We start from the raw sequence: 72,089 nt of genomic DNA on the forward strand, positions 1-72,089 counted from the left end.
ACGCACAATTGTAATCTCAACTCTTTATCACAACTTCGCACAACTAACCAGCAAGTGCACTGGGTCGTCCAAGTAATAAACCTTACGTGAGTAAGGGTCGATCCCACGGAGATTGTCGGCCTGAAGCAAGCTATGGTCACCTTGTAAATCTCAGTTAGGCAGATTCAAATGGTTATGGTGAATTGATAATAAAAAGATAAATAAAACGTAAAATAAAGATAGAGGTACTTATGTAATTCCTTGGTGAGAATTTCAGATAAGCGTATAGAGATGCTTTCGTTCCTCTGAACCTCTGCTTTCCTGCTGTCTTCATCCAATCATTCATACTCCGTTCTATGGCAAGCTTTATGTAGGGCATCACCGTTGTCAATGGCTACATCCCATCTTCTCTGTGAAAATGGTCCAATGTGCTGTCACTGCATGGCTAATCATCTGTCGGTTCTCGATCATACTGGAATAGGATTTACTATCCTTTTGCGTCTGTCACTACGCCCAGCACTCACGAGTTTGAAACTCGTCACAGCCATCCCTTCCCAAATCCTACTCGGAATACCACACACAAGGTTTAGACTTTCCGGATCTCAGGAATGGTCGTCCATGGATTCTAACTTTTACCACGAAGATTCTAATATCTCGGACTCGGTCCTCTGTATTAGATATCTAAGAGATATTCATTCTAGCTTGTTTGCATGTAGAACGGAAGTGTTTGTCAGGCACGCGTTCATAAGTGAGAATGATGATGAGCGTCACATAATCATCACATTCATCATGTTCTTGGGTGCGAATGGATATCTTAGAATAGGAATAATCTTGAATTGAATAGAAAAACAATAGTACTTTGCATTAATTCATGAGGAACAGCAGAGCTCCACACCTTAATCTATGGTGTGTAGAAACTCTACCGTTGAAAATACATAAGTGATGAAGGTCCAGGCATGGCCGAATGGCCAGCCCCCATAAAGGTCTAAGATAGCATAAAACTGATCAAAGATCTGATCCGAAGATGTAAAAACAATAGTAAAAAGTCTAATTTATACTAAACTAGTTACTAGGGTATACAGAAATGAGTAAATGATGCAGAAATCCACTTCTGGGGCCCACTTGGTGTGTGCTTGGGCTGAGCATTGAGCTTTACACATGTAGAGGCTTCTCTTGGAGTTGAACGCCAGTTTGTAACCTGTTTCTGGCGTTTAACTTCACTTTGCAACCTGTTTCTGGCGTTTAACTCCAGAATGCAGCATGAAACTGGCATTGAACGCCAGTTTGTGTTGTCTAAACTCGGGCAAAGTATAAACTATTATATATTGCTGGAAAGCCCTAGATGTCTACTTTCCAACGCAATTGATAGAGCACCATTTGAAGTTCTGTAGATCCAGAAAATCCACTTTGAGTGCAAGGAGGTCAGAATCCAACAGCATCTGCAGTCCTTCTTCAACCTCTGAATCTGATTTTTGCTCAAGTCCCTCAATTTCAGCCAGAAATTACCTGAAATCACAGAAAAAAACACAAACTCATAGTAAAGTCCAGAAATGTGATTTTTATTTAAAACCTAATAAAATTATACTAAAAACTAACTAAATCATACTGAAAACTATGTAAAAACAATGCCAAAAAGCGTATAAATTATCCGCTCATCAAGCATCCTATGTATATTCTATGGTGGTCTGTCTGAATTGTCCAAGATGTCATTGGACCACTCTGCTGGTGGATCTCTTCATCTAAAGAAGACGCTTGCAGAAGCCCAGGAACTCATTGAAATGGTTGCAAATAACGAGTTCATGTACACTTCTGAAAGAAATCCTGTGAATAATGGGACAACTCAGAAGAAAGGAGTTCTTGAGATTGATACTCTGAATGCCATATTAGCTCAGAATAAAATATTGACTCAACAAGTCAATATGATTTCTCAGAGTCTGACTAGAATACAAGCTGCATCCGGCAGTACTAAAGAAGCTTCCTTTGAAGAAGAAGCTTATGATCCTGAGAATCCTATGGAAACACTTACAATCCTTCATGGAGGAATCATCCTAATTTCTCATGGAAGGATCAACAGAAGCTTCAACAAGGCTTCAGTAATAATAATGGTGAGAGAAAAAGGTTTGGCAATAGCAAGCCTTTTCCATCATCTTCTGAGCAACAGACAGAGAATTCTAAGCAGAGCCTCTCTGACTTAGCAACCATAGTCTCTGATCTAAATAAGACCACTCAAAGTTTCATGACTGAAACAAGGTCATCCATTAGAAATTTGGAGGCACAAGTGGGTCAGCTTAGTAAAAGAGTTACTGAAATCCCTCCTAGTACTCTCCCAAGCAATACAGAAGAGAATCCAAAGAGACAGTGCAAGGCCATCAATATACCCCACACGGCCGAACCTGTAGAGGAGGGAGAGGTAGTGAATTCCATTGAGGAATACCTCAATGGATGTCCACTGGCCACTGAGGAGTTCCCTAATGAGGAACCAAAGGAATCTGAGGCTCATACAGAAACCATAGAGATTCCATTGAACTTACTGTTACCATTCATGAGCTATGATGAGTATTCTTCCTCTGAAGAGGATGAAGATGTTGTTGAAGAGCAAGTTGCTCAATATTTAGGAGCAATCATGAAGCTGAATGCCAAGTTATTTGGTAATGAGACTTGGGAGGATGAACATCCATTGCTCATCAATGAACTGAATGCTTTGGGGCAACTAAAGTTACCTCAGAAGAAACTGGATCCCGAAAAATTCTTAATCCCTTGTACCATAGGCACCATGACCTTTAAGAAGGCTCTGTGTGACCTGGGATCAGGAATAAACCTCATGCCACTCTCTGTAATAGAGAAACTAGGGATTTTTGAGGTACAAGCTGCTAAATTCTCACTAGAATTGGCAGAAAAATCAAGGAAACAGGCTTATGGACTTGTAGAGGATGTCTTAGTGAAGGTTGAAGGCTTTTACATCCCTGCTGACTTCATAATCCTAGACACTGGGAAGGATGAAGATGAATCCATTATCCTTGGAAGACCCTTCCTAGCCACAGCAAGAGCTGTGATTGATGTGGACAGAGGAGAGTTAGTCCTTCAATTGAATGAGGACTACCTTGTATTTAAGGCTCAAGGATCTTCTTATGTAACCATGGAGAGGAAGCATGAAAAGCTTCTCTCAATAAAGAGTCAAACAGAGCCCCACACTCAACTTCTAAGTTTGGTGTTGGGAGGCCACCACTAAGCTATGAGTTTCTGTAAAGCTCTCTAAGAGCTCACTGTCAAGCTATTGACATTAAAGAAGTGCTTATTGGGAGGCAACCCAATGTTATTTAATTATATTTATGTATTTGTTTTCCATTATTATTTTATGTTTTCTTTAGGAAGATGATCATGTGAAGTCACAAAAACAACTGCAGAATTAAACAAAATCAAAAACAGCATTAAAAATAGCACACCCTGGAGGACAGGCTTACTGGCATTTAAACGCCAGTAAGAATAGCAGAATGGGCGTTTAACGCCCAGTCTGGCAGCATTCTGGGCGTTAAACGCCAGAAAAGGGTGTCTGGCTGGCGTTAAACGCCAGAAAGGGGCAGCAGACTGGCGTTTAACGCCAGGAAAGGTAGCAGAGCTGGTGTTAAACGTCAGGATTGGCACACAATGGGCGTTTAAACACCAGGATGGTTCAGGGAGCAAAATTCCTTGACACCTCAGGATCTGTGGACCCCACAGGATCCCCACCTACCCCACCTCTTCTTCTCTTCTCTTCACACCTTTCGATAACACTCTTCCCCAAACACCCTTGACCAATCCCATCAACACCTCTTTCCCAAACACCCTTCACCTATCAAATCTTACCCTCTTCCCCACAATCACTTCACCACTCACATCTATCCTTCATAAAACCCTACCTACCTCACCATTCAAATTCAAACCATTTCCCTCCCAAACCCACCCCTTCATTACCGAATTCTCTCTCTCCCTTACCCTATAAATACCCCTCCTTACCACCTTCATTTCCACACATCATACCCCTTCACCGAACCCAAACCACCACTCCATATCCTCGATTTCTTCTTCTTCTCCTCCTTTCTTTCTTCTTTTGCTCGAGGACGAGCAAACATTTTAAGTTTGGTGTAGAAAAAGCTCTGCTTTTTGTTTTTCTATAACCATTAATGGCACCTAAGGCCGGAGAAACCTCTAGAAAGAGGAAAGGAAAGGCAATTGCTTCCACCTTCGAGTCATGAGAGATGGAGAAATTCATCTCAAAGGTTCATCATCAAGACCACTTCTATGAAGTTATGGCCAAGAAAAAGGTGATCCCTAAGGTCCCCTTCATGCTCAAAAAGAGTGAATATCCGGAGATTCGATGTGAGATTCGAAGAAGAGGTTAGGAAACTCTCACCAACCCCATTCAACAAGTCGGAATCTTAATGGTTCAAGAGTTCTATGCTAATGCATGGATCACTAGGAACCATGACCAAAGTGTGAACCCAAACCCAAAGAATTGGCTCACAATGGTTCGGGAGAAATACTTGGATTTCAATCCGAAAAATGTGAGATTAGCATTTAACTTGCCAATAATGCAAGGTGATCCTCACCCTTTCACTAGAAGAGTCAACTTTGATCAAAGGTTGGACCAAGTCCTCTTGGACATCTCTGTAGAAAGAGCTCAATGGAAGAGAGACTCAAGAGGCAAGCTGGTTCAATTAAGAAGGCATGACCTCAAACCCATGGCTAAGGGATGGCTAGAGTTCATCCAACGCTCTATCATTCCTGCTAGCAACCGGTCTGAAGTTACTGTAGACCAGGCTATCATGATCCATAGTATCATGATTGGAGAAGAAGTAGAAGTTCATGAGATCATATCCCTAAACTCTACAAGGTGGCAGACAAGCCCTCCACTTTGGCAAGGTAGGCCTTCCCTCATCTCATTTGTCACCTATGCAATTCAGTTGGAGTTGTCATAGAGGAAGACATCCTCATTGAAGAGGATAAGCCCATCACTAAGAAGAGGATGGAGCAAACAAGAGAGCCCATTCATGGACCTCAACAAGAGCATGAGGAAATTCTTCATCATGAAATCCCTGAGATGCCTCAAGGGATGCACTTTCCTCTACATAACTATTGGGAGCAATTCAACACCTCTTTAGGAGATTTGAGTTCTAACATGGAGCAACTAAGAGTGGAGCACCAAGAGCACTCCATCATCCTCCATGAAATAAGAGAGGACCAAAAGGCAATGAGAGAGGAGTAACAAAGGCAAGGAAAAGACATAGAGGAGCTCAAGCACTCCATAAGATCTTCAAGAGGAAGAACTAGCCGCCATCACTAAGGTGGACCCGTTCTTTAATTTCCTTGTTCTTATTTTTCTGTTCCTATGCTTTATGTTTTATTTATGTTTGTGTCTTTATTACATGATTATTAGTGTCTAGTGTCTATGTCTTAAAGCTATGAATATCCTATGAATCCTTCACCTTTCTTAAATGAAAAATATTTTCTAAAAAAGGAAAAAAAGTACATGAATTTCGAATTCTATCTTGAAAATAATCTAATTATTTTGATGTGGTGGCAATACTTTTTGTTTTCTGAATGAATGCTTGAACATTGTATATTTTTGATATTGTTGTTTATGAATGTTAAAATTGTTGGCTCTTGAAAAAATAATGAAAAAGGAAAAATGTTATTGATAATCTGAAAAATCATAAAATTGATTCTTGAAGCAAGAAAAATCAGTGAAAAGCAAAGCTTGCAAAAAAAATAAAAAAATAAAAAAATAAAAAATAATAAAATAATAAAAAAGAAAGAAAAAGAAAAAGCAAGCAGAAAAAGCCAATAGCCCTTTAAACCAAAAGGCAAGGGTAAAAAGGATCCAAGGCTTTGAGCATTAATGGATAGGAGGGCCTAAAGGAATAAAATCCTGGCCTAAGCGGCTAAATCAAGCTGTCCCTAACCATGTGCTTGTGGCGTGAAGGTGTCAAGTGAAAAGCTTGAGACTGAGCGGTTAAAGTCGTGGTCCAAAGAAAAAAGAGTGTGCTTAAGAGCTCTGGACACCTCTAACTGGGGACTCTAGCAAAGCTAAGTCACAATCTGAAAAGGTTTACCCAGTTATGTGTCTGTGGCATTTATGTATCTGGTGGTAATACTGGAAAACAAAATGCTTAGGGTCACGGCCAAGACTCATAAAGTAGCTGTGTTCAAGAATCAACATACTGAACTAGGAGAATCAATAACACTATCTAAATTCTGAGTTCCTATAGATGCCAATTATTCTGAACTTCAAAGGATAAAGTGAGATGCCAAAACTGTTTAGAAGCAAAAAGCCACTAGCCCCGCTCATCTAATTGGAATTGAGCTTCATTGATATTTGAAATTTATTGTATTTTCTCTTCTTTTTATCATATTTTGTTTTTAGTTGCTTGGGGACAAGTAACAATTTAAGTTTGGTGTTGTGATGAGCGGATAATTTATACCCTTTTTGGCATTATTTTTACATGGTTTTTAATATGTTTTAGTTACTTTTTATTATATTTTTATTAGTTTTTATTCAAAAATCACATTTCTGGACTTTACTATGAGTTTGTGTGTTTTTCTGTGATTTTAGGTATTTTCTGGCTGAAATTGAGGGGCCTGAGAAAAAATCTGATTCAGAGGCTGAAAAAGGACTGCATATGCTGTTGGATTCTGACCCTTTTGCATTTGAAATGGATTTTCTGGAGCTACAAAAGCCCAATTGGCACGCTCTCAACTGCGTTGGAAAGTAAACATTCTGGGCTTTCCAGCAATATATAATAGTCCATACTTTGCTCGATATTTGATGGCCCAAACTGGCGTTCAAAATCTGCCTAAAAATTCTGGCGTAAAACGCCCAAACTGGCACCAAAGCTGGCGTTTAATTCCAGGAACAACCTATGCATGAAAAAGCTTCAATTCTCAGCCCAAGCACACACCAAGTGGGCCTCGAAAGTGGATTTCTGCACTATCTGCACTTAGTTACTCATTTTCTGTAACCCTAGGTTACTAGTTTAGTATAAAAACTACTTTTAGAGATTTATCTTATATCTGGGGATGCTATCATAGACCATTGTACACGTTTGGAGAGGCTGGCCATTTGGCCATGCCTAGACTCTTTTTTACTTATGTATTTTCTATGGTGGAGTTTCTACACCCCATAGATTAAGGTGTGGAGCTCTGCTGTTCTTCACGAATTAATGCAAGTACTACTCTTTTTCTTTCAATTCACGCCTACTTCTTCTGTAAGATATACTCTCGTACTTAATCCAGTTAAGTCAGAATGAAGGGGTGACCCGTGACAATCACCCACTATCTTCATTACTCGCTTAGCCAAGATCCGCGTGCCTGACAACCACAAGCGGTCTACATGATGTTCAACGTAGTCATTGGACGACAGCCGGAGTATATTCTATTGGATATCTAATACACAGACCGAGTCCGTGAGATTAATATCTTCGTGGTATAGGCTAGAACCATTGGCAGCATCCCTGGGATCCAGAAAGTCTAAACCTTGTTTGTGGTATTCCGAGTAGGATCTGGGAAGGGATGACTGTAAAGAGCTTCAAACCTGCGAATGTTGGGCGCAAGTGACAGTGTGCAAAAAGATCAATGGATCCTATTCTGACGCTAGCAGGAACCGACAGATGATTAGCCATGTGGTAGCTATACCTGGTTTTTTTCATCCGAGACGAAAAATTCGACAGTTGATTAGCCGTGCAGAAACCGTAGAGGACCATTTTCCTTGAGAGGATCCGACAGCTTGCCATGGAAGGGAGCACGCATGGTTGGAAGAAGGCAATAGGAAAGCAGAGGTTCAGAAGCAATAAAGCATCTCCATACGCTTATCTGAAATTCCCATCAATGAATTACATAAGTAACTTTCTTTTATTTTATGTTTTATTTATATTTTAATTATCAAAACCTCATAACCATTTGAATCTGCCTGACTGAGTTTTACAAGGATGACCATAGCTTGCTTCAAGCCAACAATCTCCGTGGGATCGACCTTACTCACGTAAGGTTTATTACTTGGACAACCCAGTGCACTAGCTGGTTAGTTGCACCGGAGTTGTGAAAAGTGTGTATCACAATTCTGTGCACCAGACATCAATTAAGATCAAGAAGGCAATTCATAATAGTAAGATGCAAGAGGGTAAAAACATGCAAGTAACAGGCATGAAAAGCATAACTCAAGCATTAAGTAATAAATGTGCCAAATAAAAGAGCATTTGTAATGCTGACAATTGTGGATGATAATCCCAAATACATGTGGGGCACAAGTGTTGTGAAAAAGAGGAAGTCAAGTAAAAGAGTAAAAGAAAATAGGATTCAAAGTGCCATAAAAGCTTTGTCACAAACACGTGGTGTGAAAGGTATAATAGGAATGAAAATAATGTAATCCAAATGTATATGAGAGCCATAAGTAAATGTCAATTGTCAAATCACTCCTCAGAATATCCACAAGCTTTAGTATAATAAGGTAAGAACCAAATAAAATTCCAACACCAATATGAGAATGCAAGAAAAAAAAGAAAGAAAAAGAAATCATAGATAATGAAATTAAAAGAAAAAGAAGAAGGAAATATAAATTAAAGTAATAATGAAAGAGTAAAAGCGGAAGAAGAAAAGAAACCTGATGAAGAAGATGAAGAAGGGAAGAAGAAAGTAATAGATATAAAGAAGGAATAAGGAAGAAGAAAGAAAGAAGAAAGAAGAAATAATTAGGATTGAAAAGAATTAGGATTGGGAGGGGTGGAGGATTTAAAATCAGGCACTGAGATGTTTTAGTTTTGCGTCGCATGCGACGCGTACGCGTGCATCACGCGTACACGTGGGGTGCGCAAATTTCAGGCGACGCGTACGCGTCAGCGACGCGTACGCGTTAGGGACGCGTATGCGTGATAGCGGTTGTGCGAATGGCGCGAAGGTAGCCTCGTGCACGCACAACTCTCTGTCCAACACGCACAAGTTCCAAAATTGGATATGACGCGTGCGTGTCAGGGACGCGCACGCATGGATGGCCTGGATGGGAAAGCGACGCGTATGCGTCAGGGATGCGTAGGCATGATAGGACTTGTGCTCCCAGCACAGTTCCAGCCCCACACCATCATAACTCTCTAGCCATACACCCATTTACGCCAATTTGCAGGGTCACGCGTACGCGTAAGGGACGCGTGCGCGTGGACTGGTGATTTTGCAAGCGACGCGTACGCATACGCGTGGGCTTATTTTGTGCCTAAAGCATGCTTCCAGCCCTACTCCCGCACAACTCTCTGTTCAATTCCTCTTTATCTCGCACGCACATATGAAGCGTACGCGTCAGCGACGCTTGCGCGTCGTGCGTGTTTTTTTATATGCATAATGTAAAATGCAGAAATTATGACTGAACACTGAGAAAAATAAACTGAAATAAAAGTAAGAAAAATGAAAGATCGTACCATGGTGGGTTGTCTCCCACCTAGCCCTTTTCTTTAATGTCCTTAAGTTGGACGATCCGTAAGCTCAGTCTTCCGCTGTTGGTGGATCCTCCAAGAGGAAGATCTCTAGCTCCTTGGTGTTCTTCATCTTCTCACCATGATATAGCTTTAAGCGATGTCCATTGACCTTGATGAATTTGGAGCTTGAAGGATGGCTCAGGTGAAAGACTCCGTATGGCTCTGCCTTCTCTACTCTGTAGGGACCTTCCCATCTGGATCTCAGCTTTCCTGGCATGAGCCTCAGTTTGGAGTTGTAAAGGAGAACCAACTCCCCAGGTCTGAACTCTCTCCTTTTGATGTGCTTGTCATGCACCGCCTTTATCTTCTCTTTGTAAAGCCTGGCGTTATCATATGCTTCTAGGCGAAGGTTCTCTAATTCTTGTAGTTGCATCTTCTTTTCAGCTCCGGCTTTCTTAAATCCCATGTTGATTTCTCTAACCGCCCAAAATGCTTTGTGCTCTACCTCTACTGGGAGGTGACCGGCCTTTCCATAAACTAGGCGGAAGGGGCTCATCCCGATTGGTATCTTGTACGCTGTCCGATATGCCCAAAGCGCATCTTGTAGCCTGGTACTCCAGTCCTTTCTATGAGGCTTGACAATCTTCTCCTAGATACGCTTTATCTCTCTGTTCGACACCTCGGCTTGTCCATTAGTCTGGGGGTGATAAGCTGTTGCTATCTTGTGAACAATCCCATGCTTCTTCAGTAGTCTTGCTAATCTCCTGTTACAAAAGTGAGTGCCTTGATCACTCACGATTGCTCGTGGTAATCCAAAGCAACAGATAATATAGTTTCTAACAAAGGAGACAACAGTGTTAGCATCATTAGTACGGGTAGGAATTGCTTCCACCCATTTAGAAACATAATCTACAGCTAACAATATATATAAGAAATCACTAGAGTTTGGAAATGGACCCATGAAGTCAATGCCCCAAACATAAAAAATTTCACAGAACAGCATAAGCTGTTGGGGCATCTCATCCCTCTTGGATATATTACCAAATCTTTGGCATGGGGAACAAGATTTACAGAAGGCAGTAGTATCTTTAAAAAGAGTAGGCCACCAGAATCCATAGTCTAAAATTGTTCTAGCTGTTCTTTGAGGACCAAAATGTCCACCACTCTCAGAGGAGTGGCAGGCCTCTAAAATGGACTGAAATTCTGATTGAGGAACGCACCTTCTAATTATCTGGTCAGCACCATACCTCCATAAATATGGGTCATCCCATATATAATATTTGGACTCTCTTTTCATCTTGTGCTTTTGATGCTTAGTAAAATTGGGAGCGAAGGTATGACTAACTAGATAATTAGCTATAGGGGCATACCAAGGAACTACTTCAGATATTGCATACAAGCTGTCAAATAGAAAAGCATCATTGATAGGAGTGGGGTCATCCTTAATGTGCTCAAGGTGACTCAAGTGGTCTGCCACTAAATTCTGGGAACCACTCCTATCCTTAATTTCTAAATCGAATTCTTGCAGCAGTAATATCCAACGTATTAGCCTTGGTTTGGACTCTTCTTTAGCTAATAGATATTTTAAAGCTGCATGGTCTGAATACACTACCACCTTAGTACCAAGTAAGTAGGCTCAAAATTTATCCAGAGCAAAAACAATAGCCAGAAGCTCTTTTTCAGTGGTAGTGTAATTAGATTGAGTAGTGTCTAAGGTCTTTGAAGCATATGCAATTATAAAAGGGTCCTTACCTGCGTGCTGGGCCAGCGCCGCTCCTACTACATGGTTGGAGGTATCACACATAATCTCAAAGGGCTGGCTCCAGTCAGGTGCTCTCACAATCGGGGCTTGAGTTAAGGTGATCTTCAGCTTATCAAACGCTTCTATACAGTCCTTACTCAGCTCGAATTCAACATCCTTCTGCAACAATCTAGATAATGGTAATGCTACCTTACTGAAGTCCTTGATGAATCTCCAGTAGAAACCTGCATGTCCAAGGAATGAACGGACTTCTCTCACAAAGGAGGGGTAAGGTAGACTAGAAATGACATCTACCTTTGCTGGATCAACTGAAATACCAGTATTAGAGATGACATGTCCTAGAACAATACCTTGTTTAACCATAAAATGACATTTTTCAAAATTTAAAACAAGGTTTGAACTAACACACCTGTCTAATACTCTAGCTAAACTATCCAAGCAAAGGTTAAAAGAATCACCATATACACTGAAAATCATCCATGAAAACTTCCATACAGCTCTCAATAAGATCAGAGAAAAGACTCATCATACACCTTTGAAAAGTAGCTGGTGCATTACATAAGTCAAAAGGCATACGCTTGTAAGCATATGTTCCAAAGAGACATGTAAAAGTAGTTTTTTCCTGATCTTCAGGAGCTATATGAATCTGGAAAAAGCCTATGTACCCATCTAAAAAGCAGTAATGTGATTTACATGACAAGCGATCCAGTATTTGATCAATGAATGGCAAGGGGTAGTGATCCTTACGAGTGGCCTGGTTGAGGCGCCTGTAGTTAATGCAGACCCTTCAAGCGTTTTGTACTCTAGTTGCTATGAGCTCTCCTTGCTCACTCTTTACTGTAGTGACTCCACACTTCTTGGGCACTACTTGTACTGGACTGACCCATTCACTGTCTGAGATTGGATAGATGATATCAGCTTCCAGCAGTCTGGTCACTTCCTTCTTGATAACCTCCAAGATGGTGGGATTCAGTCTTCTTTGGGGTTGACAGACAGGCCTTGCTCCCTCTTCTAAAAATATCCTGTGCTCACAGTCTTGAGGGCTGATGCCTACTATATCCGCCAAGCTCCACCCAATAGCCTTCTTGTGTCTTCTCAACACACTAAGCAGCTGCTCCTCTTGTTGGGAAGTGAGTTCCCTTGCAATGATAACTGAGAGCTTTTGATTATCCTCAAGGTAAGCATACTTGAGGTGGGGTGGAGGGGGCTTCAATTCCGATTGCTGCTCATGGCTAGGCACTTGAGCTTCTGGATCTAGTGATAATGGCAAAGTGTCTTCATTGTGTTCAGGAGGTCTCCCCACATACACTTGGATCTTGCTCCATGTGCATCTCTTCTACTTCTTCTTGTTGAACTGCAGCTACAGTCTCATTAGTGATGTCACACTGGAAGATGGAATGATCTTCCGGAAGGTGCTTCATAGCTTCATCCAGATTGAAGCTCACTGCTCGGCCGTCTATCTCAAAAGAATAAGTTCCTGAGAAGGCATCAAGCTTGAACTTTGAAGTCTTCAGGAATCGCCTTCCAAGCAGGATGGATGACGGTCTTCCTGAGTCATTAGGGGGCATCTCCAATATATAGAAGTCAATGGAAAATGTGAGCCCCTTAATGCTCACCAGCACGTCCTCGGCAATTCCAACCACTATGATGATGCTTTTATCTGCCAAAACAATACGAGCTGCCGACCTTTTCAAGGGAGGGAGCCTCAAAGCATCATATATAGATAATGGCATAATACTCATGCATGCTCCTAAATCACACATGCAGTCAGAAAATATTACACCCCCAATGGTACAGTTAACCATGCATGGGCCTGGATCACTACATTTTTCAGGTATATCCCCCATTAAAGCCGATATAGAACTACCTAAAGGAATAGTTTCTAATTAATTAATTTTATCGTTATGCATGCACATATCTTTTAGAAACTTTGCATATTTAGGTACTTGCTGAATAACATCAAAAAGGGTACAATTGCCTCAACCTTTTTGAAGATTTCTACCTTTTTGGGGTCGAGCTCCATCTGCTTTCTGGGCTTTCTTGCAAGGTGTGGAAAGGGGATAGGAATGGTGTCTCTTGTAGTTTCAGCTTCCTTTGGTTCTCCATTCCTTGGTTGAGCTGCTTCTTCTTCAACCATGTCTTGTACTTTATCCTCCTCTTCGACATCCTCCACTTCAACCATGTCCTCAATTGGGACGTTTTCTGGTGGGCTTGGCTCTTTGTGATTCCTCTCTTGTAGTGTGGTTCCGGACCTCAAAGTGATGGCATTAATTCCACCTTTGGGGTTGGGTAAAGGTTGAGAAGGAATTCCATTGGAGCTTGAAGGCTGAGTACTGGGATTAGATAATGAATCCATTCGAGAGACGAGAGCCTGTAAAGTGGCATTCACACCATTTATAGTAGAGTTCAGTGTAGTCTGAATGTCTTGTTATCCTTGTGCAAGAGAATGAAGTATCTCGTCATTAGAAGAGGAACGGGGATAGGTGATCTGAGGGGTCTGCTGTTAGTTGTTCTGAGGTCCTTGGGACTGCCTTAGGTGAAGTGCTCTATAAGGCTGGTTTTGGTTCTGCTGTTGATAGGGATGATTCTGCTGATACCTGTATTACTGATTGTTATTATTATTTCATCTCTGATTTCCCTAGTTGTCTCTGCCTCCTCTGTTATAGTTGTCCCTCCAGCCTTGGTTGGAATTATCTCTCCACCCCTGGTTGGAGTTGTCTTGCCAACCTTGGTTATAGTTCCCACCTTGGTTAAAATTGCCGCCTTGTTGATAGTATCCTTAATTCGGGTGGTCATAGAAGTTGTGAGTGGCTGCCAAGGTATTGTCCTCTTGTTGGAGCTGTGGACACTCATCAGTATAATGACTATAGCATGCACATATCCCACACACTCTCTGAGGAACCAGTTGTTGACTATGTTGTGGTGAGAGAGGCTGAGATTATTGTTGATTCAGTTGTAGCTGCTTCAGTAAGTTGGTCATCTCTCCCAGAGTCTGTGTGAGAGCAGCAGTCTCATTGCTAGAGGAAACCTCCACAACAGCCTTGGGATGGTTGGTCCTATGCCTAGCATTCTGGATAGATTTAGCTAGATCAGTGATCAGCTACCACGCTTCTGTCGCCGTCTTGTACTTCTTTAGAAAACCATTACTTGCAGCATCCAATGTAGTTTTATCCTGAGGCTTCATGCCTTGTGTGAAGTAGCTGATCAATACCATCTGGTCAATCTTGTGGTGAGGACATGAGTCCAGGAGATTCCTGAAGTGCTCTCAGTATTCGTAGAGAGTCTCTGACTCGCCTTGGATAATGCAGGAGATCTCCTTCCTTAATCTATCTGTCACTTCAGTTGGAAAGTATCTCTCCAGGAACTCCCTTCTGAGCAGATCCCAATTGATAACGACTGCTTTAGGTTCTATGTAGAACCACTCCCTTGCCTTTCCCTTAAGAGAAAACGGGAAGACATACAGCCAAATAGTAGTTTCTTCTGTACCATGACGCCTAGTAGTAGAGCAGGCTATCTGAAAATTCCTGAGGTGTTTGATAGGCTCTTGAGTAGTGATAAACCACTATTTCATGGTTTATCTTGTGCTCAATTGAGTGGTTTTTATCAAGTCTTTGCACACTTATTCATACTAATTGTATGGTTGGTGCACGAAATTGTGATCTCAGGCAACGGCGCCAAAAACTCTGTACGCACGTCTTAATAAATTGTTTTTCATTCACAACTTCGATAAAACTAATCAGCAAGTGCACTGGGTCGTCCAAGTAATAAACCTTACGTGAGTAAGGGTCGATCCCACGGGGATTGTTGGTATGAAGCAAGCTATGGTCACCTTGTAAATCTCAGTCAGGCGGATATCAAATAGTTATGGAGTTTTCGAAATTAATAATAAATAGAAAATAAGGATAGGAACACTTATGTATATCATTGGTGAGATTTCAGATAAGCGTATAGAGATGCTTTCGTTCCTCTGAACCTCTGCTTTTCTGCTGTCTTCATCCAATCAATCCTACTCCTTTCTATGGCTGGCTTTATGTAAGGACATCACCATTGTCAATGGCTACTTTTGATCCTCTCTGGAAAATGGTCCGATGCGCTGTCACTGCATGGCTAATCGTCTGGAGGCATCACCCTTGTCAATGGCTGCATCCTATCCTCTTGTGAAAATGGTCCAAATGCTCTGTCACAGCACGGCTAATCATCTGAGGTTCTCGATCATACTGGAATAGGATTCACCCTCCTTTTGCGTCTGTCACTACGCCCAGCACTCGCGAGTTTGAAGTACGTCACAGTCATTCAATCCCAGAGTCCTACTCGGAATACCACAGACAAGGTTTAGACTTTCCAGACTCTCATGAATGCCGCCATCAATCTAGCTTATACCACGAAGATTCTGATTAAGAGATCCAAGAGATACTCATTCAATCTAAGGTGGAACGGAAGTGGTTGTCAGGCACGCGTTCGTGGGGGAATGATGATGATTGTCACGTTCATCACATTCGTGTTGAAGTGCGAATGAATATCTTAGAAGCGGAATAATTTGAGTTGAATAGAAAAACAGTAGTACTTTGCATTAATCTTTGAGGAACAGCAGAGCTCCACACCTTAATCTATGGAGTGTAGAAACTCTACCGTTAAAAATACATAAGTGAAAGGTTCAGGCATGGCCGAGAGGCCAGCCCCCAAAACGTGATCACAGGATCAAAAATACAATCCAGGATGAAAATACAATAGTAAAAAGTCCTATTTATACTAAACTAGTTACTAGGGTTTACAGAAATAAGTAATTGATGCATAAATCCACTTCCGGGGCCCACTTGGTGTGTGCTTGGGCTGAGCTTGAATGTTACACGTGCAGAGGCTCTTTCTGGAGTTGAACGTCAGGTTGTAACGTATTTCTGGCGTTCAACTCTAGTTTGTGACGTATTTCTGGCGTTTAACTCCAGACAGTAGCGTAGAACTGGCGTTCAACGCCCTTTTACGTCATCTAAACTCGGCCAAAGTATGGACTATTATATATTTCTGGAAAGCCCTGGATGTCTACTTTTCAACGCAATTGGAAGCGCGCCATTTTGAGTTCTGTAGCTCCAGAAAATCCACTTTGAGTGCAGGGAGGTCAGAATCCAACAGCATCAGCAGTCCTTCTTCAACCTCTGAATCTGATTTTTGCTCAAGTCCCTCAATTTCAGCCAGAAAATACCTGAAATCACAGAAAAACACACAAATTCATAGTAAAGTCCAGAAATGTGAATTTAACATAAAAACTAATAAAAACATCCCTAAAAGTAGCTAGATTCTACTAAAAACATACTAAAAATAATGCCAAAAAGCGTATAAATTATCCGCTCATCACAACACCAAACTTAAATTGTTGCTTGTCCCCAAGCAACTAAAAATCAAATAGGATAAAAAGAAGAGAATATACTATAAATTCCAAACTATCAATGAAACATAGCTCCAATCAGATGAGCGGGACTTGTAGCTTTTTGCCTCTTGAATAGTTTTGGCATCTCACTTTATCCACTGAAGTTCAGAATGATTGGCATCTATAGGAACTCAGAGTTCAGATAGTGTTATTGATTCTCCTAGTTCAGTATGTTGAATCTTGAACACAGCTACTTTATGAGTCTTGGCCGTGGCCCTAAGCACTTTGTTTTCCTGTATTACCACCGGATACATAAATGCCACAGACACATAACTGGGTGAACCTTTTCAGATTGTGACTCAGCTTTGCTAAAGTCCCCAATTAGAGGTGTCTAGGGTTCTTAAGCACACTCTTCTTTTGCTTTGGACCTTGACTTTAACCGCTCAGTCTCAAGTTTTCACTTGACACCTTCACGCCACAAGCACATGGTTAAGGATAGCTTGGTTTAGCCGCTTAGGCCAGGATTTTATTCCTTTAGGCCCTCCTATCCACTGATGCTCAAAGCCTTGGGATCCTTTTTATTTACCCTTGCCTTTTGGTTTTAAGGGTTATTGGCTTTTTTCTCTTGCCTCTTGGTTTTAAGAGCTTTTGGCTTTTTCTGCTTGCTTTTGCTCTTTTTTTTTTCACTATATATTTTTTCTGCAAGCTTTGTTCTTTGCTGCTTTTTCTTGCTTCAAGAATCATTTTTATGATTTTTCAGATTATCAAATAATATGTCTCCTTGTCATCATTCTTTCAAGAGCCAACATATTTAACATTCTTAAACAACAACTTCAAAAGACATATGCACTGTTCAAGCATTCATTCAGAAAACAAAAAGTATTGTCACCACATCAATATAATTAAACTAAGTTCAAGGATAAATTCGAAACTCATGTACTTCTTGTTCTTTTGAATTAAAACATTTTTCATTTAAGAGAGGTGATGGATTCATAGGACATTTATAACTTTAAGACATAGTTACTAAATACTAATGATCATGTAATAAGACACAAACATGGATAAGCACTTAACATAGAAAACGAAAAACAGAGAATGAAAGAACAAGGAATGAGTCCACCTTAGTGATGGTGGCATTTCCTTCTTGAGGAACCAATGATGTCCTTGAGCTCTTCTATGTCTCTTCCTTGTTTTTGTTGCTCCTCCCTCATTGCTTTTTGATCTTCTCTTATTTTATGAAGGATGATGGAGTGCTCTTGATGTTCCACCCTTAGTTGTCCCATGTTAGAACTTAATTCTCCTAGGGAGGTGTTGATTTGCTCCCAATAGTTTTGTGGAGGAAAATGCATTTGAGGCATCTCCGGGATCTCATGGTGATGAGCTTCATGCGTCTCTTGAGATCCATGAATGGGCTCTCTTATTTGTGACATCCTTTTCTTGGTGATGGGCTTCTCTTCCTCAATGGGAATGTCTCCTTCTATGAAAGCTCCAGCTGAGTAACATAGATGGCAAATAAGATGAGGAAAAGCTAACCTTGCCCCAGGAGAGGGCTTTTCGGCTATTTTGTAGAGTTCAAGGGAGATGACTTCATGAACTTCTACTTCCTCTCCAATCATGATGCTATGGATCATGATGGCCCGATCCACAGTAACTTCAGATCGGTTGCTAGTGGGGATGATGGAGCGTTGGATGAACTCCAACCATCCTCTAGCCACAGGCTTGAGGTCCAGTCTTCTTAATTGAACCGGCTTGCTTTTGGAGTCCATCTTCCATTGAGCTCCTTTCACACATATGTCCATGAGGACTTGGTCCAACCTTTGATTAGAGTTGACCCTTCTTGTGTAGGGGCGTGCATCTCCTTGCATCATAGGCAAGTTAAACGCCAACCTCACATTTTTCGGAATAAAATCTAAGTATTTCCCCCGAACCATTGTAACATAATTCTTTGGATTCGGGTTCTTACTTTGATCATGGTTCTTAGTGATCCATGCATTGGCATAGAACTCTTGAACCATTAGGATGCCGACTTATTGGATTGGGTTTGTTAGAACTTTCCAACCTCTTCTTTGGATTTCATGTCGGATCTCCGGTTACTCATTTCTCTTGAGCTTGAAAGGGACCTCGGGGATCACCTTCTTCTTGGCCACAACATCATAGAAGTGGTCTTGATGAGCTTTGGAGATGAATCTTTCCATCTTCCATGACTCGGAGGTGGAAGCTTTTGTCTTCCCTTTCCCTTTTCTAGAGGATTCTCCGGTCTTGGGTGCCATCAATGGTAATGGAAAAACAAAAAGCTTATGCTTTTACCACACCAAACTTAGAATATTGCTCGCCCTCGAGCAAGAGAAGAAAGAATAGATGAAGAAGAAGAAGAAAATATGGAGGAAAGGGAGAGAGAGATGTGTTTCGGCCAAGAAGGGGAAGAGAGGGTTGTGTTGTGTGAAATTGAAGAAGAATGGAGGGCTGTATATAGGGAAGGGAGGGGGGTAAGGTTCGGCTATAAGGGTGGGTTTTGGGTTGGAAATTGATTTTGAATTTTGAAGGTAGGTAGAGTTTATGAGGTAGGTTTATGGGGAAGAGTGGATGGATGTGAGTGGTGAAGTGGTGATAGGGAAGAGAGATTGAGGTGATTGGCGAAGAGTTTTGGGGAAGAGTGTTTATTGGAAAGAGAGGATGAACATTGAGAAGAGGGAAGAGAGTGAGTGGTAGTAGGTGGGGATCCTGTGGGGTTCACAGATCCTGAGGTGTTCAAGGATTTACACCCTTGCACCAAATTAGGCATACAGAATGCCCTTGCACACAATTCTGGGCGTTCAGCGCCAGATTGGTGCTTGTTCTGGGCGTTGAACGCCCATTTCTGGCCCATTTCTGGCGTTGAACGCCAGAACCATGCTTGTTCTGGGCGTTCAACGCCAGCTCTTCTCCAGGGTGCAATTCTGGCATTCAAACGCCCAGATGCTGCCCATTTTGGGCGTTCAGCACCAGAACCATGCTCTGTTCTGGCGTTGAACACCAGCCAGATGCTTCTTACTGGCGTTTAAATGCCAGTGAGATCCTCCTCCAGGGTGTGATTTTTCTTCTGCTGTTTTTGATTCCATTTTCAATTTTTATATTTATTTTGTGACTCCACATGATTATGAACCTAATAAAACATGAAAAATAATGAAAATCAAAATTACATAAATGAAAATTGGGTTGCCTCCCAACAAGCGCTTCTTTAATGTCAATAGCTTGACAGTGGGCTCTCATGGAGCCTCACAGATGTTCAGAGCATTGTTGAGACTCCCCAACACCAAACTTAGAGTTTGGATATGGGAGTTCAACACCAAACTTAGAGTTTGACTGTGGGGGCTCTGGTTGACTCTGCAGTGAGAGAAGCTTTTTATGCTTCCTCTCCATGTTTACAGAAGGATGACCTTGAGTTTTAAACACAAGGGAGTCCTCATTCAATTGAAGGACTAGTTCACCTCTATCAACATCAATCACAACTCTTGCTCTGGCTAGGAAGGGTCTTCCAAGGATGATGGATTCATCCTCATCCCTCCCAGTATCTAGGACTATAAAATCAGCAGGGATGTAAAGGCCTTCAACCTTTACTAACACGTCCTCTACTTGTCCATAAGCCTGTTTTCTTGAATTGTCTGCCATCTCTAATGAGATTTTAGCAGCTTGCACCTCAAAGATTCCCAGTTTCTCTATTACAGAGAGGGGCATGAGGTTTATCCCTGAACTAAGGTCACATAGAGCCTTCTCAAAGGTCATGGTGCCTATGGTACAAGGCATTAGGAACTTTCCAGGATCCTGTTTCTTCTGAGGTAATCTCAGTTGATCCAATGCATTTAGTTCATTGGTGAATAAGGGAGGTTCATCTCCCCAAATCTTATTACTAAATAAATTGGCATTCAGCTTTATGATTGCACCAAGAAACTTGGCAACTTGCTCTTTAGTAACATCCTCATTCTCTTCAGAAAAGGAATACTCATCAGAGCTCATGAATGGCATAAGGAGGTTTAATGGAATCTCTATGGTCTCTAGATGAGCCTCAGAGTCCTTTGGTTCCTCAGAGGGAAACTCCTTATTGATCACTGGACGTCCCAGGAGGTCTTCCTCCTTGGGATTCACGTCCTCCCCTTCCTCCTTGGATTCGGCCATGATGGTCATATCAATGGCCTTGCATTCTCTCTTTGGATTTTCTTCTGTATTACTTGGGAGAGTACTATGAGGGGTTTCAGTGATGTTCTTACTCAGCTGGCCCACTTGTGCCTCCAAATTTCTAATGGAGGACCTTGTTTCATTCATGAAACTCAGAGTAGCCTTAGATAGATCAGAGACTAAGTTTTCTAAATTAGAGGTATTTTGTTCAGAGTTCTCTGTCTGTTGCTGAGTGGATGATGGAAAAGGTTTACTATTGTTAAACCTATTTCTTCCACCATTATTAAAGCCTTGTTGAGGCTTTTTTTGATCCTTCCATGAGAAATTTAGGTGATTTCTCCATGAGGGATTATAGGTGTTTCCATATGGTTCACCCATGTAATTCACCTCTGCTATTGCAGGGTTCTCAGGATCATAGGCTGCTTCTTCAGAAGATGTCTCTTGAGTACTGTTGGATGCAGCTTGCATTCCATTCAGACTCTGAGAAATCATATTGACTTGCTGAGTTAATATTTTATTCTGAGCCAATATGGCATTCAGAGTATCAATTTCAAGAACTCCCTTCCTTTGAGGCGTCCCATTACTTACAGGATTCCTCTCAGAAGTGTACATAAACTGGTTATTAGCAACCATGTCAATGAGTTCCTGAGCTTCTACAGGCATTTTCTTTAGATGAATGGATCCACCTACAGAAGTATCCAATGACATCTTAGCTAATTCAGATATACCATCATAGAATATATCCAGGATGGTCCATTCTAAAAGCATGTCAGAAGGATACTTTTTGGTCAGTTCCTTGTATCTCTCCCAAGCTTCATAGAGGGATTCACCTTCTTTCTGTCTGAAGGTTTGAACATCCACTCTAAGCTTACTAAGCTTTTGAGGAGGAAAGAACTTGGCTAAGAAAGCCTTGACCAGCTTATCCCAAGAGTTCAGGCTATCTTTAGGTTGAGAATCCAACCAGATTCTAGCTCTGTCTCTTACAGCAAATGGGAAAAGCATGAGCCTGTAGACTTCAGGATCTACTCCATTAGTCTTAACAGTATCACATATCTGCAAGAATTCAGTTAAGAACTGAAAAGGATCTTCAGATGGAAGTCCATGAAACTTGCAGTTTTACTGCATTAGAGAAACTAGCTGAGGTTTCAGCTCAAAATTGTTTGCTCCAATGGTAGGGATGGAGATGCTTCTTCCATGTAAATTGGAATTTGGTGCAGTAAAGTCACCAAGCATCCTCCTTGCATTATTATTATTTTCGGCTGCCATCTCCTCTTCCTGTTCAAAAATTTCTGAAAGGTTATCTCTGGATTGTTGTATTTTAGCTTCTTTTAGTTTCCTCTTTAGAGTCCTTTCAGGTTCAGGGTCTGCTTCAACAAGAATGTTCTTGTCCTTGCTCCTGCTCATATGAAAAAGAGGGGACAGAAAAATAATAATAATAGAGATCCTTTTTGCCCAGGTATAGAGGTTCCCTTAGGTGAGTGGAAGAAAAGAAGAAGAGAAAATCTGAACTCAGAGAGAGAAGAGGGGGTTCGGATTTTTGGTGAGTGAGGAAGAGATGTTAGTAAATGAATAATTAAATAGAAGAAGATGAGAGAGAAAGAGGATTTTCGAAAATAATTTTTGAAAAAGAGTTAGTGATTTTCGAAAATAGTTTTTGAAAAAGGTTAGTAATTTTCGAAAATTAAAATAAAAAATTAAAATAATTTGTTAATTAAAAAGAAATTTTGAAAAAGAGGGAGATATTTTCGAAAATTAGAGAGAGAGAGTTAGTTAGGTAGTTTTGAAAAAGATAAGAGACAAACAAAAAGTTAGTTAGTTAGTTGAAACAAATTTGAAAATCAATTTTGAAAAGATAAGAAGATAAGAAGTTAGAAAAGATATTTTTAGAATCAAATTTTTGAAAAAGATATGATTTTGAAAAAGATAAGATAAAAAGATATTTTTGAAAAGATATGATTGAAATTAGTTTTGAAAAATATTTGATTTTTAAAATCATAATTAATGACTTGATTCTCAAGAAATCACAAAATATGATTCTAGAACTTAAAGTTTGAATCTTTCTTAACAAGTAAGTAACAAACTTGAAATTTTTGAATCAAAACATTAATTGATGATGTTATTTTCGAAAATTATGATATAAAATGAAGAAAAAGATTTTTGAAAAGTATTTTTATAATTTTTGAAAATAAATAAAAAAATGAAAAAGATTTGATTTTTGAAAAAGATTTTGAAAAAGATAAGATTTTTAAATTGAAAATTTGATTTGACTCATAAGAAACAACTAGATTTTAAAAATTTTTGAAAAAGTCAACTCAAATTTTCGAATTTATGAGAGAAAAGAGGGAAAGATATTTTTTTTTTATTTTTGAATTTTTAATGATGAGAGAAAAAAACACTAAAAATGCTCAATGCATGGAGATTTTAGATCAAAACAATGAATGCATGCAAGAATGCTATGAATGTCAAGATGAACACCAAGAACACTTTGAAGATCATGATGAACATCAAGAACATATTTTTGAAAATTTTTATATGCAAAGAAAACATGCAAGACACCAAACTTAGAAATCTTTCATGTTCAGACACTATGAATGCAAAAATGCATATGAAAAACAACAAAAAATACAAAACAAGAAAACATCAAGATCAAACAAGAGGACTTACCAAGAACAACTTGAAGATCATGAAGAACACAATGAATGCATGAATTTTTCGAAAAATGCAAGATGAATATGCAATTGACACCAAACTTTCAACTTGACTCAAGACTCAAACAAGAAACATGAAATATTTTTTATTTTTATGAATTTTTTTAATTTTTTTTTTTGAAAAAAAAAGGAGAATTTTTGAAAGATTTTTGAAAAATTTTTTTGAAAACTTTTTGAAAATAAGAAGAAAATTACCCAATCTAAGCAACAAGATGAACCGTCAGTTGTCCAAACTCGAACAATCCCCGGCAACGGCGCCAAAAAACTTGGTGCACGAAATTGTGATCTCAGGCAACGGCGCCAAAAACTCTGTACGCACGTCTTAATAAATTGTTTTTCATTCACAACTTCGATACAACTAACCAGCAAGTTGATGAGCGGATAATTTATACGCTTTTTGGCATTGTTTTTAGTATGTTTCTAGTAAGATCTAGTTACTTTTAGGGATGTTTTCATTAGTTTTTATGTTAAATTTACATTTCTGGACTTTACTATGAGTTTGTGTGTTTTTCTGTGATTTCAGGTATTTTCTGGCTGAAATTGAGGGACTTGAGCAAAAACCAGATTCAGAGGTTGAAGAAGGACTGCTGATGCTGTTGGATTCTGACCTCCCTGCACTCAAAATAGATTTTTTGGAGCTACAGAACTCAAAATGGCGCGCTTCCAATTGCGTTGGAAAGTAGACATCCAGGGCTTTCCAGAAATATATAATAGTCCATACTTTGCCCGATTTTAGATGACGCAAACTGGCGTTCAACGCCAGCTCTCTGTCCAATTCTGGCGTCCAGTGCCAGAAACAAGCTGCAAAGTGGAGTTCAACGCCCAAACTGGCACAAAAGCTGGCGTTCAACTCCAAGAAGGACCTCTACACGTGCAACACTCAAGCTCAGCCCAAGCACACACCAAGTGGGCCCCGGAAGTGGATTTATGCATCAATTACTTACTTCTGTAAACCCTAGTGACTAGTTTATTATAAATAGGACTTTTTACTATTGTATTAGACATCTTTAATCAGTTGTATGCTATCTTAGATCACGTTTGAGGGCTGGCCTCTCGGCCATGCCTGGACCTTCTTCACTTATGTATTTTCAACGGTAGAGTTTCTACACTCCATAGATTAAGGTGTGGAGCTCTGCTGTTCCTCAAAGATTAATGCAAAGTACTACTGTTTTCTATTCAATTCAACTTGTTCAGCTTCTAAGATATTCATTCGCACTTCAACCTGAATGTGATGAACGTGACAATCATCATCATTCCCTATGAACGCGTGCCTGACAACCACTTCCGTTCTACCTTAGATTGAATGAGTGTCTCTTAGATCTCTTAATCGGAATCTTCGTGGTGTAAGCTAGAATGATGGCGGCATTCAAGAGAATCCGAAAAGTCTAAACCTTGTCTGTGGTATTCCGAGTAGGATTCAATGATTGAATGACTGTGACGAGCTTCAAACTCGCGAGTGCTGGGCGTAGTGACAGACGCAAAAGGAGGGTGAATCCTATTCCAGCATGATCGGGAACCTCAGATGATTAGCTGTGCCGTGACAGGGCATCTTGGACCATTTTCACAAGAGGAGGGGATGTAGCCACTGACAACGGTGATGCCCTTTCATAAAGCCAGCCATGGAAAGGAGTAAGACTGATTGGATGAATACAGCAGGAAAGCGGAGGTTCAGAGGAACGAATGCATCTCCATACGCTTATCTGAAATTCTCACCAATGATTTACATAAGTATTTCTATCCTTCTTTTATTACTAAATTTCGAAAACTACATAACTCTTTTATATCCGCCTGACTGAGATTTACAAGGTGACCATAGCTTGCTTCATACCAACAATCTCCGTGGGATTCGACCCTTACTCACGTAAGGTATTACTTGGACGACCCAGTGCACTTGCTGGTCAGTTATGCGAAGTTGTGAAGATATGTTTAGACCATGGTTCTGTGCATCCGTTTTTGGTGCCATTGCCAGGGAATCAATTTCGAACAACAATTCACAACCTGAGTAACAATTTCGCATACCAAGTTTTTGGCGCCGTTGCCGGGGATTGTTCGAGTTTGGACAACTGACGATTCATCTTGTTGCTCAGATCAGGTAATTTTTCTTTTTATTTTGTTTTCAAAAATTTTTCAAAAACCTTTCAAAAATTCCTCACTTGTTTTCGAAAAAAAAATTTAAATATAAAAATGTTTTCAAAAATATATTTTTCTTCAGAATTTTTAAGAATGAATTCTAGTGTTTCATGAAGCATGTTGAAGCCTGGCTGGCTGTAAAGCCATGTCTAATACGACTGTAGGGCATGTTAGACGTGTCATGTCTGAGTTACATACTAAAGCTTGGCTGGCTATTAAGCCATGCCTGACCCTTTGATTGGAGCTTTAGACTAAAGAGCATAAGATTCTTGGAATTCATATTAAAAATTTTGGAATCCTTATTTTTCTTTTTCAAAATGATTTTCGAAAAATATAAAATAAAAATCCAAAAAAAAATCATAAAATCATAAAAATCAAAAATATTTTTGTGTTCTTGTTTGAGTCTTGAGTCATGTTATAAGTTTGGTGTCAATTGCATATTCATATTGCATTTTTCGAAAATTTCATGCATTCATAGTGTTCTTCATGATCTTCAAGTTGTTCTTGGTAAGTCTTCTTGTTTGATCTTGATGATTTTTCGTTTTGTTTTGTATGGTGTTTTTCATATGCATTCTTGAATTCTTAGTGCCTAAGCATTAAAGATTTCTAAGTTTGGTGTCTTGCATGTTTTCTTTGCATTAAAAATTTTTTAAAAATATGTTCTTGGTGTTCATCATGATCTTCATAGTATTCTTGGTGTTCATCTTGACATTCATAGCATTATTGCATGCATTCATTGTTTTGATCTAAAACTTTCATGCATTGCATCATTTTTCTTGTTTTTCTCTCTCATCAATAAAAATTCAAAAATAAAAAAAAATATCTTCCCCTTTTTCTCTCTCAAAATTTCGAAAATTAGATTTGACTTTTTCAAAAATTTTTAAAATCTAGTTGTTTTTATGACTCAAATCAAATTTTCAATTTAAAAATCTTATCTTTTTCAAAATCTTTTTTCAAAAATCAAAACTTTTTCATTTTTCTTAGTTATTTTCGAAAATTTTAAAAATATTTTTCAAAAATATTTTTCTTATTTTTATATCATATTTTCAAAAACAACATCATCAATTAATGTTTTGATTCAAAAATTTCAAGTTTGTTACTTACTTGTTAAGAAAGATTCAAACTTTAAGTTCTAGAATCATATCTTGTGATTTCTTGTGAATCAAGTCATTAATTGTGATTTTAAAAATCAAATCTTTTTCAAAAACAAATTTCAATAATATCTTTTCAAAAATATCTTCTTATCTTATCTTTTTCAAAATTTGATTTCAAAATATCTTTTCTAACTTCTTATCTTCTTATCTTTTCAAAAATTGATTTCCAAATTTTGTTTTAACTAACTAACTAACTTTTTGTTTGTTTCTTATCTTTTTCAAAACCACCTAACTAACTCTCTCTCTCTAATTTTCGAAAATCTCTTCCCTCTTTTTCAAAATTTTTTTTAATTAACTAATTATTTTAATTTTTGATTTTAATTTTTGAAAAAAATTTCTAACCTTTTTCAAAAATCATTTTCGAAAATCACTAACTCTTTTTCAAAAATAATTTTCGAAAATTCTCTCCCTCTCTCATCTCCTTCTATTTATTTATTCATCTACTAACACTCCTCTTCATCTCACACCTCTGCCCCTATCATTACCTTTGTGTTTGGATTATCCATTCTTTTTTTCCACTCACACAGGGACCTCTATACTGTGGTATAAAGGATCCCTATTATTATTATTATTATTATTATTTTTCTGTGCCCTCTTCTTTGTCATATGAGCAGGAGCAAGGACAAGAACATTCTTGTTGAAGCAGATCCAGAACCTAAAAGGACTCTGAAGAGAAAATTAAGAGAAGCTAAATTACAACAATCCAGCAAGCACCTTTCAGAAATTTTCGAACAGGAAGAGGAGATGGCAGCCGAAAATAATAATAATGCAAGGAGAATGCTTGGTGACTTTACTGCACCAAATTCCAATTTACATGGAAGAAGCATCTCCATCCCTACCATTGGAGCAAACAATTTTGAGCTAAAACCTCAGCTAGTTTCTCTGATGCAGTAGAACTGCAAGTTTCATGGACTTCCATCTGAAGATCCTTTTCAGTTCTTAACTGAATTCTTACAGATCTGTGATACTGTTAAGACTAATGGAGTAAATCCTGAAGTCTACAGGCTCATGCTTTTCCCATTTGCTGTAAGAGACAGAGCTAGAATATGGTTGGATTCTCAACCTAAAGATAGCCTGAACTCTTGGGATAAGCTGGTCACGGCTTTCTTAGCCAAGTTCTTTCCTCCTCAAAAGTTGAGCAAGCTTAGAGTGGATGTTCAAACCTTCAAACAAAAAGATGGTGAATCCCTCTATGAAGCTTGGGAAATATACAAACAGTTGACCAAAAAGTGTCCTTCTGACATGCTTTCAGAATGGACCATCTTGGATATATTCTATGATGGTTTATCTGAACTATCAAAGATGTCATTGGACACTTCTGCAGGTGGATCCATTCACCTAAAGAAAACGCCTGCAGAAGCTCACGAACTCATTGACATGGTTGCTAATAACCAGTTCATGTACACTTCTGAGAGGAATCCTGTGAGTAATGGGACGCCTATAAAGAAAGGAGTTCTTGAAATTGATACTCTGAATGCCATATTGGCTCAGAATAAAATATTGACTCAGCAAGTCAATATGATTTCTCAGAGTCTGAATGGAATGCAAGCTGCATCCAACAGTACTCAAGAGGCATCTTCTGAAGAAGAAGCTTATGATCCTGAGAACCCTGCAATAGCATAGGTAAATTATTTAGGTGAACCTTATGGAAACACCTATAACTCATCATGGAGAAATCATCCAAATTTCTCATGGAAGGATCAACAAAAGCCTCAACAAGGCTTTAATAATGGTGGAAGAAACAGGTTTAATAATAATAAACCTTTTCCATCATCCACTCAGCAATAGACAGAGAACTCTGAACACAATACTTCTAATTTATCAATTTTAGTCTCTGATCTATCTAAGGCCACTCTGAGTTTCATGAATGAAACAAGGTCTTCCATTAGAAATTTGGAAGCACAAGTGGGCCAGCTAAGTAAAAGGATCACTGAAATCCCTCCTAGTACTCTCCCAAGCAATACAGAAGAGAATCCAAAAGGAGAGTGCAAGGCCATTGACATAAGCACCATGGCCGAACCTGTAAGGGAAGGAGAGGACGTGAATCCCAAGGAGGAAGACCTCCTGGGACGTCCAGTGATCAATAAGGAGCTTCCCTCTGAGGAACCAAAGGACTCTGAGGCTCATCTAGAGACCATAGAGATTCCATTGAACCTCCTTATGCCATTCATGAGCTTTGATGAGTATTCTTCTTCTGAAGAGAATGAGGATGTTACTGAAGAGCAAGCTGCCAAGTTCCTTGGTGCAATCATGAAGCTGAATGCCAAATTATTTGGTGTTGAGACTTGGGAAGAAGAACCTCCCTTGTTCACCAATGAACTAAGTAATCTGGATCAACTGACATTACCTCAGAAGAAACAGGATCCTGGAAAGTTCATAATACCTTGTACCATAGGCACCATGATCTTTAAGGCTCTGTGTGACCTTGGTTCAGGGATAAACCTCATGCCCCTCTCTGTAATAGAGAAACTGGGAATCTATGGGGTGCAAGCTGCTAAAATCTCATTAGAGATGGCAGACAATTCAAGAAAACAGGCTTATGGACAAGTAGAGGACGTGTTAGTAAAGGTTGAAGGCCTTTTACATCCCTACTGATTTCATAGTCTTGGATACTGGGAAGGAAGAGGATGAATCCATCATCCTAGGAAGAGCTTTCCTGGCCACAGCAAGAGCTGTGATTGATGTGGACAGAGGAGAACTAGTCCTTCAATTGAATGAGGACACCCTTGTGTTTACAACTCAAGGATCTCTCTCTGCATTCATGGAGAGGAAGCATAAAAAGCTTCTCTCAAAGCAGAGTCAACCAAAGCCCCCACAGTCAAACTCTAAGTTTGGTGTTGGGAAGCCACAACCAAACTCTAAGTTTGGTGTCAAACCCCCATATCCAAACTCTAAGTTTGGTGTTGGGAGGTCTCAACAAAGCTCTGCTATTCTGTGAGGCTCCATGAGAGCCCACTGTCAAGCTATTGACATTAAAGAAGCGCTTGTTGGGAGGCAACCCAATTTTTATTTAATTGTATTTCTATTAGTTGTGTGTCTTTGTAGGTTCATGATCATGTGGAGTCACAAAATAAAAATAAAAAAATTGAAAACGGAATCAAAAACAGCAGAAGAAAAATCACACCCTGGAGGAAGCACCTGTCTGGCGTTCAACACCAGAACAGAGCATGGTTCTGGCACTGAACGCCCAAAATAGGCAGTGTCTGGGCGCTGAATGCTCAAAATGGGCAGCATTTGGGCGCTGGACGCCAGAACTGCACCCTGGAGAGAAGCTGGCGCTGAACGCCCAGAACAAGCATGGTTCTGGCGTTCAACGCCAGAAATGGGCAACAAATGGGCGTTGAACGCCCAAAATGGGCACCAACCTGGCGCTGAACGCCCAGAGTTGTGTGCAAAGGCATTTTACATGCCTAATTGGTGCAGGGATGCAAATCCTTGACACCTCAGGATCTGTGGACACCACAGGATCATCTCAGGATCTGTGAATCCCACAGGATCCCCACCCACCTCACCCTCTCTCTCTCCATTCATGATCATCCCTTCTGTTTTCCATTCACCACTCACATCCATACACACATCCCTCCATCTCCTCCATATTTTCTTCTTCTTCTTCATCTATTCTTTCTTCTCTTGCTCGAGGGCGAGCAAAATTCTAAGTTTGGTGTGGTAAAAGTATAAGCTTTTTGTTTTTCCATAACCATTAATGGCACCTAAGGCCAGAGAAACCTCAAGAAAGAGGAAAGGGAAGACAAAAGCTTCCACCTCTGAGCCATGGGAGATGAAAAGATTCATCTCACAAGCCCATCACTAAGAAAAGGATGGAGCAAACAAGAGAGCACTTTTATGGATCTCAACAGGCACATGAAGAAGCTCATCATCAAGAATTCCTGAGATACCTCAGGGGATGCACTTTCCTCCACAGAACTTTTGGGAGCAAATCAACACCTCCCTAGGAGAATTAAGTTCCAATATGGGACAACTAAGGGTGGAACATCAAGAGCACTCCATCATCCTTCATGAAATCAGAGAAGATCAAAAAGCAATGAGGGAGGAGCAACAAAGACAAGGAAGAGACATAGAAGAGCTCAAGGACATCATTGGTTCCTCAAGAAGGAAACGCCACCATCACTAAGGTGGATTCATTCCTTATTCTTATTTCTTCTGTTTTTCGTTTTCTATGTTATGTGCTTATCTATGTTTGTGTCTTCATTACATGATCATTAGTAGTTAGTAACTTTGTCTTAAAGTTATGAATGTCCTATGAATCCATCACCTCTCTTAAATGAAAAATGTTTTAATTCAAAAGAACAAGAAGTACATAAGTTTCGAATTTATCCTTGAACTTAGTTTAATTATATTGATGTGGTGACAGTGCTTCTTGTTTTCTGAATGAATGCTTGAACAGTGCATATGTCTTTTGAAGTTGTTGTTTATGAATGTTAAATATGTTGGCTCTTGAAAGAATGATGACTAAGAGACATGTTATTTGATAATCCGAAAAATCATAAAAATGATTCTTGAAGCAAGAAAAAGCAGCAAAGAACAAAGCTTGCAGAAAAAAAAAGAGAAAAAAAAAGGCAAAAAAAATAGAAAGAAAAAGAAAAAGCAAGCAGAAAAAGCCAAAAGCTCTTAAAACTAAGAGGCAAGAGCAAAAAGCCAATAACCCTTAAAACCAAAAGGCAAGGGCAAATAAAAAGGATCCCAAGGCTTTGAGCATCAGTGGATAGGAGGGCCTAAAGGAATAAAATCCTGGTCTAAGCGGCTAAACCAAGCTATCCCTAACCATGTGCTTGTGGCGTGTAGGTGTCAAGTGAAAACTTGAGACTGAGCGGTTAAAGTCAAGGTCCAAAGCAAAAAAAAGAGTGTGCTTAAGAACCCTGGACACCTCTAATTGGGGACTTTAGCAAAGCTGAGTCACAATCTGAAAAGTTTAGGATTTATAGTATATTCTCTTCTTTTTATCCTATTTTGATTTTCAGTTGCTTGGGGACAAGCAACAATTTAAGTTTGGTGTTGTGATGAGCGGATAATTTATACACTTTTTGGCATTGTTTTTAGTATGTTTCTAGTAGGATCTAGTTACTTTTAGGGATGTTTTCATTAGTTTTTATGTTAAATTCACATTTCAGGACTTTACTATGAGTTTGTATGTTTTTCTGTGATTTCAGGTATTTTCTGGCTGAAATTGAGGGACTTGAGCAAAAACCAGATTCAGAGGTTGAAGAAGGACTGCTGATGCTGTTGGATTCTGACCTCCCTGCACTCAAAATAGCTTTTCTAGAGCTACAGAACTCAAAATGGCGCGCTTCTAATTGCGTTGGAAAGTAGACATCCAGGGCTTTCCAGAAATATATAATAGTCCATACTTTGCCCGAGTTTAGATGATGCAAACTGGCGTTCAACGCCAGCTCTCTGCCCAATTCTGGCGTCCAGCGCCAGAAACAAGCTGCAAAGTGGAGTTCAACGCCCAAACTGGCACAAAAGCTGGCGTTCAACTCCAAGAAGGACCTCTACACGTGCAACACTTAAGCTCAGCCCAAGCACACACCAAGTGGGCCCCGGAAGTGGATTTATGCATCAATTACTTACTTCTGTAAACCCTAGTGACTAGTTTATTATAAATAGGACTTTTTACTATTGTATTAGACATCTTTGATCAGTTGTATGCTATCTTAGATCACGTTTGAGGGCTGGCCTCTCGGCCATGCCTGGACCTTCTTCACTTATGTATTTTCAACGGTAGAGTTTTTACACTCCATAGATTAAGGTGTGGAGCTCTGCTGTTCCTCAAAGATTAATGCAAAGTACTACTATTTTCTATTCAATTCAACTTGTTCCGCTTCTAAGATATTCATTCGCACTTCAACCTGAATGTGATGAACGTGACAATCATCATCATTCCCTATGAACACATGCCTGACAACCACTTCCATTCTACCTTAGATTGAATGAGTGTCTCTTAGATCTCTTAATCAGAATCTTCGTGGTGTAAGCTAGAATGATGGCGGCATTCAAGAGAATCCGGAAAGTCTAAACCTTGTCTGTGGTATTCCGAGTAGGATTCAATGATTGAATGACTGTGACGAGCTTCAAACTCGCGAGTACTGGGCGTAGTGACAGACGCAAAAGGAGGGTGAATCCTATTCCAGCATGATCGGGAACCTCAGATGATTAGCCATGCCGTGAGAGGGCATCTTGGACCATTTTCACAAGAGGAGGGGATGTAGCCACTGACAACGGTGATGCCCTTGCATAAAGCCAGCCATGGAAAGGAGTAAGACTGATTGGATGAAGACAGCAGGAAAGCCGTGGTTCAGAGGAACGAATGCATCTCCATACGCTTATCTGAAATTCTCACCAATGATTTACATAAGTTTTTCTATCCTTATTTTATTACTAAATTTCGAAAACTACATAACTGTTTTATATCCGCCTGACTGAGATTTACAAGGTGACCATAGCTTGCTTCATACCAACAATCTCTGTGGGATTCGACCCTTACTCACGTAAGGTATTACTTGGACGACCCAGTGCACTTGCTGGTCAGTTATGCGAAGTTGTGAAGATATGTTTAGACCATGGTTCTGTGCATCCATTTTTGGTGCCATTGCCAGGGAATCAATTTTGAACAACAATTCACAACCTGAGTAACAATTTCGCATACCAAAAGTGCATTGGGTCGTCTAAGTAATAAACCTTACGTGAGTAAGGGTCGATCCCACGAGGATTGTTGGTATGAAGCAAGCTATGGTCACCTTGTAAATCTCAGTCAGGCGGATATCAAATAGTTATGGAGTTTTCGAAATTAATAATAAATAGAAAATAAGGATAGGAACACTTATGTATATCATTGGTGAGATTTCAGATAAGCGTATAGAGATGCTTTCGTTCCTCTAAACCTCTGCTTTCCTGCTGTCTTCATCCAATCAATCCTACTCCTTTCTATGGCTGGCTTTATGTAAGGACATCACCATTGTCAATGGCTACTTTTGATCCTCTCTGGAAAATGGTCCGATGCGCTGTCACTGCATGGCTAATCGTCTGGAGGCATCACCCTTGTCAATGGCTGCATCCTATCCTCTTGTGAAAATGGTCCAAATGCTCTGTCACAGCACGGCTAATCATCTGAGGTTCTCGATCATACTGGAATAGGATTCACCCTCCTTTTGCGTCTGTCACTAAGCCCAGCACTCACGAGTTTGAAGTACGTCACAGTCATTCAATCCCAGAGTCCTACTCGAAATACCATAGACAAGGTTTAGACTTTCTGGACTCTCATGAATGCCGCCATCAATCTAGCTTATACCACGAAGATTCTGATTAAGAGATCCAAGAGATACTCATTCAATCTAAGGTGGAACGGAAGTGGTTGTCAGGCACGCGTTCGTGGGAGAATGATGATGATTGTCACGTTCATCACATTCATGTTGAAGTGCGAATGAATATCTTAGAAGCGGAATAAGTTGAGTTGAATAGAAAAATAGTAGTACTTTGCATTAATCTTTGAGGAACAGCAGAGCTCCACACCTTAATCTATGGAGTGTAGAAACTCTACCGTTAAAAATACATAAGTGAAAGGTTCAGGCATGGCCGAGAGGCCAGCACCCAAAACGTGATCACAGGATCAAAAATACAATCCAGGATGAAAATACAATAGTAAAAAGTCCTATTTATACTAAACTAGTTACTAGGGTTTACAGAAATAAGTAATTGATGCATAAATCCACTTTCGGGGCCCACTTGGTGTGTGCTTGGGCTGAGCTTGAATGTTACACGTGCAGAGGCTCTTTCTGGAGTTGAACGCCAGGTTGTAACGTATTTCTGGCGTTCAACTCTGGTTTGTGACGTATTTCTGGCGTTTAACTCCAGACAGCAGCATAGAACTGGCGTTCAACGCCCTTTTACGTCGTCTAAACTCGGCCAAAGTATGAACTATTATATATTGCTGGAAAGCCCTGGATGTCTACTTTCCAACGCAATTGGAAGCGCACCATTTTGAGTTCTGTAGATCCAGAAAATCCACTTTGAGTGCAGGGAGGTCAGAATCCAACAGCATCAGCAGTCCTTCTTCAACCTCTGAATCTGATTTTTGCTCAAGTCCCTCAATTTCAGCCAGAAAATACCTGAAATCACAGAAAAATACACAAACTCATAGTAAAGTCCAGAAATGTGAATTTAACATAAAAACTAATAAAAACATCCCTAAAAGTAGCTAGATTCTACTAAAAACATACTAAAAACAATACCAAAAAGCGTATAAATTATCCGCTCATCAATGGTGTTACATTTTCCTTCTTGATTCTGTGCTTTGATTGAAAACATGCTTCTTTGGCCTTATATTTGCTAATATTAATCCTCTCTTATTACCATTCGATGCCTTGATATGTGTGTTAAGTGTTTTCAGAGATTACAGGGCAGGAATGGCTTAGAAGATGGAAAGGAAGCATGCAAAAGTGGAAGGAATACAAGAAGCTGAAGGAACTGCAAAGCTGTCAGCCCTGACCTCTTGGTACTAAATCGACCATAACTTGAGCTACAGAGATCCAAATGAGGCGGTTCCAGTTGCGTTGGAAAGCTAACATTTGGGGCTTGGCAAAGATATATAATTTGCTTTAGCTTCCCCAAATATAGGCGACGCGCACGCGTGGATCACGCGCACATGTGACTTGGAGAAAAGTCAATCCACGCGTACGCGTGAATGACGCGTAGGTGATAAACCCCGATTTTGTGATTTATCTTGTGCTTATTTAGGGGATTTTACCACCTTTTCCCACATTTATTCAATGAAATACCATGGTTTTATAATTCTCCCTTGAATTGTGCTTAAGTGTAAAAACATGCTTTTTAGGCCCTTAAATTGGTGATTTTAACTCACTTTAATTTCATTCGATGCCTTGATGTGTTTGTTGAGTGATTTCAGGTTCATAAGGCAAGTATTGGATGGAAGAAATGAGGAGAAAAGCATACAAAGTGGAGAATGCATGAGGAAACAAGAATTGGGAATGCATCGATGGGCGCGCACGAGTACAAGGCGCGCACGCGCAGAAGTGGTTTCACATAGAGACGCACACGCGTACATGATGCATCCGCGTGGATGAAGAATTTGCCAATCGAGTGCACATGGTGCGTACGCGCCGATACTCTCATATTGCCCACTTAAAGGAAAAATGCTGGGGGCGATTTCTGAGCTGCCTAGGCCCAAATCCAACTTGTTTCTGAGTGTATTTCATGCAGAATTGAAGTCCAAGTAAAATGGGAGCAATTAGTTTAGCCAACATGAGCCTTTAGTTAGTTTTCTAGAGAGAGAAGCTCCCTCTGCTCTCTAGAATTAGGTTAGGATTATGTTAAATTGTCATAGATCCATATTTAATTCCTTGATCTCATCTTGTTTCCTTTATAATTTCTCTTTTCTACATCTTGACTCTCTTAGTTGCAATGTCAATCTCTCATTTTGCACCCTTTTGTGATGATGAACTCATGTTGGATTTAATTTATATTTAATGCAATTTGATGTTGATGTTTCTTTTGATTGATGAATTGAGCTGTGAATTTACTTTCCTTACAATTAGTAGTTGGTAGATTTTATTATTCTTGCAATTTATGATGTTTACTTCTATTGCACTCTATGTGTTTGATGAAATGTTCTCTTTAGTTTTTGAGTAGTTTTGTCAACTCTTGGTCTAAGTTAAGGGAATTGGGTAAACTTGAGTCATTGGGTATAATGGATTTGGTGATTTGAGAACCCTTGGTGATCAATTTGATATCCATTGACGCTAACCCACTACTAAGTTAATTAGTGGGTAGGTTAGGACTTAAGGTTTGATGTGATCAAACCTATTTGATGTACTTCAAGCTTAGGAGTAGATACCACGTACTTAAGGCTTTTGGGAAGTAGACTTAATAGGTTGGCCTCTCACAATTATCAATATTTTGGTTTGTTGACAAGGATGGTGATCTCAGTTACCTAAGTCTTAGCCAAGAGTTCTTTATCTTGCTCTCTTTAATTACTTGCTTAATTTACTTTTCTTGCCCTCTTATGAATCAAAACCCCCCTTACCCCTTCATAGCCAATAATTGAGCACTTCATTGTATCCTAGGGAGACGACCTGGAGTCTAAATACTTCGGTTAATTCTTATTAGGGGTTTGTTATTCGTGACAAAACCATAAATTTAATTTGATGCGAGAATTGTTTGTTGGTTTGGGGCTATGCTCACAACGAAGTAATTCCTTTCTTTAGGAAGAAAATCTAGACCGACAACGATTTGCACTTGCTATCAAATTAATGGCGCCGTTGCCGGGGAGACAATGGTGCTATGTTATTGGCTATTGTATATATTGTGAATAGCTTGAATTTTGGTTTTTTTGTTAGTTTTTGCTATTTAGGATTTTGTTTTCTTTGTTTCTTATTAATATTTGTTTTTATTTTCTCTTTCACTATGAATTCTCACCCTTTTGGCTATGAGTGTAGTTCAAACTATGTTGTAGGAAATGGAAGCTCCAATGAGGATATACATCAAGGATTTGGAAATCAAGGATGGGAGGAACCCCAAGCTTATGAACAACCTTCATAGCAACAACCTCCTCCGAACTCTTATGGGTATAATCCTAATCCTAATGTGTATCAATCCAATGTGTGTGATGAACCTCATTGTGGTTGTCAACCACAATCATCATATGCATATGAACCCACTCCTCAATATAGCCATACATCATACTCACAAGCCTCACACCATCATTCATCTCCATATGACCATAACCAATACCCACCATACCAACCACCATATGAATCACATCTAGAACCACCACCATCCCAATACCAATACTTTCAAGAACCACAAATTCCACATACACCACCTCAAGAATTCTACCAACATGAACCACCTTCCAACATCAACAATCTTCCCTCAAACAATGAACCCTATCTTCCACCACCACCTCCCAATGAAGCCTTCATGTTAGATCTGAGAGACCTTGAATCTCGTATCTTAAGGTGACAAGAGAAAGATGAAACTAAATTTAAGGAGCTAAGAGCAAAGATGGCTGGCATAGTAGAAGCCGTGAGTCACCTAACATCCCACCTAAGCTCATGTACCCTAAGTACCCCCATTGTTGAACGTGGAGAAATAATCAAGGAGCCTAGTGAGGGAGTGAACTTGAAACTCCATGGTGAGGGAGAAGAGTTGAAGCAAGGAGTGCAACAAGAGGAGAAGGTAGAGATTAGCGAACAAAAGGAAGTAGTGGGTGGATGTTTGGGATATGTTGAGCACATTAAGGAATCTCGAGTTGAAGAGCCATTTTCCAAGGAGTTTGGAAGAGATTTTAAAGAGGAGAGTAAAGTTGCGAAAGTAAACGAAGAGTTGAAGGAAATTGATCAGGAAGTGGATTCCATCACTAGTGATTTTTTGCCCACATTGATCAATCCCCTTGACGACCTTATTGAGCCTTCTCCCAGTGGACTAGAAAGCAAGGTTGAGGAGGATGTGCAACCTCCAAGACCTATTGTGAGCGAAGAACTGGAAGAAGTATTCTAAGCAATAAGCCCTCATATTTATGATGATTTCGCATCAACATATGACCCTTCCGAGTTTGAAGAGTCCCTCCCCAAAATGCTTAGACGTGATGATGAGGTAGACTTCACTAGACCTCCTATCTATGATGAGAATGATGGGGAAGAGATAAAAGATTTTGGTGAAGAAGAATGTGAACTTGAGGAAGCTTGGCAAGAGAAGAAACTTGAAAAACCTTGCCAAGTAGTGGAAACGTCTAGGAGAGAATGGACGGGAGTAGAGCATGCTTTATCAAGATCTTTGGGAACCCCTCCACCTAGTTTGTCATCTAATCCTTCACTTGAGTGGGTAAAACTTCTAACTCTCAGCTTTATTATCCCACTTGAGTATGGTTTGCTTGAGACGGATGGCCAACTTAGGGCGCTTTGTGGAATTAAGCGAAAGAGGATGATGTTTAGTGGTTGGCGTTCTAAATCTAGACTCATTATGGTTGGAAGCTCAAATTTGAAGAGCATGGATTGGTGTAATGCTCAATTAAATGGGTCTAGGAGGATAGTTTGGTGTTGTCATGAGAATTCATCTCTATTGTCACCCGGATGGAATCAAGGCGATCAACTAGAAGACGGGTGCGAAGACAAAATATGGGATCCTGGATCACACTATGGAAGTCAATTTTGGGAGCTCATATCTTGGAGAGAACCTCACCAAGCTTGGTGAAGATGGTTGGAACTTCTGACAACCGATTGAAGGACAAGCATTCTTGGAGGTTCAAGGATGGATACAAGCATAAACCACCTTGACAAGGAACCTTCCAATTGTCCAACTTAAGGACTTAAACCAAAAGTGCTTGGTGGAAGACACCCCACCATGGTAAACTCTTTCCATTCTCTTGTAGATATAATGAATGAATGAATTGGGTTCCATTGTATATAATTTCTTTACTTCTTAGTATATTTTGCTTTGCTTGCTAAGATATTTATACATTCTATGCTTTAATTAGGGATGATTCTCTGAATTTGAGTTTTTGCTTGGATTGTAAGTTTCCTCAATTTATTTGAAAAATCCCCAAAATTTCAAAAGTATGTTCAATTTTGCACCTTAGCTGGTTTTTGAGTCTTAGAGAAGGTCAGGAGATTGAGCTCTTTTTGATGCTCATAAAAAAATTTGAAAAATAAAAATTGAGCAGCCACGCGCAAGCGCATAGTGCGCGCGCGCGTCGGTTGGTTGTTTAAGTTTTCTGGGCCAAGGACTAGAGAGTTGTGCCACTTTTGGGCCAACTCTGTGCCTCAACCCACGCGGACGCATGCTGTACACGTCCGCGTTCCTTTGCGTTTCTTCACCCACGCGTAGGCTCACCTGGCGCCTCCGCGCACCCTTCATAAGCTCAACCCATCCACGCGTAAGTGCATAGTGCGCGTGCGTATCGATGCGTTTTTGCATCACCCAGGCCAAAGGACCCAAGAGTTGTACCAACTCTGGGCCCCTTTTGTGCCTCTGGCCCAGCACACCCGCGCGGACGCACACCGTACGCGTTCGCGCCAATTACCAATTCTACCATCTCCGCACAAGCGCAGATGGCGCTTCCGCGCCCCTTCCTTATCCTCTCACCCACGCGAACGCGCACGGTGCGCGCATGCGTGGATTTAAAAATCCCATTTAACCAGGGACGCGAAAGCCCTAGCGCAGTCGCGCCCCAACCCTCTCTTCCTCTCCAACGTTCCATTTCCTTCTTCTCCCTCCATTTCCAACCTTCAACCTTCAACCTTCAATCTTCAGTACCCAACCACCGTCGGCGAGCGTCCGCAACTGTCGCTGCCACCATCGCCTCACCTCTCTTTCTTCTCCCTCTTTCTTCTTCCACCTTCCTCACCCTCTCAGTCTCACTTTCGCCCCTGCTCCGTCACCGCCATCATCAACCGCGACTCCATTGTCGCTGGCGTGAGCATCGCCGCTGGCAGCACCACCTTGCTGCCCCCTCTGTTCCTTTTCCCAAATTCTTCTGCCTTGTGTCTCTACATTCCAGGTTCCATACCTTCCCCTGTTATGCTTCCCTTACTTCTTTATGTTAATTTTGTAATTAGCTTAGTTAGATTAGTTTAGTTAGCTTAGTTTGATTAGGTGGTTAGAGAATCTAGGCTGAGTAGTGGATTTAGGCTTGTTTGAATTTTTGCTGCTGTGTGAAATTGCTCTGTTTCATTGATTTGCCATGTGCTCATTTGGCTGATTGATGCTGCTGCATTAACTTTCCTTGGCTTGCTATTATTGAATATTGCTTTGCTCATGGCTACTGGTTGCTTGATTGTTCATAACTATTTGTTGCTGGCTGATTTGGGCTAAACTGCTTTTTAATGTTTAGTGCTAAAGAATTGGTTTGTTTTTCCTGGATTCATATGCATTCAGACATGATTCTCTTTGTGTTTCTACTGGTTAATAAATTTATATGGATTAGAATTACTTGTTTGAATTTGGAAAATAGCCAATTTACTGCTGAAATGCTGCCGAATTTTTCCTAACCATCTTTCATGAGTGACATTGCTTTAGTTGAGGCAACAAACCTCTACTTGACGATTTCTGTGTCAATAGAATTTTGTTAGCTAAATGGTTTGGGAAACTCCTCAAGGACATATTTACAGGTTTTAGTCATGCTTCTAATACTCTTTGCTTGCTTGCAATGCTAATTTACTTATATGCATTACATGGTTAAGTAAGTTTTCAAATTGACCATAACTTGAAACTCTCTTGAAATTTTGTGCCTCTTTTGCATAAACACACAACTTTGAAAGTTTTTAATCTATGTGACTAATTGATTCATTATATTCATACCTAATCTCATTAAGTCACATGGATCATGAGGTTTTCCATTCTTATTTGAACTTGTGGCTTGTATGCATTGTTGGAATTGGTGTTAATTGTTGTTTGATTTACTTGATTTTAGTGATCTCTACATTGATTGATGACTTGTTTTCTCATTGGTTGCTTTCTGGCAAAATTATATTTCATCATCAATGACTTGATGCATTTCATGATTGTGAGTGTGCTTACATTCTTATTTTGTACATTCCTTTTAAATTGAGCCAGTAACCACCATATCACTGATTTTCAAACTGATTTCTAACTCTAATTTGTTTAACCAACTAACTTCTTTTGGTTTTCAACTTAACTCTTGTGATCATTCTTTTGGATATGGCGTTTCTTAGGCTTAATGAACGAGTAATGTGCAATTGTGGTTTAAATTCTTGGTTTGAAGTTTGATTTGAATTCTGAATTTTGTTACTTGCATCCCAAGATTTCTCTTTTCTTTATTCACTTCATGAATATGCTTTGCTTTGAGTGCTCTATATCTGCTTGGCTAGCTGCTTATATTGTATCATCTCTGTTTTTCAAGATGACAGACAAAGGAAAAGCTATAGCCACTACTTCAAAGAAGAGAAAGCACTCTAAAACTTCTACCCCTTCACCTTATGCAAATTATACTAAGAATCCCCTGAATGAAGAGGACAAGAAAAATCAGCTGCTGCCTTCCACTGACCCAATCAAATTCCCCAATCTTTACTGTGAACTTTGCTTCCCCGATTTCTGGAAGAAGAATATAAACATTGAGAAGAAACTGCTCCTTCCCAATGATGTGAGATGTGCTATAAACACCCGCATTCTGAAATTGGGCTTGAATTTTGTTGATAGAGATTTGGGGAGGATCAACACTTCATGGGTGAGAGAATTTTATTGCAACTTCTTTCGTGCCAATCTCGATTCAGTTTAGCTGTGGGGTAGAGAGATTATGATCACTGAGGCTGCTATTGGGGATGCACTACTCTGCCAACTTCGTCCTGATGACACATGCACCTATAAGCAGGCAGAGGTGGCTATCCACTGCATGACATTTGACTATGAGGTGCTTAAGCGCGTGATTCATGCACCTATATCTGTGGCCTGTTGCCATTCCCTACACTGGTCACCAGCATGATCGAGATGGCTGATGTTCCGTGGGAGGATGATGACGTGACACCACCACCCCCAGATGACGACGACAAGGAGGTTACCATTCCATGGGGTGGGTGGGTGCACGAGAAGCCCCCACCCAAACGCCGTTCCCGAGCCAGAGCAGTGGAAGAGACAGCTCAGCCCTCGTCATCAGCAGCAGCAGCAGGACCCCCCTCTACTTCAGCAGCTGCAGCATCCTTACCCCCACCACCAGCACCTGAGCCGACTTACCTGTTGGTGCAGCACCTGCTTCGCTTTATGGAGCGCCTCGAGCGTCGTATCATGCGACGTCTCGACCGCATAGACCAGGTATTTGCCTCACAAGGCATTGAGCTACCTCCACTTCCAGACTCTCCCGCCTCTGACGAGCAGGATCAGGAGGAGGAGCCGACTCAGCAGAAGGCACCACCACAGACACAGGCCACCACTGAGGTCCAGCAGCCTCCTGAGGATCTACAGCCACAGCCAGTTCCATAGCCAGAGCCACAGCCAGTCCTAATTCCACAGCCTGAGCCTGAGCCGTAGCCTGGCGTGATTGTTGACCCCCATCCCAAGCTTCAGCAGTAGCATCGAGGACGATACTTCATTCTAAAGTGTGGGGAGGTCACCGTTCGTGACCGGTGTATTGCATTTATGTGGTGAACTTTCAGACATCTATCTTTAGTTTTTGCTACTTTATTTTATTTTGCACTTTGTCTTTGAGATCATTTTGGATTACTATACATATTTGCTATTGTGGATACCTTTATTTTGGTTGTTGCACACTTTTATTATATATATATATATATATTGCATCTTAGCTTTTGATCGTGATTAGAAAAATATTTTGGGATTGTTAAAATTCTAGTTAACCCTTTTTATATAAGAATTGTGCTTTGATTGAAAAAGGGGTAAATTAGGGAAAATTTTAAAATTTTCTAAATCACAACATTGCATTAGAATAAGCTTAGTCAATATGATGAAAATTTCCAAGAAATCCATTTTTAGGGCACCACCCCAATTGGTTGAAAATTTTTTTTAGAACTTGCTTGAATTATATACTTTGTGGATCATGTTTTGAGCAAAGAACACAAGCATGTAAGATTTGAGCCTAATTGTGTGGTTACATCATATGACCACTTATTTTCATTCTTGTGTGCATTATTCTCTTCCTATGATCGTAATCTTTGATTTGTTTGATTCTTGATGTCCATTATTTTGTGTATACATGCATTTATATGATTGAGGCCATTGTTCAAATAGCTCACTTACCCAAATATCTAACCTTTTATCTTCCGTTGTTAACCAATCTTGAGCCTATGCTTAACCCATTTGTTCATAATTGTAGCACATTACAAGCTTAAGTGAAAAACAATAAATGCCCCTTGTTTGGATCTTTGATTAGCTTAGGCTAGTGAGAGTGTTCATCATTTGATTTTGGGAAGTTGGGAACATTGGATAGAGACACTACAACAATTCCTTAAGATAGCGACGGTTTTTTTGCGGCAATTTTGTGAATGTGCCGCGAAAAGACAAACTGCGGCACATATAGCGGCGGTTAGAGGTTGGGGCTGCAATCAGGCCGACATTTAGCGGCGGTTTGGATCAAACCGCCGCTATATTGCTGTTAGGTTGACATTTAGCGGCAGTTTGAGTTTTCTTCAAACCGCCGCTATATTGCCGGTCCGGTTTGCATTTCGTGGCATCTTTTCGAAAACCGCCGCGATATGTCTGCCGGTGACTTCTTGTTAGGCATTTTGCGGTGGCTACATTTAAACCGCCGCAAAATACGTATTACCACATATTCCATTGTTCTCTTTAGTAATAACCATCTAGGTATAATCTATTTAAGTAACGATTACTATCTGAAGATACTTATGTTTAAATCATTGTTACTTAAACTCGTAACACTTTTTCTACATTTGTTTTACGTTAAAAATATTCACAAGTTACTTGTAAACTATATATGTTAACTCATGTGAACAAATTTACCAATAAAATTTTCTTGTTTACGTTATTAGCATTTAAAAACTGCATTCAATCATGGATGTAAAAGAAGAAAATAAAATCAAACTCTAATATTTATGAAGTTAAAATAAAGTTCTAGAGAGCATAAATCAAAGTTACTCCTCTTTGAAGTTATGCCTTACTAAACCTAAATCAAGAATAAACATGTACAACTGCGACCCAAATCAAAGAAATCGGCATAACTGTTATAATAAAACATCAAAATTTCTCTCCAACATCGTATTGACCCGACAAAAAATACTCTGTTATGAATCTATGGGCTTCACATTTCAGAGGATCTGATATTTCATCTCCATACCATGGCATTTTATTCAGATCAAAGCACCTTTTCTTAACATGTATATCATCTTGTTTATCTTGTTGGTCTTCTAAAGTTTTATCCTCTTCATCCGGAACCTTATTCAGATCAAACTACATGGATCTATCGATTACGACAGAGGATACATCATCTAAAATGTCTTCTGAATCAGACTCTTCTCCATCTAGACTGTCAGAAACTACTTCTCCGGAATATTCAGATAAGACTGAAAATATCAAGTTGCACATAACAGAATGAGTATACATAGAAGAAATTGAGAACTCTGGAGTCATTAAATACTGACTTAGAAAAAAAACCAAACTACAAGATGCTAAGACAATTTTAAAACTAAACGCAAATTTTCGACAATTACCATCACCCTTGTTAGTAGTTTGGGCAATTTTCTTAAACAGCTCTGTAGCAATTGTTGTGCTTACAGAGGATGACGAAAAGTCCTCATTTTTCATCGATCCTGTTCTACCGTCATGTTATGTTCACTGTTTTTTTCAAAACGTAACACTAGTGAAATTATATTGCTTAATACATAGCAAGATTATGAAAAATGCAACCCTAAGAAAAACAACAACTGTAGAAGGAATAAAGATTTAACGTAAACTAACTTATTCGTATTAAAATCGTTGAAAGAACCAAAAAGTCTGCTTTTACTCATGAGAATTCACAATAACAAAAATATTTAACTGCAAAAAAAAACTACACAAGTATAAAGTAACCAAAGAAAACAATGTACAACACTGAGATTATTTAACTTAGTTTATGACAGAAAGATCATTTTTAAATTACATTAAAATGCTTCATACAATGCATTACGCGACATCATCGAAATTCTCTGAGGCATTTTCTATGAGGTCTTCTATATCTTCCTTCCTTGTCAACAGTAAATCTCCAATGTCACCTTCCGCTGACATGTTCAACCCTGGCTGTGGAGAAAAACCAACTTCAGCTTCTTCATTCTCTTCTCCCATGTCATACAAATCCCTTGGTTTCACATGAACCACAACACTCCATTATTTAGCTACTTCATCATCCACATAGTATACAAGCTGAGCCTCTGATGCCAATATGTACGGTTCATCTTCTTCACGATTACCAGTGTGTATTGGACGAGAGAAATTAATGCTGGTAAGCCCCAAATGGTCTTGTTTGATGCCTCTACTGGTAGTGGTATTAGCCCAAACACATTTGAACAATACCACTGTAAAGGAACAGCTATAATTTAATTCAATTATGTCTACAATTTTTTCGTAATACGGAACACCACCAACAGCCACTCTATTATCACGCATACTTGCATAACTTCTTGTATTAAATGATACATATACTCCACTATTTTGTGTTTTCATCCCGTTTTTCTTTGAGATAGTTCTAAACTTGTACCCGTTAACATTATACGCCCCAAAACGTCTGGCCTGAATCATGGGACCGCACGCAAGCAACTTCATGTCTTTCGATTGAAGCGTACTTTCCAAAGAACCTGGAACCACATAATATTCATGCTTTATATTAAAATCAGTTTTCATATAATACTAATTCCAGGCTAAAAAAACATTGGTCAGGTTAGTATTCTGTAAACCTCATGCTCGAACCACCGAAGAAATTCTGCATGGACGACACTATCTATCTTAGCTTGCGACCTTGTCTGATTACGCATGCTTCGCTTTGTCTTTTTCCTAAATGTACTTTATTGGAGAGAAGAAAATTAGTCCAACTATTCACTGGGAGAAAAGAGTTATATTGGTGTTTTAGAAAAACATGCGTATACTTACTCAAGGAACGGAACTACGGCATCGCAGTTGACTAGCACATGACGACGAGCTTGATGCTTTTCCATTGGAGTGAGTTCGAAATGCAAAACTGCCCCTAATGCCGTGCCAATAGCTGGGAACATACTCTCCCCTGAATTATGAAGAACATCAACAGGCTCATCATCAACTCGCCTTGGTCGGTTGATTCTAGTCTCAATATTATCCAAATACCTAGAACAGAAAGTAAGGATTTCCTCAGATAAATATCCTTCTGCAATTGAGCCTTCTGGTTATGCCCTATTACGAACATATTGCTTCAGAAGTCCTAAATACATTTTATATAAATACAATAAAACGCTCAGTATATACATAATCCAACTAAACTGAATGTACTAAAGGGGTTTATCAGCAAGCTAACCTTTCTATTGGATACATCCACCTATAATGTACTGGTCCACCAAGAGTAACCTCATCAACGAGATGCACGGTGAGGTGAACTATGACGGTGAAGAAGGATGGAGGAAAAATTATTTCCATCTGACACAAGGTTTGCACAACATGATTCTGAAGCTCAACAAGCTGCATAGGGTTTATGGCTTTCCCACAAAGTTCTCGAAAAAATGACGACAAATTTTCAATCACATTGGACACCGGACTCGGAAGTGCATTCTTCACTAAAATTGGGAGTAATTGTTCCATCAGAATATGACAGTCATGACTTTTCAACCCAGATAACTTGCGTTGTCGCAAATCAACACAACGAGCAACATTGCTAGAGTAACCATCTGGAAAGACCACATTCTGCAAAGTCTTCAAGAATACATCCCTCTGTGAATTCGACATCGCAAATATCGCAGAAGGATATTTACCACCTTCCCCTGGCCATAATTCAGGCCTTATTCCCATGCATTGTAAATCTCTGCGAGCTTTAATTTTATCTTTTGATTTGCCGCTATCGTTTAAGATGGTGAAGACTACATTGTCACACACGTTTTTTTCTATATGCATCACATCGAGGTTATGATGTAACATCTGATCCTCCCAGTACGGGAGGTCAAAGAAAACACTATTCTTCTTCCAATGCGAGTCATATCCATCCGTATCCTGGCCATTGCGTCTTTTTTTGGATGTCACACTTGAACTCTTGCCAAATGAAATGTGCACATTAGACTGTTGCCTCAATACATCTGTTCCGGATAACTTCTTTGGCGGATCTCTACCTTTGACCTGCCCGTCAAATCTATTCCAGTCTAGTCTGTATTTGTGTCCCTGATTCAAAAAGTGTCGATGGCCCATGAAACACCATTTTTGACTTTCTTTCAGCCGATGTGGATTAGCATCCAAGTTACACGTAGGACAGGCTAACCCACTATACATATTCCAGCCGGATAGGTTTCCCAATCTTGGAAAGTCGCTGATAGTCCACATCAGTGCCGCACGCATCTTGAAAGTGTTTTCCTCTTTGGCATTGATAAACCACTATTTTATGGTTTATCTTGTGCTCAATTGAGTGGATTTTATCAACTCTTTACCCACTTATTCATACTATTTGCATGGTTTTACATTTGCCTTCCTAATTATGTGCTTTGATTGAAAATATGCTTCTTTGGTCTTAAGTTTCCTATGTTTAAATCCTCTTTTATTACCATTAGATGTCTTGATATGTGTGTTAAGTGTTTTCAGAGATTATAGGGCAGGAATGGCTCAGAGGATGGAAAGGAAGTATGCAAAAGTGGAAGGAATACAAGAAGTTAGAGAAATTGCTAAGTTGTCCAGCCTGACCTCTTCGCACTCAAACGGCTATAACTTTAGCTACAGAGGTCCAAACGATGCGGTTTCAGTTGCATTGGAAAGCTAACATCCGGGGCTTCGTTTTGATATATAATATGCCATGGTTGCCCTGACGATAGGCGACGCGACCACGTGCTCCATGCAGACGCATCGTAGTGGCGAAAAACCAGCGTGGCAGATTTCTTCTCCAGTGATTTCTGGGCTGTTTTTTACCCAGTTTTCAGCCCAGAAAACTCATATTAGAGGCTATAAAGCAGGGGAATGCATCCATACATGATGAAGCTTTCATAATTCACTTTTTATAGTTTTAGATGTAGTTTTTAGAGAGAGAGGTTCTCTCCTCTCTCTTAGGATTAGGATTTAGGATTTCTCTTAGTTTTAGGAGTGACTTTCAATCCCAGGTTCAATGTTCTTCAATTTATATTTCTCTTTTACTTTTAGATACTCTAATACTTTCATTTGTTAATTACTTATGTTGTCTATTTGATTCATAAATCTTTCATGTTAGATTGGATTACTTTTATTATTATAATTTGAGGTATTTCAGACTTATGATTGCTCTCTTTAATTTATTAATGCTCTTTGTTTATCCAAATTATTTTCATTCAAGTAGACTTTTTTCCCTTTTGGCTTTGGTTGAGTCATTGGAGACACTTGAGTTATCAAACTCATTGTTGATTAAAAAATGGATTTCTTCATTTATTAATTCAAGTTCCAATAACTCTAGCCTTTCCCAAGGAAAGACTAGGACCTGAGGAATAAAAATTAATTTATCCACTTAACTTACCTTCATAGTTAGAGGTTAACAAAGTGGGAGAAAAATCCAATTCTCATTACCATTGATAAGGATAACCAGGATAGGACTTCCAGTTCTCATACCTTGCCAAGAGTTTATTTTATAGTTATTTATTTATTTTTATTGCTTTGAAAATATACCTGTGCCCATTGCCCAAACTCCAGAACCCCAATTTACAAACTCATAACCAATAATAAGAACATACCTCCCTGCAATTCCTTGAGAAGACGACCCGAGGTTTAAATACTCGGTTATCAATTTTAAAGGGGTTTGTTACTTGTGACAACCAAAACGTTTGTATGAAAGGACTTTTGTTGGTTTAGAAACTATACTTGCAATGAGGATTTATCTGCAAATTTCTAGACCACGCAAAAGTTCTCTCATCAAAATGGCGCCGTTGCCGGGGAATTGCAAATGTGTTCCTTATTATTGGTTATTGTAAATATTTACTTTTTGCTTGTTTATTTGTTTTTATTTTTGTTTTTATTTTTGCTTTTTTCTTAAATTAAGAGGTTATTGGTTTTTATTTAATTATTAAAAATTTTTTAAAAAAATTTTTCTTGGTGTTCATCTTGATCTTCAAGTTGTTCTTGGTGTTCATCTTGACCTTCAGGTTGTTCTTAGTTGTTTTCTTCGTTTTGATCTAAAAATTTTTAAGTTTGTTATCATTTTATTGTTTTTCTCTTTCCTTATTAAATTCAAAAATTCAAAATTTAAAATAAAATTTCAAAATTCAAATTTAAAAATTTTCAAAATTCAATTTTAAAATTTTTTTTCAGTTTTCAAAACTCAAAATTCAAATCTTTTTCAAAAATCATATCTCTTTCAAAAATCTTATCTTGTCTTGTTTCAAAAAAAATCAAATTTTCAAATTTCAAATTTCAAAAATTTAATTTTCAAATTCAAAATTTAAATTTCAATAACCTTTTAATTTGAATTTGTTTTCATTTTTGTTTTCAATTTTATCTGCTACTATGAACTCTCACCCCTTTGGCTATGAGTCTGGTTACAATTATGTTGCAGGAAGAGGAAACTATAATGAAAATAGACATTAAGGTTGGAAGAATCAAAGATGGGAGGAGGCACAAGGATTTGATCAACCCTTTTGGCAACAACCCCCTCCAATGCACTATAACCAACAACCATTCTGTGATGCATACCAAGATGATAGATATGATGGACCCCATCATATGCCTATGAACCTCTTCAACACAACTTTGAATCACCACACTCATAAGCCAACTACAACCATTCACCTCCATATGACCCTAACCCGTATCTGCCATACCAACCACCTTATGAGCCAAATGAACCATACACAGAACCACCACCTTTCCAACACAACTACTCTCATGAACCACCACCTCAATATTCACCATCTCCATATCATTATCAAGATGAACCACCTTCCTATTATGAACCCTCTCTCCCAACCAATGAATCCTCATATCCACCCCAACCTCCAATGGATGACAGACTTCGTGTTATTCTTCAAAGGCAAGAAAGGATGAATAAGAGTGTGCTAAATTTCGCGGCCGCCTTAGGCGAGTTCGTAAATATAATAGCTTCCCAATATCTGAGCACTCAAAGAACTCCCATGGCTACATGTGGAGAATCAAAAGAAGAGCAATGCATGAAGGAGACACTAGAAACTTCGGTGGACAATGAGGAACATGGCTTTGTATTGGAACAAGTGGAGGAAGCCATAATAGTTGCAGAGGAATAAGTGGTTGAAGACTTAGGAGATGCTGAACCTCCATGGGAAAGTCAAGACATAGAACCTCCTTCCAAGACGGTTGCATTTGATGTTGAGGAGGGTGTACAACCTCCAAAGCATATCATAGTTGAAGACTTGGAAGAGGTTGATCAAGAGATGGAGATAATAGAAGAAGAAGCACAGCCTCCCATGCCCTTGGTAAGTAATGAAGAAGATATTGAATTGGAAGAAAGCTACCAAGAGGAAGAGGTTGAAATTAAAGAAGTTTGCAAAGAGGTGGAAGTTGTCAAAGGGCACAAGGGAGTAGAGCTTGAAATCACCTTGCCAAAGTTATTGGAGACCCCTCCCCCTAAGTTGCCATCAACCTTCATAACATTCAAGTGGGTAAAATTCATATCCCTTAGCTTTCTAATTCCACTTGAATATGGGCTACTAGAGACGGATGGTCAACTTAGAGCTCTTTATGGCATAAAGAGTAAGAGGAAGATGGTCAGTGGTAAGAATTGTCCTACCAGGTTCATTATGGTTGGAAGCCTTAAGTTTAAACGCAAAGGTTGGTGTAGAGCTCAATTGAATGGGTCTAGGAAGCTGTTTGGTAGCTGCAGTGAGAATTTAAATTACTTATCACCCGGCTGGAAAAATACAGATCCCGACAAAAATGGGTGTAAAAGCAAGATTTGGGATCCTGGAATCTGCTCTGACATTTGTCACCCCGGGAGCCTAAGAATCTATTTGAAGCTTCTTAAGGGCTTTACATGCCTAGTTTGGGACCCCAGAGGTTACTGGAAGTACAAACACTGGTGGAGATTCCTGGATGAATACAAGCATAAGCCACCATAACAGGGAGCTCACTAAATGTCCAACTTAAGGACTCTAACTAAAAGTGCTAGGTGGGAGACAACCCACCATGGTATGATCGTTCTTTTTTTTCATTTTTATTTAGTTTTATTTGTTTTCGAGTTTTATTTTATTTTATTATATTGAACCTGGAGTTTTTGCATCACATTCATATTAACACTGCATTATGCATTTTTTCAGATTTAAAAAAAAAGCACGCACGCGACGCGGCAGCGTCACTGACGTGTCCGCGTCACCAGTGCAATGGGAAGAAAAGAAAACAAACAGAAAGTCACGCGAGAGCGTGGCTGGAGGCGTGCCTTTAGCATTATTTGACCCCATGCGACCGCGTCGCTGACGCGTCCGCGTCCGGTGAGAACATTGGCCTCCCACGCGACCGCGTCACCCATGCGGCGGCGTGACCTGAAAATCGACGTCAAAAGGGTGCATGGCTGAAAGATGAGCTGGAGTGATGCTGGATCGGTGCTGAACGTACAGCCTTACCATGCGGACGCATGGCTCACGCATCCGCGTCATATCCCATGATGGCCACTCACGCGATCGGGTCGACCACGCGACCGCATCACCCTGGATTTTGGCAATACCAAGTTTCGAACAGAGAGTTGTGCGAGCGCGAGGCTGCCCTCGCGCCAGCAGCATAAAACGGGTCACGCGATCGTGTGACCGACGCGACTGCGTCAATCAGTTTAAGCACAAGTCGCGCGATCGCGTGCCCCACGCAACCGCGTCGCTTGCGCCACACAGCTCATCCAACTCTGCTAAAATATCTTATATTTTTCTTTTCCAAATCCTTATTTTTTTATCTTTTCTTATTTCTTTCTTCTTTCTTTCTTACTTTATTCATTTCCCTTCTCATTCTTCTTATCTTTTATTTTATTTTATTTATTTGCATACTTTCATTCATTGCATTTTAATTTTGTATATTTTTATTTTCTTTTCTAAATTTATTATTTTCCATTGGTGTTCAAATGTTCTTATTCAACTGTTATATCTTTTATGGTATTATCTTAGTGCTTATAACTTGATTTATTCTGATTGGGTAACTGATAAACCCATATTTCATGAGTTTTTTTGTGCTTAATTTGAGTGATTTATTCAATCCTCCACCTACTTATTCATATTAACTGCATGGTTTTACTTTCCCTTCCTTATTATGTCATATTGTGAAAAACATGTTTCCTAAGCTTTAAAAATTAATTATTTTAATTACCTTTATTTCCATTCGATGCCGTGATTAGTGTGTTGAGTAGTTTTAGATTTTCTAAGGCAGAATGACTTAAAGGATGGAAAAGGAAACATACAAAAATGGAAGGAGAAAGCAAAACGGAGCTTTGAAGGAAACTGGTATTCACGCGATCGCATGGACAACGCGATCGCGTGCCAGAAGCGAAGATGCAGCGACACGGCCGCATGACTGACGCGACCGCGCGACATAAGCAGAATGCATACGACGCGGACGCGTGACTGACGCGACCGCGTGGCAAGGAAAAACTCCGAATGACGCGACCGCGTGACCCACGCGGACGCGTGACAGAGGCCACGTATCAGAATTTATAGAATACGCCCCCAGCGATTTCTGAAGCCCTTTTTGGCCCAGATCCAAGTACAGACAGCATAGACCAGAGGTTATAAAGTGTGGGAATGAACCTATTCAAAAGAAGGGCTCGCATATTTTATTTTTCAATGATTTAGATTTAATTGAGAGGGAGATCTTCTCCTCTCTCTCTTAGGATTTAGGATTTCTTCTCGCTTTAAGAGTGACTCTCAATCCAGGTTTTATATTTCTTTGTTTTAAACTTCCCTTTCACTTTATTTATTTATTTCAGTATCTGAGTTGGCTATTTACCTTTATAATTGAATCTATGAATTCTTCCATGTTACAGACTGTCATTTGAATTAATGATAATTGAGGTATTTTCAGTTTATGATTGTTCTCTTTGATTTAAGTTACCATTGCTTCCCATCTAAGGACATTTTTATTATTCCAGCAATTTTACTTTTTCCCCTTTTGGTCCTAGTTAAGAATTCAGTAACTCAACAGTTATTAAACTCAACATAACTGATAATCGTTATCTTGCTAATTGAGCTGAACTTAAGGAATCCCAATCTTTTCTTAGGAAATAAATAGGATTCAAAGGTCAATTTAATTAGTCCCTTGACTTTCCTTTGCCCTAGTAAAGGTTGACCAAGTGGAGTTTAGATTCAACTTTCATTATAGTTGAGAGAGATACTACGTTGGACCTCCAACTTCTCTTACCTTGCCAAAAGTCTGCTTTACAGTATTTATTTATTTTAATTGCCATTTACTTTACTTGTCATTTAAATTACTTGCTTCTCATCTTCTAAACCCCGATTACAACCTTTATAGCCAATAATAAGAACATACTTCCTCGCAGTTCCTTGAGAAGACGACCCGAGATTTGAATACTCGGTTAACAATTTTTAAAAGGGGTTTGTTACTTGTGACACCCAACACATTTGTATGAAAGGACTTTTGTTGGTTTAGAAGCTATACTTACAACGAGGATTTATCCACAAATTTCTAGACCACGCAAAAGTTCTCTCATCAAAATGGCGCCGTTGCCGGGGAACTGCTAACGTGTGCCTTATTATTGGTTATTGTAAATATTTTTTATTTTGCTTGTTTATTTATTTTTGTTTTTCCTTTTTAACTTTATTTGCTACTATGAACTCTCACCCCTCTCGCTTTGAGTATGGTTCTAATATTGTTAAGGGAAATAGAAGTTACAGCAGGAATGTGCATCAAGGTCAAACCAATCAAGGATGGATGGAACCAAGAGGATCTAATCAACCCTTTTGGCAGCGACACCCTCCGAGATATCCTGGACAAAGACCATTCTACAGTGCATACCCAGCTGAAAGATATGGTGGATAACCTTGTAACTACCAACAAGCCCCACCCCGTGCATATAAACCATCCTTTCAATATAACCTCGAACCACCACACTCACAAGCTTCTCTTCACCATTCGCCACCATATGATCCTTCCTTACCCCAATACCAATCCAATCACTCCCAATCACCACCACTTTCCTTTGTATCATATCCAAGTCCAGCAACCCGAGAAGTAGAGGCTCGCCTAAAAGAAACAATAAGTAAACTTCAAACAACCATTCGACAACTGGAGCAAGTAGCAATTCAATGGGTTTCTAGGCGCTCAACTACACAAGGATCATCCACAATCCCATGTGGACAGTCCAATGAAGATCAGAGCATGAAGGAAATACCAGAAACTCCAGTGGACAAGACAAAGCATGAGTTGGTTGAAGAAGAGTTGGTTGAAGATCTAGGAGATGCTGAACCTCCTCATTGAGGAACACGCCGTCAAGGAGACTACAGTTGATGCTAAGGAGGATATTTCTCCAAGGCAAGTTGTTTATGAAGAATCAGACGGAATAATCTAAGAAAGAAATTCCCTCGATAGTGGTAGTCACAAGTCTAGCTCTCTTAGTGATGAGCTTGCATCCGCAAGTGAATTCTCTGAGATCGACGAATCTTCCCCAAGTGAATATGAAGATGATGCAGAGGTAGATTTCTCTCAACCTCCAATCTATGACTCAAGTGATGAGGAAGACACAGAAGACTTTGACCAGGACACAGATACAATTGAAGATCTTTGCAAAGAAGTGGAAGAATTCACAGAAGAGCACAAAGATATGGAACTTGCAGAACCACCAAAAACACCTATCCCAAGGCCATTACCACCTAATACAAGCTTCAAGTGGGTACAATTCTTAACTTATAACTTTACTTATTCACTTGAATATGGTTTGCTTGAAACAGATGGCTAGCTTAGAGCTCTCTGCGGCTTTAAGAGTAAGAGGGAAATGGCTCGTACTCAGAGCTGGTGCACAAGGTTCAATAAGGTTCCACGCTTCACCTCGAAGTACACGGATTCGTATCATGCTCAGATCACGGAAAACGTTTGGTCACCAAGGTGAGATTCTACTTTTTAAACCGCCCGAAAGGAAACATGTAGATCAAGACGGAGGCGGATTTAAGAGCAAGGCTTGAAATCCTGGACTCTATCCTGACATTCGTCGTCCCGGGAGCCTGAAAATCTGTTTGGAGCTGCTCAGAAGCTTTGCATGCTTGGTTTGGGACCCCGGAGGCTATTGGCATTCCAAGCACTGGTGGAGATTTTTAGATGAATTTAAACATAAGCCGCCATAACAGGATACTCCTCCAATGTCCAACTTAAGGACTTTAACTAAAAGTGCTAGGTGGGAGACAACCCACCATGGTATGGTCGCTTTTTTTTTCAATTTATTTCTTGTTAATTGCTTTCATTTTTCTTTTTTCATTTTAATTTATTAAACCTGGAATCAAGCACAGCATTCATGTTAATCATTGCATTCTGCATTTTTCATGCATATATATATAAAAAAAAGGGGTGCACGACGCGACCGCATGCCCCATGCGATCGCGTCATATTGCGCGAAACACCACCCACGCGACCGCATGACCCACGCGGCCGCGTGATATATATATATATATATATATATATATATATATATATATATATATATATATATATATATATATATATATATATATATATATATATCGGCGTAAGGATTCAACGAACAGAAAGTTAGGCTGGAATCGTGCGGCCCTTGTGCGTTTCGCACAAATTGGCCTACGCGATCGCATGTCCCATGTGATCGCGTCACTTGCACAATACCAATCCCACGCGACCGCGTGAGCGACGCGATCGCGTCGCATGGATTGCACATCACCCCAAAAGGAGACAGAGAGTTGCGCTAAAACGGCGCTGGAGTCGTGCGTTTAGCACGAATTCCAGCGACGCGATCGCGCGACCCACGCGATCGCGTCACCCCTCTTTCCCCCCTCTCATGCGATCGCGCGCCCCACGCGATCGCGTCACTCCCATTTTCACCCCAACCACCCGACCGCGTGCCCCACGCGGCCGCGTGGATTCGAAAATATAACCCCCAGTCACGCGAAGCCTATCAGTCGCGTAGCCCCCCACCCCCAACCCTCTTCTACCTCTCTGCTTCTTCTTCCTCCAGCCACCCCCCAGCACCACCCAGCCGCCACCGCGCCACCACCCAGACGCCGCCGCCGTCCAGACACCGCCACCATACCACCCCCCCTTTTTCTTCTTCTTTCTTCCTCTCTCCTCCCCTCTCCGCCACCACCCAGAACCACCACCCACCACTGCCGGCCATCCAGCCGCCCCCCTCCGCTACCACCTGCAACCCCCCTTCTTTCCTCTATCACTAACCCTAAGACCCTATCCCCATTCCCCCTCAGCTGCCACCGCGCCGCCGTGCCCCGCCACCGCGCCGCCGTGCCCCGCCACCGCGCCGGACACCACCGCCGCCATCACCCAACCGTTCTGCTTCTTTCGCTTTCCAGGTTCCGCAACACGCACTCCCTTTTATCCGTTCATCATTTTTCTGTATTTTTTCCGTTTTTTGTTCATACTTAGGATAGATAGATATGCATGCTGTAGTGGATTTTTAGGTTGTTAGGTAGCTTAGGCTATGGTTAGTGGATCTAGGTCTGTTTACTTGCACTGTTCCTGTTTTTGTTTTATCATACCTGCAATTCTGCTGTTCCTGTGACCTCGTTCATATGCTGTGATTTCTTGCATTTGCTACTTGTTACTCTGAATTTTCCTGTTTCTATTAATTATAGGTAACTACAGCAAGTTTTTAATTCATATGAACTGCTATGATTGCTGTTTATTTTCCAGGACAATCCAATTTTAGCCAGAATGCTACCCAAATTTTTTGTAAATTGTTTTCATTCATGTTTTGGTTTGGCATTTCTGAACTCTGTTTTACTCTGCTTTACCCAAACCATTTCATGAATGCTATGGTAGAGTTTCTTATCCTCTTTGATTTCCTGGTTCATAAACTGCATTTGTGATTCACTGATTCCAATTTTTGCTTTCTTTATTTCTATTCGAATCAGCATTACCCTGTTTTCCTTGTTCGATTATGAGTACTTCTATTCTTTCCTGTGAATCCTTGTTATATGGAATTTTTCTCTATGCCACTTACTTTAACCCGCACTTTACTAACTCACTAATTTTAATTTACTAATTTCTTTTTTAAATTCTAACCATACTAACCCTTTTGATCTCTTTTCTGATTATTTTCACTTTCCTCTAACTTTCTAACCATGGCATATTGATTATTTTTCCATTTAACATAAATTCAATCACATTTCATATACTCATTTTCCTTATTTTATTTCTCCTTTGCCGCTTTGAGTTTCCTTTGTTTAATTGCCTATTTGCTTTACTATTTTTATCCATATCCTGGTTTTCTATTTTTCAGGATGTCTGCCTCACAAAGGAAAGGAAAAGGCAAGGCTACTGGCAAGCGCAAGCGAGGAGATTCCTCCCAGTCCATCATTGCCCTCATGCACGATTTCTCATGGCGGGAGAAGAACTTCACACAGCAGGAAAAAGCTGACCAGCTGCTCCCTGCGAATGATCCTATAAAATTTGCAAACCGGTACTGTGAGCTGAAGTACCCGGCCTTTGCAGACTCCAGGAATCTATACCTGGAGAAAACCCTGAGGATTCCAGAAGCACTTCAGCAGTACACCACTGAACAAATCAAGCAGAGGCTGGTTCTTTCTGGAAAGAGCACTGACAGAGGTAAATGCATCTTGGGTACGGGAATTCTACTGCAACTACTATCTCACTATCCTAGATGCAGTGAACCTGAGAGGAAAACAAATTCTGGTCACCGAGGAGGCCTTAGAGGACATTCTCTGGCTCCTAGCCAAGTCCGATCAGCCTGATGGTTATTCAAAGGCTGAGGAGGACATGCGTCAGATGCAGTTTGATTGGGATGCCGTGAAGGCACGGATAGCTCTCGACCCGATAGTTCCTTGGGAGATGGGTCAGGACACCACCATGCCTCGAGGGATCAAGAGAGCGTACTTAAATGATGAGGCTCAGTTATGGCATCAGATCTTGAGCAACTATGTGATGCCGAGCACTCATGAGACAGAGATCCCAGCTGCCATGATCACCCTCCTCTAGTGTGTGTTGGAGGGTAAGGACCTCTATCTACCACGTTTCATCAGGCAGTATATGGCCAGGGTCCACGTCCGAGGCACCCTCCCTTTCCCGTATCTGGTTACACAGCTTGGCCGTCGAGCTGACATGCCATGGGAGGATGCCGATGAGAGACCACCTGCGGCGGATTGCAGGAAGATCATTCCGCACAGCTGGAACTTCTTAGCCTTGGGCCACAGACCACCACCATTTACTGCTACTGATGAGACAGCCCCACCGTCTGCTGGACCCTCTTCCTCCACTGCTGCACCACCTACCCCTGCTACCACCACTGCACCTCCACCTGCCACAGAGCCCGTCTATCATCTGGTGCACCGCTTGTTTCGACGACTTGACCAAATGGAGCGTCGCAACAAGCGACGCTATGAGCACCTAAAGCTGATGATACGATCCGGCGACATCCCCTCAGAGCCTGACACACCATCCGAGGCATCTGAGGAGGAGGCGGATGCGACCGAGGCCGAGACCCATCCCCAGGGAGAGGCAGCGCAGGACGCACCACAGGCAGCGGACCCACATCAGATTGAGGCTGCGGATCTTGAGATCCCGATCCAGTCAGCACCTCCTCTACAACAGCCAGACTCCCAGCCCACCACCACTGAGACTCCAGCTACCATCCCTTCCGGTGATGACACCCCTTCACACCCGGCTTGATTGAGCATCAGGGACGATGCTTCATTTTAAGTGTGGGGAGGTCGCCATCTCTGGCGTTTATTTTGGTGAACCACTACATACTTTTTCTTTTATTTTGAATATTTTTCTGTATTTTTCTTTTTACTGTTATTTTCTGAGTACTTATACATTGCTTTTATGTATTTTTACTCTATTTTTGCATATTGCATCTTTAGTTCATATTTTTAGTTATTTAGTTTAGTTTGCAATTCTGATTTATTAGTGGATTAATTAGTATAGTTTACCCTTTTTAGCATAAGATAGTATAGTTTAAATTGAAAAATATAAAAAAGAAGTAAGCTAGGAAATTGAACATATCAGATTTAAATCCATAAACCTTGTATATAGCATTACATGATGTAGTTAAGCTGACAATATTTCATCAAGGAGGAACATTAAAACTTTAAAAGCTACCCTAAATAATTATTTTTTTTGAGAATAATGAGAATTTTTAACTAAACCTGCATAACATATATGAATGATATATAATGCTTGAGTTAGAGAACACACAGCCTATGAGTCTTGAGCTTAATGGTATGGTTGCATTCAAACCATAACTTCATTCCTGTGTGTTTCGCTTCCTTTTATTTTGATGTTCTTTACTTTGCTTTAATCTATATGTCCAATTATAGAATATAGAATAGATACATACCAAAGGAATGATTGAGGCCATCATTTGATTTTAGCTCACTTACCCCAAATTAGCCTACCTTTTACATCACCTTTGTTAGCCCCCTTGAACCTTTTAAAACCCCTTTATTCTATTTAGCCAAATTACTAGCCTTAAGCAGAAAAATAAAAGAAAACCCCAAGTGAATCCTTGGTTAGCTTAAGATAGGAAATTATAAATAGAGTAAAATGTGGAAAACCTTTTGGGAACATGGGTGATAGAAACAAAAGGGTAGAGAAGTTAAAAAAAATAAAATAAATTTGGGAAGCATGCTCATGAGAAAATCAAAGTGATTTAATTGCTATGTGCCTTGAAAAAAAAATTTATTTTTTTCAGCATTTAATAAAAGGGGATACAAAAGAAATTCCCCAATGCAAAATAAAAGCAATGTACATGGAATAAAAAAATAAAAAGTGAAACATGAGCATGTAACAATAAGTGGGATAATCTGGGAAAATAGGTAAAGAGATTTTGTTTTACTAAATATGTATGTTAGGTGAGATCTTAGTCTAATTAAGGATTCACTTATTAGCTCACTTGACCCTATACATAAATCCCTACCTTTACCTTGATCCCATTACAACCTCAATTAAAGACCTCATGACTTTTTGGTATGACTATATTCTATAATTGTTGATTGGTTAGATGAAGAACAAAGCTATAGAAAGTAAGAATAAAAAGAAAAATAGAGTGAATAAACCCAATAAACACTGAGTGACTAGAGAGTAAACACAAAATCCAGTGAGGGTTCAATAACTCATCAACATATATCTGTGCTTAAATTTACTTATTGTTTTGCAAGTTTGTACAATGTTTTCTTTCCCATCTCATTTGCTAAAATACTTTATTATTTAAGGGTTGGCTATATATATACATGACTCCTTGAGAATGTGAATTAACTTGACTACATGTAAGCTTTATATATGAGTGAATAATTTAGAGTTGCATGATGCATCATTCATTTAGGTAGTTGCATTTAAATTAGGTTGAATTGCATGACATTCCATCACTTTAACCTTAATTATTTACCTTGGGTTTAGCATGAGGACATGCTAGTGTTTAAGTGTGGGGAGGTTGATAAACCCATATTTCATGAGTTCTTTTGTGCTTAATTTGAGTGATTTATTCAATCCTCCACCTACTTATTCATATTAACTGCATGGTTTTACTTTCCCTTCCTTATCATGTCATATTGTGAAAAACATGATTCCTAAGCTTTAAAAATTAATTATTTTAATTACCTTTATTTCCATTCGATGCCGTGATTAGTGTGTTGAGTAGTTTCAGATTTTCTAAGGCAGAATGACTTAAAGGATGGCAAAGGAAACATATAAAAATGGAAGGAGAAAGCAAAACGGAGCTTTGAAGGAAACTGGTATTCACGCGATCGCATGGACGACGCGATCGCGAGCCAGAAGCGAAGATGCAGCGACATGGCTGCATGATTGACGCGACTGCGCGACATAAGCAGAACGCATACGATGCGGACGCGTGACTGACGCGACCGCGTGGCAAGGAAAAGCTCCGAATGACGCGACCGCGTGACCCACGCGGACGCGTGACAGAGGCCACGTATCAGAATTTACAGAATATGCCCCCAGCGATTTCTGAAGCCCTTTTTGGCTCAGATCCAAGTACAGACAGCATAGACCAGAGGTTATAAAGTGTGGGAATGCACCCATTCAAAAGAAGGGCTCGCATATTTTATTTTTCAATGATTTATATTTAATTGAGAGGGAGATCTTCTCCTCTCTCTCTTAGGATTTAGGATTTCTTCACGCGTTAAGAGTGACTCTCAATCCAGGTTTTATATTTCTTTGTTTTAAACTTCCCTTTCACTTTATTTATTTATTTCAGTATCTGAGTTGGCTATTTACCTTTATAATTGAATCTATAAATTCTTCCATGTTACAGACTGTTATTTGAATTAATGATAATTGAGGTATTTTCAGTTTATGATTGTTCTCTTTGATTTAAGTTACCATTGCTTCCCGTCTAAGGACATTTTTATTATTCCAGCAATTTTACTTTTTCCCCTTTTGGTCCTGGTTAAGAATTCAGTAACTCAATAGTTATTAAACTCAACATAATTGATAATCGTTATCTTGCTAATTGAGCTGAACTTAAGTAACCCCAACCTTTTCTTAGGAAATAAATAGGATTCAAAGGTCAATTTAATTAGTTCCTTGACTTTCCTTTGCCCTAGTAAAGGTTGACCAAGTGGAGTTTAGATTCAACTTTCATTATAGTTGAGAGAGATAACTACGTTGGACCTCCAACTTCTCTTACATTGCCAAAAGTCTGCTTTACAGTATTTATTTATTTTAATTACCGTTTACTTTACTTGTCATTTAAATTACTTGCTTCTCATCTTCTAAACCCCGATTACAACCTTTATAGCCAATAATAAGAACATACTTCCTCGCAGTTCCTTGAGAAGACGACCCGAGGTTTGAATACTCGGTTAACAATTTTTAAAAGGGGTTTGTTACTTGTGACACCCAACACATTTGTATGAAAGGACTTTTGTTGGTTTAGAAGCTATACTTGCAACGAGGATTTATCTGCAAATTTCTAGACCACGCAAAAGTTCCCTCTCCTTTGTTGCAAATTCTGCACCACTGGTGTGCCATGTGCTTCTATTGTTTTCTCATGTACATGTTGAAGCTTCCATGTAAATGAGACCCTTATCATTAGGCATTAACCCAACCATACTTTATTTATTTTCTTATCTCTATTATTGGGTTACTTTTCTTCCCTTTTTCTTTCAGGATGGCCACTAGGAAGAGAACCGGAAGACGTTTACATGGGGGAAGACAGACAAGTCCATCTGCACAATCCTTGAAGAAAAGCATCAGTTGGAACAACCCGTCCATCTGCACATCTTAGCATGCACCGAGGACGGTGCAATCTTTAAGTGTGGGGAGGTCGATACCGATCTCCATGGGTTAGTCACTCTTCTATATCAACACCAATGATTTATTTTCCTTGTTAGTTGTTGCATTTGCATGTTTGTTTGATTTTTATGCATATTTTACCACTTGGTTGAAGTAATATTTTCTTTTTCAAGAAACCTTTTAAGAGAATTTCACTAATTTAAATAAAATTTAATGTTACACTTGTTTGAAGAAATATTATACTGGAACATGGTTTAGAGCTCGAACACACAAAACCTGTGAGATTTTTTAGCCTTTTTTAATTGGTTGCATTCTACCAACCAATATTTTATTTTTGGTGTGTGTTTTTCTCTCTAAAATTGTGATCTTTGTCTTGCTTAATTCTATATTTCCATGGTTTGATGTATGCATGCACTTACATGATTGAGGCCTTTGTTTCACTAAGCTTACATACCCATATGGCCTTACCTTTCATTATCCTTTGCAAACCAATTTGAGCCTATTTTACCCCTTTGTTCTTTACTTTAGCACATCATTAACTCTAAGCGAAAAACAATAATGTCCTTAATTTGAATCCTTGGTTAGCTTAGACTAGTGAAAGTGCTCATGAATTAAGTGTCGAGAAAAGTGGATTTGGAAACAATTGGTTTAAGAATTGGGTATTATATATCTTTATGAAAATGTGAAAAAAATGTTTAGAACATGATTCATGCATTCAATATCTTAATCATATGCATTATATATATATATATATATATATATATATATATATATATATATAAAGAAGTAAAAAAAAAGAAGAAGAGCAATTAAGCAAAAAGGGGACAAAATGCCCAAAGTAAATGGTGAAAGCAATGCATATGTACTGTACTTGAAATTAGAATGCATGAATATGTGGAAAACATAGTTAATGGATAGTTAGATGTGGTATTATGATTACATGGATTGTCTAAAGTTAGGTGGAAAGTTTAAGTTAATTAAGGATTCAGATTTTAGTCCACTTGACCAAATACAATCCTACCTTGACCCTAACCCCATTACAACCCTAAAAAGACCTCTTGATATGTGTATCTGTGCATTAAATTTATGTTGATTGTTAGATGAAGAGCAAGCCTTAGAAAGCAAGGTTAGTGGAGAATTGAGAGAATCGAACCTAAAACACTGAGTGATTAGAGTGTATACACTACCAGTGAGGGTTCGATGCTCAATTCCTTGTTCCCTGCTTTCATGAGCTATTTTCTTCTTGCAAGTATTGTACTTCATTTTCATGATTTGAATTAGTGAAATCCAGTTCATATTTCTTCTTGAAGGATTTGTTTACTTTTAACTAAGTAGGTAGAATTATTTTGCATGTAGTTGCATTCATATAGATAGGTTGCATTTCATACTTTCTTACATTCCTCTTCATATTTATAGCTTCTCTTGAGCTTAGCATGAGGACATGCTAATGTTTAAGTGTGGGGAGGTTGATAAACCACTATTTTATGGTTTATCTTGTGCTCAATTGAGTGGATTTTATCAACTCTTTACCCACTTATTCATACTATTTGCATGGTTTTACATTTGCCTTCCTAATTATGTGCTTTGATTGAAAACATGCTTCTTTGGTCTTAAGTTCCCTATGTTTAAATCCTCTCTTATTACCATTAGATGCCTTGATATGTGTGTTAAGTGTTTTCAGAGATTATAGGGTAGGAATGGCTCAGAGGATGGAAAGGAAGCATGCAAAAGTGGAAGGAATACAAGAAGTTGGAGAAATTGCTAAGCTGTCCAACCTGACCTCTTCGCACTCAAACGGCTATAACTTTAGCTACAGAGGTCCAAACGACGCAGTTCTAGTTGCGTTGGAAAGCTAACATCCGGGGCTTTGATTTGATAGATAATATGCCATAGTTTCCCTGACGATAGGCAACGCGACCACGTGCTCCATGCGGACGCATCGCAGTGGCGAAAAACCAGCGTGGCAGATTCCTTCTCCAGCGATTTCTGGGCTGTTTTTGACCCAGTTTTCGGCCCAGAAAACTCAGATTAGAGGTTATAAAGCAGGGAAATGCATCCATACATGATGAAGCTTTCATAATTCACTTTTCATAGTTTTAGATGTAGTTTTTAGAGAGAGAGGTTCTCTCCTCTCTCTTAGGATTAGGATTTAGGATTTCTCTTAGTTTTAGGAGTGACTCTCAATCCCAGGTTCAATGTTCTTCAATTTATATTTCTCTTTTACTTTTAGATACTCTAATACTTTTATTTGTTAATTACTAATGTTGTCCATTTGATTCATAAATCTTTCATGTTAGATTGGATTGCTTTTATTAATATAATTTGAGGTATTTCAGACTTATGATTGCTCTCTTTAATTTATTAATGCTCTTTGTTTATCCAAATTATTTTCATTCAAGTAGACTTTTTTCCCTTTTGGCTTTGGTTGAGTCATTGGAGACACTTGAGTTATCAAACTCATTGTTGATTGAAAATTGGATTTTTTCATTTCATTAATTCAAGTTCCAATAACTCTAGCCTTTCCCAAGGAAAGACTAGGACCTGAGGAATAAAAATTAATTCTCCCACTTAACTTACCTTCATAGTTAGAGATTAACAAAGTGGGAGAAAAATCCAATTCTCATTACAATTGATAAGGATAACCAGGATAGGACTTCCAGTTCTCATACCTTGCCAAGAGTTTATTTTATAGTTATTTATTTATTTTTATTGCTTTGAAAATATACCTGTGCCCATTGCCCAAACTCCAGAACCCCAATTTACAAACTCATAACCAATAATAAGAACATACCTCCCTGCAATTCCTTGAGAAGACGACCCGAGGTTTAAATACTCGGTTATCAATTTTAAAGGGGTTTGTTACTTGTGACAATCAAAACGTTTGTATGAAAGGACTTTTGTTGGTTTAGAAACTATACTTGCAACGAGGATTTATCTGCAAATTTCTAGACCACGCAAAAGTTCTCTCATCAGGCATCATAGGTTTCAACGCCATCCCATAATTGCTTCAACTCATCTATTAAAGGCTGCAAATAAACATCTATGTCGTTACCTGGCATTTTCGGCCCAGGTATAAGCGTGGATAGAATGAAAGATGTCTGCTTCATGCAAAGCCAGGGTGGTAGATTATACGGAATAAGAATCACCGGCCAGATGGAGTACTTTGTAATCATATTCCCAAAGGGATTAAATCCATCGCTCGCCAAGGCTAGGCGAACATTGCGCGGATCCGCGGAAAAATTAGTATACTTTGCATCAAACTTTTTCCATGCTTCAGCGTCCCTTGGATGCCTAAGGAAACCATCGTTATTAGATGCCTGTTTATGCCATAACATATCACTCGATGTCTTGCTGCACATGAATAACCGCTGCAGTCGTGGTATGAGGGAAAAGTAACGAAGAGTCTTGGCTGCTATAGGTTTTCCTTTTCTCTTTACTAGTACGTTGAGCCTAATAATAGAGCCATTTTTAGTCTTCTGCTTCGATCTTGAACACCCACATTTCTTGCACTTAGTCAGGTTCTCATCATCACCTCGGTACAGCATACAATCATTTGGACAAGCATCTATCTTGGCGTATTCAATACCCAGCTTTCTTATTGTCTTCCTGGCTTCATACACTGTCTTTGGAAGTTTTGCTTGTTCGAATGCGTCCCGCAGTAAGTCAAGAATCATTGTCATTGCCTTGTCACTCACACCGCACATACACTTGATATGATAAAACTTCACTAAAAACGATAATTTGGAGTACTTTGAGCATTCGGGATATAACTCCTACTCTCCATCTGACAGTAGATCGTTAAAATCCCGCGCAGCGCAACTTGGACCTTCATACAAGCTCGGTAACACGTCTTCATCATCTTCTGCATGTTCGATTGTTGTGATGTCCTCACTCCCATGTTGTATCATGAAATTGAATGCATCGTTGACCATTTGGTGCATTTGATTCACTTGGGATATCAGATTTTCATCTACTCGTCCTAATCCAGGCCTCTCTTCAACCGGCTTCTCACCATGACGCACCCAAATAGTATATCCAGGGGGAAATGGTCGTAACAACAGATGGTCGTATACATCCTCTCTTGTTTGCATAAGTTGAAACCCGTATTTAGGACATGGACACTTTATCATGCCATCGGAGGATGCATTCGCAAACGCAAAATCTAAAAAAGTGTTCAATCCTTGCCTATATTCCATACTACTCCGTGACTTTGAAATCCATGTTTTATCAATATCTAGTATAGTATCAAAATATATCGAACTAATTAATAGTGACGTATGAATTATGAGAAAACAAACTGGTAAAATTATGCATCCATCAGAACTATGACGATATAGTTTTAGCTAGCAACTTAGGTTTAGCAAATTACAGTTGATTTGAAATTTAAAATGGTTTGCAAAAAATAAAAATAATGTTTTCTTTTCTTACTGTCATAAGGAAAATTGTGACGACTAATACTCTCATAAAATAGTATCACATATAGTCTTATTAGCATTTTTTATGGTTTTGGATTTCTAGTGCATTTAAAGTTTTTGTCAATCTACTTTAAAGTGAACAATGTGTAACTAATGTCTTTATTAAATATGTTATTACTTCTACTTGTTTTAACTAAATTATTGTGTAGGTGTTATGCAACTTGGTTGAAATTGTTTTGGTTTTATGTTAACTATTATTGAACAAATTAAATATTACAATCCAATAATGATTTCAATTTTTATTTTAAAAGAAATTATAAATTCAAATCAATAAATTATATTTTATTTTCAGCCATTTTTTAATTTGGAATAAAAGCTCCCTTACAGTTTTAATTTGGATATATCGATCATTAGTTGATTATCAAACATTATACATTTTTATGTTAAATACCATTTTTAATTATACTTTAATATACCATAAATTTTTGTGATTTCCTCCGTTTGTAATAATTAATAAAATTTAGCGTTATACAAAAATTAAACTTTTTATTTATATTTTTAAACTAAAAATCTAAATTTAAGAGTTGAAATTAAATTATAAGAAAATAAATCAGTTTAAGTTATCTAACCTGTAAATGAAAAGGAAGAGTACTACATATATTTCGTATAACAAAAAAAACCGATAACAGTATAAGTAATGTGCCAAAAAAAATATTGTGAAAAATGTAATTATATTTTTGACCAAAATTTAAGATAGTAGTTATAGTTAATTATCATTGTTTAGTAATGAGAATAAGATGAAAAAGTGAAAAAGTATACACCAAACTCTCTTAGTGTATATTTGGATTAGAGTTGGTCAAACTGGAGTTTAAATGAAAGTCATCTTATAAAATTTATTTTGGATAGAAGTGAATTTGTTCCAACATGATTTATGTTTGGCAATTTTATACTAAAATTAATTTTGATAAAATGAAATTGTTTAGATAATATTAGTTAAAATTACTTTTAGATAGATAATTAGTTAATTACTAAAAAAATATTATATTATATTATAATATTATTTTTTAGTATATTTAATATTTTTTATATAATATTTTTCATAAAATTCTATTTTAGTTTGTTATAATTTTTTTAATAAAAATTAATATTTATATAATAAATTAAAAATAACATATAAAATAATATATTTTATTATTTTTTATGAGTACTCTCATTAATCTTACATTGTTTACCATTTTGGATTCTAACTTTTTACTAATTATGTTTTTATTTTTATTTATGATTTATTTTTTATTTAATTTATCATTTTCAATAGGAACAATAATACATATTATAACAAATTAGAATAATAAACAATGAACAAGAATTATAATAATAAATTTTACAATGTCAAACAAAAAAAAATAATTTATAATTTTTTTAGTACTCTCAGTATTCTTTTATTTAGTATTAATTTTACAATGTCAAACAAAAAGAATATTCTATAATTTTTTTAGTACTCTCAGTATTCTTTTATTTAGTATTATTTTCGACCATAAAATTCTATTACTTATGATTCCATTGTTATGTATGATTAGTTTTTTATTTACTTTATTATTTTTAATAAGATCAATAATTCATATTATAATAGAATTACAATAACAAATTTAATAAAAGAATCAAAATATAAAAAAAAGTATTAAAAATTGGACAAAAATTTAAAATATTTGAAATGACTTGAAACAAAAATGAAAATTCTTTTAAAAAAACCAATAATGATCATCAAAAGTGAACTCACGTTGAAGTGAACGTAGAAGCAAAAATTTTTTGCTTCCAGTAAACGCGCTTTTAAGCTGCAAAATCACTTATGCGTTTAGAAGAAAAAGATTGCCAAACATAAAAAAGCAGCGTTCAAAGAACTTCAACGCACTTTCATCCTCTCAAACGAGTTTGTCAAACACACCCATTCCTTTATATAATGTGATAGAAATGGTTTCAGCAATAAAAAACTGAGCGAAAACAATATTTACTAGATTTTTATAACTTGCAAAAATTATTATACCATATAATAATTAATAACAAAATTTTATAATAAATAATACTATTAATATTAAAATATCCTTATAATATAATAATGTTATATGTTATAAATTACTACACGGATATTTCAACAGTTATAAATTATAAGCAATTATTGTAATAAATTAAAATTATTATAATATCTATAATTATATTAATAAGTATATTAATACTTATAATATTTATAATAAATCTTATAAAATAAATTATGATTATTATTATAATATTATGTTTACTAATAAGGATATTATTTATAAATATTTATGCGGATATTAATATCCCTATAAATATTTACAACTATTATTATAAATTATAGCTATTATAAGCAATTATTATATTTATAGATTTTATGATTGTCATATATTTATAGGTATTATAAATATAGTAATAGCTATTTATTAGAATAATAAATATCATTAATTTATAATTATTAATTATTTATGGGTATAACGTAATAGAGATTACTAATTACGTACATTATTTATAAGGATATATTATTAATTTTATGAAATGTTAAAATTAATTTCTACCATTGATTTTAATTCGCTCGATTTGGAAAATTTTCCTTAAATGGCGCTTTTGATTTTTATTAAAAAAAAATGTTAAACCTAATGGACTACCCGCAAGCCCTCACTCCTCCCAAGCCCCAACTCATCTCCCCTCTTAGATGAAAATTGAAATAACAAAGAAATAAACCCTAGCAGCCACCGCCTTCTCTTATCGCCGTACTACAACCTCCTCCCTCTTTTATCACCGCTCACCGCTCACCTCTCACCTCTCTTATTCCCAGTTTCCCATACACTTAGAAAGTTAGAAGCTGGTGAGCAAAGCAAAGAGGGATCATGCGTACAACATGTTTAAGGAACAACTTTAAGCTTCTACAATTTAAGCAATTTTAGTTTTTGGTTTTTTTTTTAGGTCTTTTGTATGGGTAAATTATATGGTTAGTAAAATTTTCATATTGTGTTTTTCACATCATCATTTAAGCACTTCTCATTTATACGTAGTTGTGACTGCTTGTACTGGATTTGAGGGTCATACTTCAACAATTTAAATTAGCCTGTAATGGTTGTGGCATGTCTTAAATATATCAGTCTTATACTTGTTTGTTGGTCTTCGTTAATGATAATGTAAACTAATTGCAGCAGGTCTTTTACTATGAGGACGATGCCGGAGGAAAAATAAAGCGCGATATTTTGAAGAGGATAGGAAAGAACTGGAAGGATTCAAGGCACCACTTGTTTCATAGGTGTTACAAACAAATAAGGACTTATGAGGAAAATCTTAAGCATCACCCAAAAGGAATAGACAAAAATGATTGGAAAAAGTTCGTTGACTATCGCCTGAATGAAGAAACACAGGTAAGCCTTGGTATATTTTATTATTTCCACATAAAAAGACATGTGTATACATAGTAATTCTCTTACATTTTATATTCAACATATCTTTCTCATTTTCATTTGTTTTGTTGTTTGTTCATAGAAAAAGTGTAAACAGAACACTTTAAATCGGAGCAAGCAACTTTACATACATACTGGGGGCTCCAAAACTTTGGCAAGAAAAAAAAATGAAGTGGTAATTAGTCATCATTTGCATTAAGATTTTGATTAAGCTTCCTAAAAAATATTGTTGTTGTTTACTAAATTGTGTCAATATCAACGATATAGGAGAGAGAGCAAGGAAGGCTCGTTGGTAGAGGAGAGTTGTTTATCATGACTCATAAGAAAAAAGATGGCTCGTATATCCACCCCAATGCGCGTGTTGTTAGTGTAAGTCATGTTTGAAAATTTGAAGCAATATATAGCATAATTTATATATCGTGCTACTGTTAACTTCTTCCTTTCCAATGTTGTATATTTGTAGGAAGCAATTGTGAATGTTGAGAGGCAGGATGGATCCTCTAAGCACCTTTCACAGAATGACTCGCTAGCACAAGTTCTCGGAAAGGAGCACCCAAGACGAGTTCGTGCCCTAGGTGCTGGACCATGTCCCACACAAGTCTTTGGTAATGCTGCTGGACAATCGTCGGGTTCTGCAGAGTCCAATATAGAGGATAAGAGGATGATTGCAGAATTGACGGCTAAGCTAGAAGAAGAGCGGGCAAAGAGATAGTCAATACATAAGGTCTTGGGATATGTAGTCCAACAGTTAGGAGGCAATTTGCCAGTTGAAATTGCTGAAGAGCTGGCTTTTGTGGGCGGTACACTGGATTCGTCATGCGCAGAGCCATCTTCATCTGGAAATCACGACCCGCAACAACAATTATGAATTTCAATTAATGGTCTTGGATACCTTTTACATTTAAGTTGGTTTAGTACGTTAGGCTTATTTTATCCAACTTGAGCATTCTTACTTTATTTTGGATGATATTATGATAATTTCGTTATATATGTTATATTTGCATATGTTTAATTTGGTTTGTTATGTTAATTGAGCTATTTTACTTGGTTTAAATTTGTTTAAATTAGTTAAAAAGTAAAAAAATTAAAGTTTAATAAACATTCTTTGTCAAAATAGGCAAAATAATAGAAAATCTAAAATTTTAATGGAAAATTTGAATTTGGCGGTTTTTAAACCGCCGCAAAACTAAAAAATTTTTCTTCCTGTCTGACATTTAGCGGCGGTTTGTAACCGCCGCAAATTGGGTAATAGCAATTTTCATTCACATACTGCGGCGGTTAATAACCGCCGCCAAACCCAAATTGCATTTTGAGGGGTTATTCCAGCGGTTGACTAAAACCGTCGCAATCCGTTTTGCCGCGCCCTATCTTCCGGCGTTTCTAGGAACCGCCGCTAAACGAGGAGAAAAGCATGTAGAGTGGAGAATGCATGAAGAAACAAAGATTGAGAATGCAACAATGGGTGCGCACGCGTACAAGGCGCGCACGCGCAG

At 38.7% G+C, this 72,089-nt stretch overlaps 1 protein-coding gene and 2 non-coding genes across 3 annotated transcripts; 1 reads left to right on the forward strand and 2 right to left on the reverse strand.

Annotated features, from left to right (window-relative positions):
• Positions 1 to 21,451: 21,451 nt before the first annotated feature.
• On the forward strand, positions 21,452 to 21,559 carry LOC112760434 (small nucleolar RNA R71). The gene has a single exon (XR_003180875.1). It is a non-coding gene; the product is annotated as a small nucleolar RNA R71 (small nucleolar RNA).
• Positions 21,560 to 27,821: 6,262 nt separating this feature from the next.
• Positions 27,822 to 27,929, reverse strand: LOC112761873 (small nucleolar RNA R71). Its single transcript, XR_003182244.1, has one exon. It is a non-coding gene; the product is annotated as a small nucleolar RNA R71 (small nucleolar RNA).
• Positions 27,930 to 45,500: 17,571 nt separating this feature from the next.
• On the reverse strand, positions 45,501 to 47,681 carry LOC112757436 (uncharacterized). The gene is made up of 3 exons (XM_025806025.1): positions 46,657 to 47,681; positions 46,384 to 46,469; positions 45,501 to 45,967 (listed from the first exon to the last, which is right to left on the reverse strand). Exons 1-3 carry the CDS (start codon positions 47,679 to 47,681, stop codon positions 45,501 to 45,503), a joined length of 1,578 nt encoding a protein of 525 aa, XP_025661810.1.
• Positions 47,682 to 72,089: the final 24,408 nt, after the last annotated feature.

This window comes from Arachis hypogaea, chromosome 16, assembly GCF_003086295.3.
Source record: "Arachis hypogaea cultivar Tifrunner chromosome 16, arahy.Tifrunner.gnm2.J5K5, whole genome shotgun sequence".
Classification (NCBI taxonomy): Eukaryota; Viridiplantae; Streptophyta; class Magnoliopsida; order Fabales; family Fabaceae; genus Arachis; species Arachis hypogaea.

Coding starts and splice junctions, on each gene's coding strand:
- LOC112757436 (XM_025806025.1), bottom strand. CDS start 47,681: ATGCGTGCGGCACTGATGTGGACTATCAGCGACTTTCCAAGATTGGGA. Junction 46,470..46,656: donor TGGATGTATCCAATAGAAAG/GTTAGCTTGCTG, acceptor TTTCTGTTCTAG/GTATTTGGATAATATTGAGA. Junction 45,968..46,383: donor TCTTCATAATTCAGGGGAGA/GTATGTTCCCAG, acceptor ATGTGGTTCCAG/GTTCTTTGGAAAGTACGCTT.